At 32.6% G+C, this 72,089-nt stretch overlaps 5 protein-coding genes across 7 annotated transcripts; 2 read left to right on the forward strand and 3 right to left on the reverse strand.

Moving 5' to 3' along the window:
- Positions 1-21,883: 21,883 nt before the first annotated feature.
- Positions 21,884-36,438, reverse strand: LOC139498998 (transmembrane protein 168-like). 2 transcript variants are annotated; one of them, XM_071287651.1, is made up of 4 exons: positions 36,313-36,438; positions 28,986-30,276; positions 27,543-27,817; positions 21,884-23,356 (listed from the first exon to the last, which is right to left on the reverse strand). In XM_071287651.1, exons 2-4 carry the CDS (start codon positions 30,230-30,232, stop codon positions 22,809-22,811), a joined length of 2,070 nt encoding a protein of 689 aa, XP_071143752.1. In that variant the 5' UTR covers positions 30,233-30,276; positions 36,313-36,438; the 3' UTR covers positions 21,884-22,808. The 2 variants fall into 2 exon arrangements, with proteins under 2 accessions (XP_071143752.1, XP_071143741.1); XM_071287640.1 differs by having other exon boundaries at positions 36,336-36,417.
- Positions 36,439-38,907: 2,469 nt separating this feature from the next.
- On the forward strand, positions 38,908-43,023 carry LOC139517076 (uncharacterized). Its single transcript, XM_071307747.1, has 5 exons — positions 38,908-39,716; positions 39,985-40,170; positions 41,153-41,439; positions 42,193-42,285; positions 42,691-43,023. Exons 1-5 carry the CDS (start codon positions 39,434-39,436, stop codon positions 42,829-42,831), a joined length of 990 nt encoding a protein of 329 aa, XP_071163848.1. The 5' UTR covers positions 38,908-39,433; the 3' UTR covers positions 42,832-43,023.
- Positions 43,024-46,423: 3,400 nt separating this feature from the next.
- Positions 46,424-53,443, forward strand: LOC139517125 (uncharacterized). The gene is made up of 3 exons (XM_071307837.1): positions 46,424-46,669; positions 50,494-50,679; positions 51,370-53,443. The coding sequence occupies exons 1-3, from the start codon at positions 46,540-46,542 to the stop codon at positions 51,771-51,773; spliced, it is 720 nt and encodes a 239-aa protein (XP_071163938.1). The 5' UTR covers positions 46,424-46,539; the 3' UTR covers positions 51,774-53,443.
- Positions 53,444-55,268: 1,825 nt separating this feature from the next.
- On the reverse strand, positions 55,269-59,358 carry LOC139499005 (peptidyl-prolyl cis-trans isomerase G-like). The gene is made up of 3 exons (XM_071287662.1): positions 59,336-59,358; positions 58,196-58,432; positions 55,269-56,569 (listed from the first exon to the last, which is right to left on the reverse strand). The coding sequence occupies exons 2-3, from the start codon at positions 58,386-58,388 to the stop codon at positions 55,809-55,811; spliced, it is 954 nt and encodes a 317-aa protein (XP_071143763.1). The 5' UTR covers positions 58,389-58,432; positions 59,336-59,358; the 3' UTR covers positions 55,269-55,808.
- Positions 59,359-63,846: 4,488 nt separating this feature from the next.
- On the reverse strand, positions 63,847-71,856 carry LOC139499015 (luc7-like protein 3). Of its 2 annotated transcripts, none has more exons than XM_071287681.1 (3): positions 71,736-71,856; positions 67,543-67,806; positions 63,847-64,721 (listed from the first exon to the last, which is right to left on the reverse strand). In XM_071287681.1, the coding sequence occupies exons 2-3, from the start codon at positions 67,760-67,762 to the stop codon at positions 64,054-64,056; spliced, it is 888 nt and encodes a 295-aa protein (XP_071143782.1). In that variant the 5' UTR covers positions 67,763-67,806; positions 71,736-71,856; the 3' UTR covers positions 63,847-64,053. The 2 variants fall into 2 exon arrangements, with proteins under 2 accessions (XP_071143782.1, XP_071143774.1); XM_071287673.1 differs by lacking the exon at positions 71,736-71,856 and adding an exon at positions 71,536-71,626.
- Positions 71,857-72,089: the final 233 nt, after the last annotated feature.

Consider the following 72,089-nt stretch of genomic DNA (forward strand, 5'->3'; position numbering starts at 1 on the left):
CAACTGATCCAGACCTCAATAAATCTAGAAAGGTTGACAAGGACAGTCACGCACATCAACTGATCCAGATCTCAATATACCTAGAAAGATTGCAAGGACATACCAGTACATCAACTGATCCAGACCTCCATATAAACAGAAAGGTTTACATGGTCATTCCATGCCATCAACTGATCCAGATCGAAATATACATGAAAAGGTTGACAAGGACATACCAACACATCAACTGATTCAGATCTAAATATACATAGAAAGGTTGACAAGGACATACCAACACATCAACAGATCCAGATCTCAATATACCTAGAAAGGTTGACATGATCATACCAGCACATCAACTGATCCAGACCTCAATATACCTAGAAAGGTTGACATGATCATACCATCACATCAACTGATTTAGATTTCAATATACCTAGAAAGGTTGACATGATCATACCAGCACATCAACTGATCCAGACCTCAATTACCTAGAAAGGTTGACATGATCATACCATCACATCAACTGATTTAGATTTCAATATACATAGAAAGGTTGATATGGTCATACCAGCACATCAACTGATCCAGACCTCCATATAGATAGAAAGGTTGACAAGGACATACCAGCACATCAACTGATCCAGACCTCCATATAGATAGAAAGGTTGACATGGTCATACCAACACATCAACTGATCCAGACCTCAATATACATAGAAAGGTTGACAAGAATATACCAACACATCAACTGATTCAAATCTCAATATACATAGAAAGATTGGCAAGGACATACCAACACATCAACTGATTCAAATCTCAATATAAAAAGAAAGATTGGCAAGAATATACCAACACATCAACTGATTCAAATCTCAATATACATAGAAAGATTGACAAGAATATACCAACACATCAACTGATTCAAATCTCAATATACATAGAGAGATTGACAAGGATATACCAACACATCAACTGATCCAGACCTCAATATACATAGAAAGATTGACAAGGATATACCAACACATCAACTGATTCAAATCTCAATATACATAGAGAGATTGACAAGGACATACCAACACATCAACTGATTCAAATCTCAATATACATAGAGAGATTGAAAAGAATATACCAACACATCAACTGATTCAGACCTCAATATACATAGAAAGGTTGACAAGGATATACCAACACATCAACTGATTCAAATCTCAATATACATAGAGAGATTGACAAGGACATACCAACACATCAACTGATTCAAATCTCAATATACATAGAGAGATTGACAAGGATATACCAACACATCAACTGATTCAAATCTCAATATACATAGAAAGATTGACAAGGACATACCGACACATCAACTGATCCAGACCTCAATATAAATAGAAAGATTGACAAGAATATACCAACACATCAACTGATTCAAATCTCAATATACATAGAAAGATTGACAAGAATATACCAACACATCAACTGATTCAAATCTCAATATACATAGAAAGATTGGCAAGGACATACCAACACATCAACTGATTCAAATCTCAATATAAAAAGAAAGATTGACAAGAATATACCAACACATCAACTGATTCAAATCTCAATATACATAGAAAGATTGGCAAGGACATACCAACACATTAACTGATTCAAATCTCAATATACATAGAAAGATTGGCAAGGATATACCAACACATCAACTGATCCAGACCTCAATATAAATAGAAAGATTGACAAGGACATACCAACACATCAACTGATTCAAATCTCAATATACATAGAATGATTGACAAGGACATACCAACACATCAACTGATTTAAATCTCAATATACATAGAAAGATTGACATGGATATACCAACACATCAACTGATTCAAATCTCAATATACATAGAGAGATTGGCAAGGACATACCAACACATCAACTGATCCAGACCTCAATATACATAGAGAGATTGACAAGGACATACCAACACATCAACTGATTCAAATCTCAATATAAAAAGAAAGATTGACAAGGACATACCAACACATCAACTGATTCAAATCTCAATATACATAGAAAGATTGGCAAGGACATACCAACACATTAACTGATTCAAATCTCAATATACACAGAGAGATTGGCAAGGACATACCAACACATCAACTGATCCAGACCTCAATATAAATAGAAAGATTGACAAGAATATACCAACACATCAACTGATTCAAATCTCAATATACATAGAAAGATTGGCAAGGACATACCAACACATCAACTGATTCAAATCTCAATATACATAGAAAGATTGGCAAGGACATACCAACACATCAACTGATTCAAATCTCAATATACATAGAAAGATTGACAAGGATATACCAACACATCAACTGATCCAGACCTCAATATAAAAAGAAAGATTGACAAGGATATACCAACACATCAACTGATTCAAATCTCAATATACATAGAAAGATTGACAAGGATATACCAACACATTAACTGATTCAAATCTCAATAAACATAGAAAGATTGGCAAGAACATAACAACACATCAACTGATACAAATCTCAATATACATAGAAAGATTGACAAGAATATACCAACACATCAACTGATTCAAATCTCAATATAAATAGAAAGATTGACAAGGATATACCAACACATCAACTGATTCAAATCTCAATATAAATAGAAAGATTGACAAGGATATACCAACACATCAACTGATTCAAATCTCAATATACATAGAAAGATTGACAAGGATATACCAACACATCAACTGATTCAAATCTCAATATAAATAGAAAGATTGACAAGGACATACCAACACATCAACTGATTCAAATCTCAATATACATAGAAAGATTGACAAGGACATACCAACACATCAACTGATTCAAATCTCAATATACATAGAAAGGTTGACAAGGATATACCAACACATTAACTGATTCAAATCTCAATATAAATAGAAAGATTGACAAGGATATACCAACACATTAACTGATTCAAATCTCAATATACATAGAAAGATTGACAAGGACATACCAACACATCAACTGATTCAAATCTCAATATACATAGAGAGATTGACAAGGACATACCAACACATCAACTGATTCAAATCTCAATATACATAGAAAGATTGGCAAGGACATACCAACACATCAACTGATTCAAATCTCAATATACATAGAAAGGTTGACAAGGACATACCAACACATCAACTGATTCAAATCTCAATATACATAGAAAGATTGGCAAGGACATACCAACACATCAACTGATTCAAATCTCAATATAAAAAGAAAGATTGGCAAGAATATACCAACACATCAACTGATCCAGACCTCAATATACATAGAAAGATTGACAAGAATATACCAACACATCAACTGATTCAAATCTCAATATACATAGAAAGATTGACAAGGATATACCAACACATTAACTGATTCAAATCTCAATATACATAGAGAGATTGACAAGGACATACCAACACATCAACTGATTCAAATCTCAATATACATAGAAAGATTGGCAAGGATATACCAACACATCAACTGATTCAAATCTCAATATACATAGAAAGATTGGCAAGGATATACCAACACATCAACTGATTCAAATCTCAATATAAATAGAAAGATTGACAAGGATATACCAACACATTAACTGATTCAAATCTCAATATACATAGAAAGATTGACAAGGACATACCAACACATCAACTGATTCAAATCTCAATATACATAGAGAGATTGACAAGGACATACCAACACATCAACTGATTCAAATCTCAATATACATAGAAAGATTGGCAAGGACATACCAACACATCAACTGATTCAAATCTCAATATACATAGAAAGGTTGACAAGGACATACCAACACATCAACTGATTCAAATCTCAATATACATAGAAAGATTGGCAAGGACATACCAACACATCAACTGATTCAAATCTCAATATAAAAAGAAAGATTGGCAAGAATATACCAACACATCAACTGATCCAGACCTCAATATACATAGAAAGATTGACAAGAATATACCAACACATCAACTGATTCAAATCTCAATATACATAGAAAGATTGACAAGGATATACCAACACATTAACTGATTCAAATCTCAATATACATAGAGAGATTGACAAGGACATACCAACACATCAACTGATTCAAATCTCAATATACATAGAAAGATTGGCAAGGATATACCAACACATCAACTGATTCAAATCTCAATATACATAGAAAGATTGGCAAGGACATACCAACACATCAACTGATTCAAATCTCAATATACATAGAAAGATTGACAAGGATATACCAACACATCAACTGATTCAAATCTCAATATACATAGAAAGGTTGACAAGAATATACCAACACATCAACTGATTCAAATCTCAATATACATAGAAAGATTGACAAGGATATACCAACACATCAACTGATTCAAATCTCAATATACATAGAAAGGTTGACAAGAATATACCAACACATCAACTGATTCAAATCTCAATATACATAGAAAGATTGACAAGGACATACCAACACATCAACTGATTCAGACCTCAATATACATAGAAAGATTGACAAGGACATACCAACACATCAACTGATTCAAATCTCAATATACATAGAAAGATTGACAAGGATATACCAACACATCAACTGATTCAAATCTCAATATACATAGAAAGGTTGACAAGAATATACCAACACATCAACTGATTCAAATCTCAATATACATAGAAAGATTGACAAGAACATACCAACACATCAACTGATTAAAATCTCAATATACATAGAAAGATTGACAAGGATATACCAACACATCAACTGATTCAAATCTCAATATACATAGAAAGATTGACAAGGACATACCAACACATCAACTGATTCAAATCTCAATATACATAGAAAGATTGGCAAGGACATACCAACACATCAACTGATTCAAATCTCAATATAAATAGAAAGATTGACAAGGACATACCAACACATCAACTGATCCAGACCTCAATATACATAGAAAGGTTGACAAGGATATACCAACACATCAACTGATTCAAATCTCAATATACATAGAAAGGTTGACAAGGACATACCAACACATCAACTGATTCAAATCTCAATATACATAGAAAGATTGACAAGGATATACCAACACATCAACTGATTCAAATCTCAATATACATAGAAAGGTTGACAAGAATATACCAACACATCAACTGATTCAAATCTCAATATACATAGAAAGATTGACAAGGACATACCAACACATCAACTGATTCAGACCTCAATATACATAGAAAGATTGACAAGGACATACCAACACATCAACTGATTCAAATCTCAATATACATAGAAAGATTGACAAGGATATACCAACACATCAACTGATTCAAATCTCAATATACATAGAAAGGTTGACAAGAATATACCAACACATCAACTGATTCAAATCTCAATATACATAGAAAGATTGACAAGAACATACCAACACATCAACTGATTCAAATCTCAATATACATAGAAAGATTGACAAGGATATACCAACACATCAACTGATTCAAATCTCAATATACATAGAAAGATTGACAAGGACATACCAACACATCAACTGATTCAAATCTCAATATACATAGAAAGATTGGCAAGGACATACCAACACATCAACTGATTCAAATCTCAATATAAATAGAAAGATTGACAAGGACATACCAACACATCAACTGATCCAGACCTCAATATACATAGAAAGGTTGACAAGGATATACCAACACATCAACTGATTCAAATCTCAATATACATAGAAAGATTGACAAGAATATACCAACACATCAACTGATTCAAATCTCAATATACATAGAAAGATTGACAAGGATATACCAACACATTAACTGATTCAAATCTCAATATACATAGAGAGATTGACAAGGACATACCAACACATCAACTGATTCAAATCTCAATATACATAGAAAGATTGGCAAGGATATACCAACACATCAACTGATTCAAATCTCAATATACATAGAAAGATTGGCAAGGACATACCAACACATCAACTGATTCAAATCTCAATATACATAGAAAGATTGGCAAGGATATACCAACACATCAACTGATACAAATCTCAATATACATAGAAAGATTGACAAGGACATACCAACACATCAACTGATCCAGACCTCAATATACATAGAAAGATTGACAAGGACATACCAACACATCAACTGATTCAAATCTCAATATAAATAGAGAGGTTGGCAAGGACATTCCAACTCAGCAACTGATCCAGGAATAAATATACAAAGAAAGGTTGACAAGGTCATACCAGCAAAGCAACTGATCCAGATTTCAATAAACCTAAAAAGGTTGACAAGGTCATACCAGCAAATCAACTGATCCAGACCTCAATATACATAGAAAGGTTGACAAGGACATACCAACACATCAACTGATTCAAATCTCAATATACATAGAAAGATTGACAAGGATATACCAACACATCAACTGATTCAAATCTCAATATACATAGAAAGGTTGACAAGAATATACCAACACATCAACTGATTCAAATCTCAATATACATAGAAAGATTGACAAGGACATACCAACACATCAACTGATTCAGACCTCAATATACATAGAAAGATTGACAAGGACATACCAACACATCAACTGATTCAAATCTCAATATACATAGAAAGATTGACAAGGATATACCAACACATCAACTGATTCAAATCTCAATATACATAGAAAGGTTGACAAGAATATACCAACACATCAACTGATTCAAATCTCAATATACATAGAAAGATTGACAAGAACATACCAACACATCAACTGATTCAAATCTCAATATACATAGAAAGATTGACAAGGATATACCAACACATCAACTGATTCAAATCTCAATATACATAGAAAGATTGACAAGGACATACCAACACATCAACTGATTCAAATCTCAATATACATAGAAAGATTGGCAAGGACATACCAACACATCAACTGATTCAAATCTCAATATAAATAGAAAGATTGACAAGGACATACCAACACATCAACTGATCCAGACCTCAATATACATAGAAAGGTTGACAAGGATATACCAACACATCAACTGATTCAAATCTCAATATACATAGAAAGGTTGACAAGGACATACCAACACATCAACTGATTCAAATCTCAATATACATAGAGAGATTGACAAGAACATACCAACACATCAACTGATCCAGACCTCAATATACATAGAAAGGTTGACAAGGATATACCAACACATCAACTGATTCAAATCTCAATATACATAGAAAGATTGACAAGGATATACCAACACATCAACTGATTCAAATCTCAATATACATAGAAAGATTGACAAGGATATACCAACACATCAACTGATTCAGACCTCAATATACATAGAAAGATTGGCAAGGACATACCAACACATCAACTGATTCAGACCTCAATATACATAGAAAGATTGACAAGGTCATACCAACACATCAACTGATTCAAATCTCAATATACATAGAAAGATTGACAAGGATATACCAACACATCAACTGATTCAGACCTCAATATACATAGAGAGATTGACAAGGACATACCAACACATCAACTGATTCAGACCTCAATATACATAGAAAGATTGACAAGGTCATACCAACACATCAACTGATTCAAATCTCAATATACATAGAAAGATTGACAAGGTCATACCAACACATCAACTGATTCAAATCTCAATATACATAGAAAGGTTGACAAGGTCATACCAACACATCAACTGATTCAAATCTCAATATACATAGAAAGATTGGCAAGGTCATACCAACACATCAACTGATCCAGACCTCAATATACATAGAAAGATTGGCAAGGATATACCAACACATCAACTGATTCAAATCTCAATATACATAGAAAGATTGACAAGGATATACCAACACATCAACTGATTCAGACCTCAATATACATAGAAAGATTGGCAAGGACATACCAACACATCAACTGATTCAAATCTCAATATACATAGAAAGATTGGCAAGGATATACCAACACATCAACTGATACAAATCTCAATATACATAGAAAGATTGACAAGGACATACCAACACATCAACTGATCCAGACCTCAATATACATAGAAAGATTGACAAGGACATACCAACACATCAACTGATTCAAATCTCAATATAAATAGAGAGGTTGGCAAGGACATTCCAACTCAGCAACTGATCCAGGAATAAATATACAAAGAAAGGTTGACAAGGTCATACCAGCAAAGCAACTGATCCAGATTTCAATAAACCTAAAAAGGTTGACAAGGTCATACCAGCAAATCAACTGATCCAGACCTCAATAAACATAGGAAGTTTGACAAGGTCATACCAGTACAGCAACAGATCCAGACCCTAATAAACCTAAAAAGGTTGACAAGGTCATACCAGCAAAAGAACAGATCCAGACCTCAATATACCTAAATAGGTTGACAATATACAATACAATATGCTTTATTTTAAAAACACTCAGTCACATTGACATGTGAAACAAGAGGTAAATTACAAAATACACATATAATTAAATAAATAAATAAAACAACTTAGAAATGAAATATATAGAAAATTGCTTTACTTTATATTATAATATTTTAGTTAACTTTGAAATGAATAAAGACACATTTTTAAGTACGTTTATATTAGTCAATGACAAGGTCATACCAGCAAATCATGAAATCAACTGATTCAGACCTCAATAAACATAGGTAGGTTGACAAGGTCATACCAGAACATCAACAGATCCAGACCTCAATATACATAAAAGGTTTGACAAGGTCATACCAGCAAATCCACTGATCCAGACCTCAATAAACCTAAAAAGGTTGACAAGGTCATACCAGCACAGCAACATTTCAATATTATTGTACATAGAAAGGTTGACAAGATCAAACAAGTACATCAACTGATTCAGATCTCAATTTACCTAGAAAAGTTGACAATTAAACTGGGTGCAAAATTAAGTAAATGACACTGGGACTCAAATTATTGTTGATTTAAAGTACAGAAGTACTTCAAGCAAGACCTTCATCTCATTTACTTTAAATATTACTTTATTGATATATAAACACAAAGATATGTCTCGCTTTTTTGGTAATTTCGCTAATGCAAATGTCGAAATTAAAATAGCAACACTTAAACTAAAACTTAACAACACCCAATCACAAACTAATACATTGTTGATGCCATCGTCACTGAAAACGAAAACAGCATACCTATGTCTCACTTTTTGACTCCGTCAAGTGAGACAAAATTTCATGTCATATTAAGAGCCAATCTGTGATAAAACCATGAAAAATGGTCCAAATCCAAAATATTTCAATCAGACTGATATTTTGTATTTTAGATACCTTATATGTAATAACTATTTGTGCAAAATATTTTGAAAAAAATATTCAGCCATTATTTGTGTATGTCGAACATTCGATAATTGTCCATTTCTGTACTGACAAAAGGCAATTTTAAGCTTATTTTAGGGTATTTTGACCTGATTTTTTTTTGTTTTATAGCAAAATTACAGCTAAATGATAACAAATATATTAACAAACAACTTAAAATGAAAGGAAATTAGGATAATTCGAAAAGTTGTGACATTTGTCAATACCCCTACTGACAGGTTGAAATTGCATGGTTTTGAAAAATGGCAGATTCTGCAAAATTTGTATATTTTTAAAGGCTTGAATCTTGTAAGATCATGTTTTATTTTCAAAAAAATGTAATATTTCATGAAGCTTATATATTTATCTACAAAATGCAAGAAAACGGTGCACGGCAAATGATACCTTCTTACGATAAAATAATAATTAAAGATAGGCATGATGGCAATTTTGCCGAATTTTTATTTTTTTATCTGTTTCAATAGAAACTTTTTAAAAGTATGTGATAGTCAAAATGTAAAAAAAATAATGACTGAACTAATGTTTACTGGTTATATTAATTGAATAAACCAAGTTTAACTTAGTTTAGATTAGAAAATATACTAAAGGAGTAAACCCAGTAAGACCCCTTTTTTGCCTTTCTTGCTCCTAAACTGAGCATTTTTACAATATGTTAAAAATATAAACTTATTCAAAAGAAAATTACTTTAGAAACTTAAAAATGGGCTGTTTTATTTACAATACTATGCACACTCATCATGTAATATCATCATGAGTTCTTCATAATTTTAGCATTTTATAATATTCTAGTTTTTAGGCGCTTTTTGACTAAATTCAAAGTGGCCACAATTCAGTTCAGTCTCAAATTTTTAAAACATGTTGTATTTGATAATGATTCATAAAACTGTTTAACATATAAAAGATAGAGACTCAACATGAATGCAGCTCCTTATAATTTAGACAAAAAAACTATCATTAAGTACTAAAAATTTTAAGCACTTCTCCTTCAGATCAAATTTGGGGGAATTTCTTTTCTAAAATAGTATAAAAATGTAGACAAAATTGTACAAACTGCGCAGCCTTGTACATTCATGTTATCTATTACCAGAAAAGAGGAAGATTTAATAGTTTTGTGAATATCATAGAATTGTGCCTCTTACCTAGAAAAATGCTATATTTTGTATATTGGGATAAAGCTTTATGCCAAATATAAAGAGACTACTCCGAATAGTTCCTGATTAAACTTCAACTGAAATTTTGTGACGCTGACATGAACCAGTAAGTAATCCCTATGTCATTCTGGGAGAACAGTGGACAGGGGCGGATCCATCGATTTTAAAAAGGGGGGTTCCTAACCAAGGACAAAAGACAAAAAACCAACTACATGTCCCCATTCAAATGCATTGATCGTCCAAAAAAAGGGGGGTTCAACCCCCCGAACACCCCCTGGATCCGCGCCTGGTGGACATAATAGTAATGTTTAGTTTCCTCCAAAAATGTAATCTCGAGAAATTTGAGGCTTGGGAATAAGACATGTAAGACACAGTTGGCCTATAACTACCAGCTGAGACAAACACAATTATTTCAAATTGCAATACAATTTATTTCATAACCACATGTAATAAAAAAAAATATACACAGATAAATGGTTAAACAGTTGAGCAGACATTGTCATTAAAATAGTTATGATTTTTATATAATATTATGGTGGTCTGCCGTAAAAAAGTGCAAAATAGTCTAAATACATGTTTTTAGTCATGAATGAACATGATGAAGGTATTAGCAAAAAAGAGTATAAAAGTTTGATAGATCTGAAAAAAGATTAACAAAATAAAGTCATCAATATCTATTTTAACTAAATATCAAACAATTTTGCAGCATCAGAGTTGAGAAAATTTTTATAAAAACAAGCATTTTGTGAGTAATGCATGGCAATACATAGTCCCCAACCCGATACAAATTCATTGTAATGGAACAAAATTTTAACTTGATCTATAATTTGTCATGGTGTAAACAACATAAAAATATCGAGACAAAATCTTCAATCATAATGAAAAAACTTGTTGAATTCTGACTATCTAAGTGAATTTCCTATGTCCAAAGACCACAACTCTGCACACAAATATCAGACTGGAACAAAATTGAACCACTAAATACCAAAAACATCCAAAATGTCATTTTGTCTTTAAACTAGAGGCCCTAAAGAGCCTGTATCGCTCGCCTTAGTCCGTGTGAATATTAAACAAAGGACACAGATGGATTCATGACAAAATTGTTTTTTGGTGATGGTGATGAGTTTGTAGATCTTACTTTACTAAACATTCTTGCTGCTTACAATTATCTCTATCTATAATGAACTTGGCCCAGTAGTTTCAGTGGAAAATACTAGGGAAAATTTACAAATTTTATTAAAATTGTTAAAAAAAAAATTTTAATTTTTATTATTTATAACTTCCAATTTACAACATAATATACACAAATATAATAGCAATATATAATATATAAATCTATAGATATTATCTAATCAATACATCTTTCTATTAGGAAGCAATCTTTTTTTATTTTTTTTTAAATATACAAATATATGATAAAAAGTAAAGCAGTTTGAACACCGGAGAGAGAGAGATAGAAAGAGAAAGAGAGTGAGAGAGAATAGTGTGGTGAGTTTTCAATATAATTCATCTAGAAATTGAATTCTATTTTAGTATAGTAAATACAGCATTTTCATTTATAACATGTATATACATTTTTGTACTTAACTAAGCATGCTAAGTAATATATCAAAAGCATTCCATTCTCTGAGAAACTGATGTTCACATTTGTTTTTCAAAGCAATATTTTTGTCCATTGCATACACATATTTTATCTTTTCTTTTACTGAGTTTATTGTCAGTTTTTTTTTAAAACATCTGGAATTATAAATATATTGCTTTATGGTAAGAAAAAGAGTATTTTCTGCATTGCCTTTTGATATTTTTGCAGTGTTACCTAACAAAAAAACTTCTTTTGTAAAAAGTACACTAATTCCATTGGTTAGAAACCAATTTTCAATCTGTTCTAACAATAATTGTGTATGTTCACATTCCCAAAATAAATGTTCTAATGTTTCAATTTCTCTATTACAAAATGTACAATTTGGATTATCATAAATCTTAATTTTATGAAGAAATTTGTTTGTAGCTAAGATTCGATGATTGAATCTAAACTGTAGCCACTGTAACTTAGTATTATTTGTGACAACAAATGGCAGTTTATAAAATTTTTTCCAATGATTTTGATCAAAGCCAAAAATTTCAGTCCATCTTAACTGACTAGTGGGAACACTTCCATTTTTATTCAAAACAATATACATATCTTTAGATCCTTTTGAACTTTTAACAAGTCTTTTAATAGCAGATGGAATTAAAGGTAGTTCTAATTTGTGATTTTTTCCCACAAATGATTTTGATGCTTGATGTATAGCAGATATAATACTATTATATCTCATGAAATTCACATTTATCTGATACATTTCTTCTATCTTTTGATGAGAGAAAAAGGTCCCATCTTCATTTACAATATCATTTATAAATCTTATACCATTTTCAAACCAATCTTTATAAAAAATAGGTTTATTTGCTACCTTTATATTATTGTTAAGCCAGATTGGACTAGCAAGAAAGCATTCCAAACTGTCATATTCATCTTTTTCTCTAAGAAGTTGCCATGCTTTCAGAACATCTTGCCAAAATTTATTTTTGATATGTTGCTGTAATTTTTGGATATAAACACTTCCACAACCATAAAATTTTTCAAGTTCTACATGAACATTTGACAAAAAAACATTCTGCCATTTGTTGTCTGTTTTAAATAATCTCCTTATCCATGTACACTTCAGTGCTAAAATAAATGCACTAAGATTTATCATTTTGAGTCCACCATCTTCAATATCATTTTGTAAAACATCTCTCTTAATTCTATCAATTGGTGAACTCCATATAAAATTGTACATAAGTTGAATAACATTTTTTAAAATATCATCACTTGGATTTGGTAAGGATATAAACAAATGATTTAAAATAGGCAATATCAATGTCTTTACTACAGTAATTCTACCAATAACAGTAAGATTTCGTTTTGACCATTGTCTTATTACACATTTAATTTGTACAATTTTTTCATCATAATTAATTTTTACAATTCTATCAAGATTAACATCAAAGCTTATACCTAGTACCTTAAAACATGTTTCTCCCCATGTAAGGTTTCTATTTTGGCATAATACCTCATTACTATACTTTTTATTTCCTATCCAAATAACTTGTGTTTTAGAAAAATTAATATTTAAACCAGATATATTTCCAAACCAATCTAATTCATTTAATGCTTCATTCAGAGATTCTTCTTTACCATCTAAAATAAGAGATGTGTCATCAGCAAATTGTGAAAGTTTGTGCTCAACTTGCGTAATTGTAATACCATTTATCTTATCATTATTTCGTATTTTTAATGCTAATATCTCAGCACAGAGAATAAAAATATAAGGCGACAAGGGATCACCTTGTCTACAGCCTCGTTCTATAGAAAAAAATTCTGATAGATGTCCTCCCTGGTTTACAGCTGATTTGATATTGTTATAAAAAACTTTAACCCAATTAATTATTGATTCTCCAAAATTGAACAACTTCAAGACACTGGTTAAAAATTCCCAAGAGATCGAATCAAATGCCTTTTCGAAATCTATGAGCAGCAAAAGTCCTGGAATATCTTTTTCCTCAGTAAATTGCATAATATCATAAATTAAATGAAGGTTTTCTCCAATATATCTACCACTAATAAATCCAGTTTGATCGAAATCTATCAGTTTATCTAAAACTGTTTTAAAGCGTTTTGCTATAACTCCAGAGCCAATTTTATATACTGTATTTAATAAAGATATAGGTCGCCAATTTTTTAAGAAATGTCTAGGCTTACTTCCCTTTGGCAGGCATGTAATGATTCCTTGTTTTTGCGTAACAGATAGTTCACCAATCTCAGTACTGTAGTTCAAGGAGTTTACAACAAAAATTTTCAAATCTTTCCAAAAAAATTTAAAGAACTCTGTGGAGAAACCATCAGATCCTGGTGTTTTATTATTTTTCATATTTTTCAATATCAAACCAGCTTCTTCAATTGTTATTTCACCTTCAAGATTTTTTTTCTCATCATCAGTTAGTTTTTTTAATTTTATATCTTTCAATCCTTCTTCAAGTTTACTGAATTTATCTCCCTTTGACTTGTCTTTATTCTTGTACAAATTTTCATAAAAAGATTTTACTTCTTTTAAAATATCTTTTTGTTTTGAAATTACATCTCCATTTTCTTTTTCTACTTTTGGTATTATCTTATTTGTAAAATTTTTTGATTCTAGCCCACAAAAATAGCTAGTAGGTTTTTCACCCTCTTCTACCCATTGTATTCTTGATCGAATTATCTTCCCTTTAATTTTTTCTTTTCTTATATTTTCTAATTCACATTTTTTATTTTCCAAAATCTGTATTGAACCTTCATCTACCTTTTCTTCCAAAATAAGAATTTCATTTCTAAGATCTTTCTCTTGTTTTTCTTTTACCTTTTTCTTATAACTTGAATAAGATATAGTTTTACCTCTAATTTCCATCAACATTGTCTCAAGAAATAAGTGACTATTAATATTAAAATGGAGATCTTCATTATTCATGTCTTCAATTCTATCTATATCATAAATTACATATTGTTTTTTAACTTCTACTATTTTTTCTTTAACAATCTTTATATATTCTGGATCATACAATAATGAATTATTAAATTTCCACAATCCTCTACCTCGATCAAAAGGATTAAATTCTAGATTTAATACAACCATAGAATGATCAGAGCGATAGCTAGGCTCGATATTACAATTTTTCAAACAGCATAGTAAATCTTCAGATAAAAGAAAAAAATCTAGCCTTGCTTGTTTAAAGGGGGTTCTTTTTCTCCATGTGAAACGCTTCAAATCTGGGTAAAGTTCACGGAAAGGGTCAATGAGACACCTTTCCTGAATGATTTCTAAAACTTTCTCCCGAGCATTTGGGTTATTTACATGTAAATAATTATAATAGTCTATATCAGGGTTGAGAACAAGATTAAAATCACCACATATCATATAGCTATCATTACCAAAATCATCTATAATTGACATAATTTGATCATAAAAAATAGGAGTATCTATATTTGGTCCATAAATAGTTACAAATGTAAAATGTAAAGTATCAACAACTAAGTCTAATACTAAATAATTACCACCAACATCTTTTTTTTCTTTTAGGACCTTAAACTCAAAGTTGTTATTAAACATAACTGCTACACCTCTTGAATTTGAGCTATAAGATGAAAAATAACTATCATATCCCCACATAGCTCTTATATTATTTTCATTTTCACATAAGAAATGAGTATCTTGTAAACAGTAAATATTGTAATTCTTTGTTCTTAAATAGTTAAAAACATCTCTTCTTTTAAAAAATTGTTAAAAATTGACTATAAAGGGCAATAACTCCTTAGGAGGTCAATTGAACATTTTGGTCATGTTGACTTATTTGTAAATCTTACTTAGCTGAACATTATTGCTGTTTATCTCTATCTATAATAATATTCAGGATAATATAACCAAAAACAGCAACAGTTCCTTAAAATTACCAATTTAGGGACAGCAACCTAACAACAGGTTGTCCGATTCGTCTGATAGTTTCGGGACAGATAGATCTTGACCTGATAAACAATTTTACCCCATGTCAAATTTCTCTAAATGTTTTGGTTTTTGAGTTATAAGCCAAAAACTGCATTTTACCCCTATGTTCTATTTTTAGCCATGGCGGCCGTCTTGGTTGGTTGGCCGGGTCACTGGACACATTTTTTAAACAAGATACCCCAATGATGATTGTGGCCAATAGTTTCAGAGGAGAAGATTTTTGTAAAAGTTAACGACGACGGACGCCAAGTGATGGGAAAAGCTTACTTGGCCCTTTGGGCCAGGTGAGCTAAAAAAGGAGTTATTTCTGTTTGAACAGAAATCTTCTAATGAATAAGTATTTCTTCAAAAAATTAATTCTAGAGAAAGGGCTTTAACTGAACAAAGAGAAAAGCTTAAAGCGTGAAAAATTAATTTGACCTGTAACTTGTCATGATAAATCAATAAACTAAATATCAAATCAAAATCTACAAGCACAAAAAAGTCTGATTTGCCGAACTGACAGATAGACAGACGGACAGACGTTAGCCGTTAAATCAAAATCTCAAAGTATCAACAAACAGGGAAGAAATGCTCTTTTGAGAGGGGACATTCAAGATAATCTTGGAAAAGCTTTCGATTTTTGAAGAAGTAGGGTCACCTCAACTGTCTCTTCTGGATTTAATCTTAAACATAAATCAAAAACTGTTATATGGCACATTATAGATGCACATATACACTTTTTTCGTAGATAAAAAAAATGGCCACATTTTTTTACATACGCTCTAATAGACACAACTTTCTAATCTAGACACTCAATGAGTGATTGCCCCTATAATTGGTTTCATTCCAATCTAAAGTTTCAAAGAGAAAGATATTTTGATGTACAAGTATGTTCACAGCTATGTTTCTTTATAAAAGACTGTCATCAATTGAAAGTATGTGAAAAAAAGGTGCTCTGCAGGGCGCAGCTTTATACAACCGCAGTGGTTGGACCCTGAACGGTTGGAGCAAATTAAATTTGGTCACAATGTTCAAGCTTGATGCTGTCTGAATTTGGATTGTGATTTAATTTTTGTTACAAAATAAATGTGGTCAAAGATCAAACAAATCTATTGCATAATACTGTGCAACTGAAGATTTCTTCTTGAAACTTTTCAAAATTTGAAATTTAATAAAATTTTGAAAAAAAGAAATCCCTTAAAATTGTAAACAACCCCCCCCCCCCCCAACTTATTGAAAACCCCTTTAAGCAATAACCCTTAAACTCATTCTCATCCTTTCCTTTGTAGTATGGAACCTTGTAGTACAATTACAGAGAGATCCATACACTTAAACCCAAGTTATTGTTTGGAAACTAGAAACATGCTTCTTTTTGGCCCTTTTTTGGCCCCTAATTCCTACATATTTTGGGCAATTAATCCAAAACTCAATCCCAGCCTCCCCTTTGTTATATGGAACATTGTGGTACAATTTTAGAGAGATCCATGCAATTACACACAAGATATTGTCTTGAAACTAGAAAATGTTTGTCTTTGGTCCCTTTTTGGCCCTTAATTCCTAACTTTGAACCCATAACACATTAAATGAATCCAATCCTTCTACTTGTGGTTTTAAACATTGTGGTACAATATCAGAGCAATTGAAATACTTATACACAAGTTATTATCCTTAAAATATAAATTGCTTGTTTTGGGCCCCTCTTGGGCTCTTAATTCCTAAACGGTTGGGACCATCATCCCCAAAATCGATCCCAACCTTCCTTTTGTGGTATTGAACCTTCTGAATAAAATCAAAGAGATCTATTCACTTCAACTAAAGTTATTGTCCGGAATATAAGTCTACTTTAATCAGTTTTAGTTAAAATATTTAGGGGCAAAAACTATTACAATTAGTGCATTTTATAGATTTTTTGGGAGCATTTTTTACTAGCTTCCCATTATTTGCTAAGCTAAATTTTTTCACTTGTCTTAGAACTGATATGCACCTTTAAAAAAATCCTAAAAGTTAAAAAAAAAAATATGATATTGAGAGGAAACACCTACTGAGTACATGTACTACATTCAAATTATCTAATACATATGTTGCACGAACCTCTCTGGCAACCTGCCAAAAGGTAAAAAAATCTCAAAATGGATTTTTTTTTTTTTTTAATGATGTTCTTTGCAAAATATAACAAGATACTGTTATATTTAAGGGATATATCAATTATCCAGACCTTTAAAAAGTACCTAAATATGGTGATTTTTTTTGCCTTTTATTTTAATAATTTACAAATATGCAAATAAGGCTGTTAAATGGAAAATAGTGTGAATTAACAAAAAAAATGTTTTTTATCTTAACTCCTAAATACCCAAAGATTTTGGAAATGTATATAATGTTGCGAAGTTGTAACTACCAATTTGGACGGAATATGAGATTTTGCATGGTTTTATGGCAGACTGGCTCTTAAGATATTCATTGTTGTTTATTTGTTTATTTTGGAATGAAATAAACAGCAAAAACTTTTGTTTTTATTTTTTTTGTTTCATCTGTATTGTTTTCCAGTTTACCGTAGTTCTGGTGATGTAGTTAAATGCACTTGAGTATGTTTTCAGTTTTAGAAGTGATCTGGATCAATTAACAGGAATGACTGAACCTTGCCATAGTAAATAGCAATAGTTACAAAATTTGGACTGATCTAACAATCAAGTAAACTTGACTTAATTTTGATACCTTTTAACTACGTACTTATCCAGCAGTGAAAATAACATTGACTGGAAGAAGTATGGGCTGTGCTCATTTTTGGAGGCAATACAGTGACCAATATAAATTGTTAATTTCTGTGTCATTTTGTCTCTTGTGGAGTGTTGTCTCATTGGCAATCATACCGCATCTTCTTTTCTATATTGACTGAAAGCTATGTTTCAAATATTACAAAATTTCTTTCCCATTTATAAAAAACCTTTTATTAAAAATATCACAAAAACACATTTTTATGACAATATATAACAATAAGTCATCATAATACATGTACCTTTTTAATAGAACTTATTTCCTTTTTGAAAGGAAAATGATCTTTAAGGAGGCTCGCTGGTCTAAGATTTTCAGAAAAAAATTAAACATTAATTTTTTATTACAAATTTTATTTATTACCTTAAGTAGTTATTACTTTTTCATATGGTACCAACATCATTCCAAAAAATCAATTTGTGTTGGCCCCAGGTGACTTTTAAAATGTAGATATCATTGAAAAAGCTCCAAATTATCTCCCTTTGGTGCAAAAATGCCATTTTTTTTGCATTTAAATTGAAATATCTTTTTTAACTCATCAGTGACCTATATTTTTTATTGTTGTTTTCATATAAGCTGTACATAAACTAAATAATTGTAAAATTTAAGCGATTTCTGTAATTTAGTTCTTTTTTTATTTCGATATTACCACTATTTCTCCTATTAGTTCAACAGAAAAAAAGGACATTAACAAAAATGTATGCGTCTTTGGAAGGCAGATTGTGAGCGTAAATGAACGGTGACCCCATTTTTTTTTCATTTTTCTATTAAGTATAAGATAAAGTTCATTTATAAAGAAATCCTATATTAATTTTTTTTTAAATTGATTTAGACCTGTGAGCCCCCTTAAATATTAAAGTGACATTAAAATGGGCAACACAAATCTGTGGGATATATGTTGAGATCATATAAAACTATTATAGTCTAACAGTAGCCTATATCTCTAACCTGACTATCATCATGAATTTGACATCAAGAGGCAGATCTTAGGTTGGAGGAATGAAAGACTTTACCTGTTTTAACCATGTTTAAAGGTTTATGGTACCATTATATAGAATTCAAAAGTGATTGTTCCTGGGGTATTTTTAAAATTATCATCCAAAACAAAGATATCAGGATTAACATAAGATTCTAAGATTTACCAAAAAATATTCATAAAATCATGAAGACATCAATCATGTCAATATTTAAAATAAACTAGTTTTCAATATTCCAAATTATTCTATAATAAAATGCCTATACCTAACATCTGCATTGTTCACAGTCATACATATCAACCAAGATTTGACACAAAACCACAAGTGTATATCACAAGATTGTCAAATATCAATGGCTTAGTCTTTAGACTTGTTCTTATGGCCATCTATAACAAAATCTCACTGTTGATCAATATTAGCAAACAAGTTAATACTATCACTGATATATGTAAAATAGGAAATACACATGTGCACTTAACATCAATGGTATATAAACTGTACGTAACACCAAAGATATATAAACTGTACTTAACACCAATGATATATAAACTGTATCTTTCCAATTATACATCATGTGAAAAATAACAAAAATAACATAACATTGAGCACTTGTAGTGATATGAAACCTTTTGTAACAATTAAAATGTTACGTCACAGCTTCCTTAAATCATTTTCATAGAAAATAGAATTCAAAGGCCTGTACATCAGAACTGGTTATGATTATGTTACATGTATTTTATCAATACATTTAAAGGACAAAAAGAAAAGTGCAAAGGATAAATAAATAAAGAGTTCAGCACCATTTGTTCTGTTTTATCTTAAACTTTATTATTGAAGAAAAATTCAATGTACAAGTATTGAATGAGTTACACAAAACCTTCTACTATTTTATGTACACTATGTTCATGATGTCAATGTATGTGTATTCTAGTTGTATGCATCTAGTTGTTATGACTTCAGTATAAAATAAAGACAATTATTATTATATCTCCATTCTTTTGTAAGTAAGACCGAGCATAAATATAACACGACTTGGAAAATCCTACATTGAAATTAAGAAATATACATGTAATCATGATTAAATCTTTCACTATCTGCCAGAATCTAGAAACTGATCACTTAACTTTGTTGATAAGTTATTGTTTCACTGGTGAATATATTGTGTAAGGGCAAGTTTTAATTATGAACACATTTTCATAGGGTGTTGCAATTTTATAATTAAACATTAAAATAACCATGATTGTTTATTAAATTAACATGCTTCAATCTTGCATTTAGCCTTGTCCTCTTTGACATAAAGCTGTAATTAAGGACACCAAATTTGGTAGACGTCCTCAAAATATCTTTTGGTGATTTTTATAAATTTTAATCCCTGTTATCCATAGGATTGTTGCATGAAGTCAAATTGCAATGCCGCATTTATAAGCTAATTTATACACCTCATATGCACCTCCTTTTTTCTAATGAAACACATACATGTATTTGGTATATAATCTTAATTTATTATGCTGTACAAACCATTAATCTGTTTCTCTAACAGTAACAAAATTTTCAAAATCATGATTTGATGGGTTTTACTGATTAATTGTCATTATACATTTTTTCTGTTAAGGTACAAATGTAACATTAGCAGACACTGGACATTTGCAAATACTTAATTAACCTTTCCAATTTTGGGTGCAAGAAAAATTCTTGATAAATAATGGGTGATTGTTAAGTACTATATATACCATGGTTTTTACGAGTTAACATATTTAAACAAACGAATCCGAAGGATGAGTTTGTTTAAATATGTTAATGAGTAAGACACATGGTATATACAATTTGTAATATAAATAAACTGATTGACAGCTTTAAGACCTTCCACTTATATTGGAAATTGATCACATTACAGTTTTATCCAATGAAATGGAAGCTCGCGCAAGTCACTTTTGCGCTTCGTGTATGATCGTCTGTGTATTTCATGTAATAGAACCTCCTGAATTTGCAGAGAGTGCCCCGTGTATGATTGTAGGCGCAGGTAATTTCATAATGTCGTCTGACTGAGGTTAACAAAAATGTCGGATTCCAGCGACAAGGATTAAATAATTATTCTAATGACGGTAAGAATTGTTTTTTTTTTGGTTTTCAATGTATCATACAAATTAATCATACTTTACAGAATTTTCATCTAATTGAAAAATGCTTTTCTTGACTTCCTTTATTTTATTAGATTATTTATTAAAACATAATTTTAATGATAAAACAATATTTTAACAGTGGCGGATCCAGGGGCGTAGACAATGTACGTCCCCTTATCATGTTTTTTTCACAGATATTTGTAGCTGATATTTATTCCTTTTTGTATAGGTACCCCCTTTTTAAATCGAAATTTAATTGAATTTTCGCAAAGGAAATGATAGTTTTACATTTTAATTTTTTTCAAAACTGAAAGAAGAAACATTTAATAATTGTTTCCAAAATTAAGGGAATTCGTAACAATCCTAAAATTTTTTTAGTTTGAAAAGGGTTTCTTGAAATGTGGTACACCTAATTTATTGCCTTTTCTTATAAAATGAAAACAAATGAAGATCTTGACCTTTTAGTACATTTTACAGTTTCCTAAATATTTTAGAGGCGTATACATTTAAAAAAAAAAAAGGTGGAACTTCAGCCTTGTTAACATGAAAATGAATATGTTATACCATGGCTGAAGCTCCGCCTTTTTTCCTTTGGATTCTAGTCGAGTTGCATATTTAATTAGAAAAGTATGGTACAACATAAATTTGCATATAATATACCATGGTTTTCCCTCACCACACTTTTTAAGCAAATTATTTCATAAAAACATCAAAGGAAAAAATCCAATTTATGTTACAACAAACATTGATAAATGAACAGAACACTATGAAAGTCATAATGGCACATAAAAATCACAGCTATGATCTAATCAATTTAAAGCCATGTCCAGTATCAATTTGCTTTGGAGGAAGCCACTTCATTCTTTTCCTTTTTAAACACCTTGTTAAACACTGACAACAGAAGCAAAGGCTCCCTGTACCTCCAATATTCACAGCTTTTATCAAAGGCTTCATACATCTTGGGAAGCTACTATCCCAATGATTATATATCTCATCTACTGTTGGTAAATGGAATGTAAAATCTGTCCAACATTTAGAAACTTTATATACTGCTTTTACTGTCCTCTCCTTTGCTGACCATCCAGGGAATATTTCTGCCTCAGCATTAAAATGTACATAATCTTGTGTAAAAGTGCCAACTTGAGCACAGTTACCAAACTCTATGTCCTTGGGTTTCTGGAATGTACATGTTTGTATTGCAACATATTCTCCCCACACTCTCTGTACATCTTTGGCCCACATATAGGAATGTGTTGTATCTAGAATCAAGATTAATCTAGTCCCTAATCCAGAATTTTTAGATGCCCACCATTCTAGCAGAGTCTCCAGTTTCAAACCACTATTATCTGTAACAAATTTATATTAAGATATGTTTAAAATAATAAGCAAATTCCATTTTAAATTTTCCTTACATGTATCTTAGTTCTATGGTGTGATTGCAAAAAGCACATCATTGATAACCACACCTTAACATATTTTCATTATATATACACTTGACAATTATGACCTAGTTGGAAATTAAATACGTTTTCATTTCTATAAGATTAACCTTCTAATAAAATGTATTGATAAGTGATATTCTTGTGTAATGCAGTTGTACCCGTAAAAGTAAACTGGTTATAATTATAATAAGGATGTATGACAAATTTCGTCACAGGATAATGAAAACAACTTAGATGTTAGATTTCAATCTTGATCTATACATGTACCTACTACATGGTGATTATATTTTCCCTACATCATCCATTCAAAGCAAATAAAAAAAAAAAAATCTTCAAATTTTCCCATTTTCAGGTTTCATTTAATTTTTGTGTTTTACTGTTATCTTATTCTTACTACTTGTAATTGTACATATAATTGTATATGGGTCATTTTAAAAAAATGTTGAATTTTCAGTACACCCATGCTTAAATTTTTATTTCTAATGGAAATTTCAGTTGTAATGGTTTAAATGAAAGCTTGTCGGATTTGTGATTCAGAACATTAATAATAAACACACCTTACATCTATTTTGATAAGATTAAACTGCATTTAATTCCGATTTTGGGGGTATTTGTGTGCGTACATTGTCAGAACCAGGTGCTCCGCAGGGTGCAGCTTTATACGACCGCAGAGGTCGAACCCTGAACAGTTGGGGCAAGTATGGACAAAACATTCAAGCGTGATACAGCTCTGAATTTGGATTGTGATCAAATTTTTGACATTACATGTTTTTTTTTACACAAAACAAATGTCAAGATTTTACAAATCAATTAAAGATTTCTTCTTCAAACTTATTTAAATCTAAAATTAAATGGTTGACACAGCATAGGTTTCTGACACAGAATGAATGTGGTCTAACGAACTTAAAATTTTTTGTTTGCCTTTGAGCAATTCACTATGCTGTTGAATATTAATCCTCTCAAAAAAATGTTTGAAGAAATTTTCTTTTTATTTATGAAATCTGAAATGAGAAAAATTTAACCCCCCCCCCCCCTCCCCCCCCATTTTTTTTTTCACATCCCCGTTTCCCTTTTTCCAAAACTGATATCAATTCAAATTTCTAATGGAGTTTGCAACAATAACTACTCTTTTAAATACATCATTAAATATTAAAATGTAAAATAAATTGCTTGTTATCACTGAATGGTAAAGATTGGTTGGTAGTAAAAGTGAATATAAATTGTTTATTGTATAAAACAATAAAAAAAACTTCATCAGCAACATTTTATATTGGCAAATTTCCAATGAAGTTATTTACATAAAGTTATTGGCAAATAAAAATAGAAAATGACATCATAGTCATGTCTGGCAAATGTCCAACATACATTATCTAAAAACATTTTAGATAAGATAAGGAAAAAAAGCTTCATCAGCAACATTTTATATTGGCAAATTTCCAATGAAGTTACTTACATAAATTTATTGGCAAATAAAAATAGAAAATGACATCAAAGTCATGTCTGGCAAATTTCCAACATATATTATCAACTACTATTCTATACAAAGAAAGATAACTCCAATTGAAAATTAATTGCTATTGCACAATATTGTGCAATTAGATATTTCTTGCTATTGTGCAATACTGTGCAATTGAAAATTTCTTGCTATTGCACAATACTTGATATGGAATCCTGATTTGGACCAACTTGAAAACTGGGCCCATAATCAAAAATCAAAGTACATATTTAGATAAAGCATATCAAATAAGCCCAAGAATTTAATTTTTGTTAAAATCAAACTTAGTTTAATTTTGGACCCTTTGGACCTTAATGTAGACCAATTTGAAAACTGGACCAAAAATTAAAAATCTACATACACAGTTAGATTTGGCATATCAAAGAACCCATTTATTCAATTTTTGATGAAATCAAACAAAGTTTAATTTTGGACCCCCATTTGGACCAACTTGAAAACTAGGCCAATAATTAAAAATCTAAGTACGTTTTTAAATTCAGCATATCAAAGAACCCCAAGGATTCAATTTTTGTTAAAATCAAACTAAGTTTAATTTTGGACCCTGTGGACCTTAATGTAGACCAATTTGAAAACGGGACCAAAAATTAAGAATCTACATACATAGTTAGATTCGGCATATCAAAGAACCCCAATTATTCAATTTTTGATGAAATCACACAAAGTTCAATTTTGGACCCTTTGGGCCCCTTATTCCTAAACTGTTAGGACCAAAACTCCCAAAATCAAACCCAACCTTCCTTTTATGGTCATAAACCTTGTGTTTAAATTTCATAGATTTCTATTTACTTATACTAAAGTTATGGTGCAAAAACCAAAAATAATGCTTATTTGGACCCCTTTTTGGCCCCTAATTCATAAACTGTTGTGACCTCAACTCCAAAAATCAATCCCAACCTTCCTTTTGTGGTCATAAACCTTGTGTCAAAATTTCATAGATTTCTATTCACTTAAACTAAAGTTATAGTGCGAAAACCAAGAAAATGCTTATTTGGGCCCTTTTTGGCCCCCAATTCCTAAAATGTTAGGACCAAAACTCCCAAAATCAATCCCAACCTTCCTTTTGTGGTCATAAACCTTGTGTTAAAATTTCATTGATTTCTATTCACTTTTACTAAAGTTAGAGTGCGAAAACTAAAAGTATTCTGACGACGACGACACCAACGTGATAGCAATATAGGACCAAAAAATTAAAATTTTTGCGGTCGTATAAAAACACATTTCAAATGATTTTTTTCCAATTTTCTGATCGCCTTGATATCTGCAAAAGGGACTTTTTAAGAACGTTAATTATAATTCTAACGAAAAATCGTAGCTTCTTTATCATTGTATGTAACAGATCATCTACAAACTAAATTCAATCAGCGTACAGGAGGTTCATGTCTATCCTGTTACCGCTACTTAAATCAGTCGTTAAATTATTCTCCCTATGAATATTGAATCAGTCAGTGTTGATTTCAAAAATGCAAAGTAATCTTTACATTTAAAACGCCTCGTTTCTTGAACGACAGTGTAGAGAAAAGAAATTTCAAGACATTTAGTGAAAAAAATAGAGCGTACTTTTTTTCATGTCTATGCTGTTACCAACCATTTTGATTAATTACACTAACAGTATGGTAGTAAAAAGTGCAATAACGTGTTTAAAACCAAATTCACAATAGAAAACCATAATCACTTCACCAAAGGGAGTAGTTATTTCACAACAGCAATCAAAAACAAAGAAATTTGTCTATCCTGTTACTATGGTTGCTATATATGGTTACAGTAACAGGATAGACAATTATAGACAAAAACGTCGTTAATTTTTTTATCTTAACATGTAGGTGGAAAACGAATGAAATATTTCATTGTTTGAACTCATCTTAAGGTTATAACGTCTTAATCTTCCCAATTAAGCATTTGCAGGTGCAATACTGATATCGGTAACAGGATAGACAAAATAGTAACAGGATAGACTTTTATATAGTGATATATCAGAAACGTACGTTCCTGTTACCAACGAAATAAAGAGAAAAGTAAATTAACTTATAAGGGATTTACTTGATGTTGGGTTTATTTGAAAGGGTGAAAAAAGGCCGAACAATATAAATTGCTATCTTAGACTTGCATTACTGGTGGTAATTTTTACAACCTTTGAAAACCAATTTTTAGAGCCATTTTTCAGTACAACCTAGAAAATTGGCAAATTATCTATTATTTTACAGAATGAATATATATAGAAGTTTATTCTCTTGAAAACCATCTAATTGGTCACGTAAAACAAGCTTAACATTTTATCTAAACCTTTTCTTTTCAAAATTTCTTTTGAAAATGGTAACAGGATAGACAAAATATTGTACCACCGATCAAAAAATGTTTCAAGATATTTTTGTATGACATCATTAAGATTGCATCTTTTAATATGTTGTTCTTAAAGTACTGTTTGTTTTGATTTGCTTATGTAGAGGGTTGTTTGAATAAGTAACTTTTAATAAATTTTTCAATTTCAAAATTCGACATTTTTTGAAAAAGACCCATATAATGTCATTTATTTTTATCACAGTAATCGTTTATTAATTGTACATATTTCAAACTTACCAGATAAAGCCCATTCACCATTTTCATATACATCTCCACTGAAATACAAGATATAAGAGTCATACTTTGGTCCATCTGACATTCTTCTGTCAAAGAAGGCCTTTAATTTAGACTCTAAATAGTCAATTGCAAGCCCACTTGTTGAGTAATCACAGCCGTAGTTATCTATCATGTGATAGTTGAAGAAAGAACTGACTTTGTTCAAAGTGGTTGTAGCCCTTGTCCCCATATCTTGCATTGCCTCTTGTGACATAATATTTACTCTTGATCCCCTCCTGAAATAAATCAAAATGGTAGTAAAATGTAGATACATGTATGCTTATTATTCCCCATATATACTAGTATGTGAAAAGCTACAGACTCAGTAATGAAAATACAAACAGAAACAAATAATGCATTCATTCAAACAGCAAATCTTTGATTAAAAACATAATTCTTTAATACATGTATATCTGTTTATCAAATTACAATTATCTATTGTTGAATATAATGAAAGTTGATAGACCACTTATTAAAAAATTATCAGCAGCAGATATTCTGAACCATTCTATGACCCTCTCATATCAACTGTTGTTGCAGTGCACTACAGTGTTTTAAAATGACTTAACATGAGAAAAATATGATCTCAATTATTCAAATCCTTATAATTACATTAGATGTATGTTTCATTATGATACTTTATTCTGATTGGCTAACTGCACATCACATGTTATTCCTCCAGCAGTTGCATTACTCAATAAAACTTTTCATTCATGATAACAGTTACACATGGTCCCACAATAAAGTGCACAGGTGAATGAAATAAAAAAATTATAAAATTCGTGTTTTCATTATCATAGCTAAAAAATGTAATTATAAGTATTGAATGATTCTTTTTGTAACTTCATAGGGTTGTAAAAGCGTTGAGCGTGCGCACATTTTTAGAATGAAGCGCTTCTGCACTTCATACAAAATGTACTTCTGTCAATGCTTTCACACCCCAATGAAGTTACAAAAAGAAGCATTCAATTCTTAAATAAAGTCATATCCTAATTAGTTAGTTAAGTCTTGATGGTAATGTATCTACAATGTACATGTAGACTCAAAAGACAGTTGATCTTAATTCTCTGCTTCAGTTCCAGACAGCAAAGAAAAGTGCAATGCATCCTCTTGACATTTCAAAGTTTATAGTTTTAATCTTAATGTATTCAGGTTGTATGGTTTGATTAGTGTTTAATTCCATTGGCAAATATTACATGCATATGATTATCAAAATGAGAACCTGATAGCGTAGTATGAATATGAACTTGCTTTGTACTAGACAGATTTAAATGTATTGGTCCAGATTTTTAACATGGTACAAATGTACATGTAGTTACACAAAGCAATAGCGTACAAACACAAAAACTTCAAAAAGACATAGCAACCCTTATAGACATATCATAACTACAGAAATTATCTTACTTATGACCAGTTACAGGAGCAATAACTGCATAGCCTGTTGCTGTGCCACCAAGATTATCACCAAGGTACCAGAACAAACTCAGTGTCATACATTCTATTGGTAGTACCAGTAATATCATTCCTAAACTGTATGGGGTATCTTTTCCTGTTTCCCATCCTAATCCTCCAAGTAGAACAGTGGTCAACAAAGTTATACAGATGAGTCTTTGTGAGATCAAACTGAAATGGCGTACTCCTTTTGAAGCCATTATTCTGCTCATATTCTTACGCTCATCAGTTAAGCTATTATATGTTAGATTGCATTCAGTGATTTTGGACATAAGTTTCCAGCATGTTATAAAATACGTCAAATGAAAACATAGCCAGATACAGGCAAAGAAAACAGTTAAAGGTACAACAATGTACCACTCTTTGTGATTGGCTGACAGTTTACCAATCACGGCACCAGTTGCAATGTTAAAGGCAAATACAGCAAGAACAAATATATATCTTAAAAATTTGGAAAGATTGAAAAATCCTTGCCATCTTTGCAATGTTGTTAAACCAGAAAAATATAAATCAATAAATGGTTCAAAGGAATGTCTTGCTGCGAAACAGGCTAGTCCATAAAAGTTTCCCGACAATTCAACCTGCTGAAAAATTACAAAAACAGAAACACACACCATTGCTATAAAACTCAGTAATCCTAGGAATGATTTTAGTCTTATAGATGCTAAATTTACATTAAATGCAAGCACCAAAAGTGAAAAAGATAAGGCATCTTTTCCTGTTACAAGTGTTGAGATCATTAATCCAATACTTTCTAAAATTTGTACTGTTGTAAACATCTTTGATTCATGTTTTACTAAATGTAACATCCTCTCCAACAGATTCCAACACCATGTTAAAACGGCACTTGTTACCAACAAAACATTTGTCACTTCTTGCGACATTACAAACGCAATCTCTTTTTGATCTGCAAATATAATTATGCCGAGAATACATCCTAGCCATATATGCAATAATGTCTGTCCAATGAGTTCAAAATTAAAATAATATCGCAAAGCACAGGAGACTGCAAAAACGAAAAATCCCAGTATTGCAAATCCTAGAATCACACTGTTCTGTGTAAACTGCCATTGTGTGTACAGTCCCAACCCTAATGCTACAACTAATACTACACTAGGCAAATATCTCAGGTAAGTCAGATTAGCTTTTGCTTTGCGGTCAACCATGTCATCCCCTTTGGCAACTTCTGTCTCCATCATGAAACTTTTTTATATTTGTCTTGTTCTTGTGTTGGATTGAAAACCTACAAAATAATCAGAAAATTCTTTATCATAGTAGGATAATGACTAGGTAATATGGAAACAGTCTTAGTCCAACTAGGATCTACCCATTTTCTTCTTTTTTCTTTAAATTTTCTAGCGATACTTCAATATTTGGCGTCAAGTTCCCCGTCAACTTAAAAAAAAATAAAAATAATGTATGTACACTTGAAAATTTACATTTAGATAAAACTATATACATTTACATTTGATAACAAAATAGTTAGGGATAGAAAATGGGCCAGGGATGAGAGCAGATTCTGAGATGATATTCTTGTATCCCTGTACTGTACTGAATGACACTATTTATTGTGGCAGATGATTCCAATTATAACTGTCATGACTGTTTGTATTTCAATGCCCAAATGAGTGTGGACTGCTATGCCTGAATCAGGCTGATTATATTGTCTAGCATGTCTAGTGGGATCAAAAGGTTATATGTAGGGGTGCAACAATTATTTGTATAATTTTGTATATTAAGAAGAAGTCTGTATCGTGATGGTCTGACTATTGTCAAAACACAGAACGAGCACAACCATGTAGCAGTTGACTGAAAGACAGAGGCTAAAGAACTATGGGTACGGCCAAGGAAAAAGTCTGGAGATGTATCTTGTTGGCTTTTTTCCACCTCCCCATGGTGAGCAGGGGACAACAGTTATATACATGTTATAATTGACAATTCATTACATTTGTACAAGTGGCTAATGGAAGAGGTCTATAATGATAAATGAAAAATAAAATGACTTGGATGGAGAGTTGTCTCATTGGCACAGTGCCACTCATACCACATCTTCTTTTATCTATTCTGTAATTCACGCAAATGAAAGAAAAAATCGGTGCAAATGCAAAACGCCGCCTTTGATAAAGGAAAACAATTGATATGTGAAATGTATAATCATGATGTGTCTAATGTTCTTGTGACTGGTAGGAATAAAGGTAGGCAACAAGACATTTGAATATATTTTAAATGGTACGAGTTTGCAATGGTATGAGTTCTAAATGGAACGAATTCACATTGGTACGAATTGATGTGGTACGATTTTGCAATGGTACGAGGTAAACATGAGAATTACAATGTAGGCACCTCTTCTCTGATCTCTTTCAATTAGTGAAAATTGCTGTTTTTTACATTATGTGGATCCCAAACCATGCAAACAGTTGTGCAATACTCTGATTTGAACACTTTCTATATTTAATTATTTAAAAGTAATTATAATTGACCAGATAGAGAGTGGTTTTTATAGTAATGACCACTCAAAATTTCAATCGACCAGTACATTGTGTTTGCCGGTATTTCCCAGTATTTCCCGGTAATTACCGGTATTTACCACTGGCATGGTCAATACTAGTATTGACCGCTTTTTTGCCAACCTTGTTTTTGTTTTGGAGATACATGTAGGCCTACATATCTTGTAGAATCAATTCTTTTCAAAAGAGATTGTTTAATTTATAAGTGAAGTCTAAAGGTTTGCATATTTAGTTACACTCAGAATGTTGTATTTATCACTATAATATAGTATCAGGGTTAAAACTGGAAAAATTGCATGAGCCATTCCTGCTCCCAACTGTCAGCTGTAATCATCACAGGCACTCGTCTCAGAAATATTTTTACCTATATACCTTTATATAACAGACATGACACAAGGTACTTAACTCGAGATTTAGAAAAATATCAGGCGGTGACTAAATTCTGTTATATGCCGATTTCTTGCCTGTCAACCCCACTTAAACTTGTCATGTGGTAAATCTAAATTGATTTATCTTCACAATGGTATATAACATGCCTACTTTTGATGTCGGAATCATTCTTAACAGTCCTATTCAAGTATGTCAATCTAATTATTTTGTCTACCTACACAAAATTGGCAATAAACGTCTCGCAGTAAATGATTAATTATAAAAACTGTTTCAGATAAAAATGTAATTTTTGGTCTGAATAGAACTTATCACCTAGTTAGTAAAATTGTATAAGAGTCTGAGAAACCTTGAAAAATAAACAGCTGCGCCATGAGCGCATGATACGACCAACATCTTGTGTGGAAGTTTTATGCAATAATCATAAATAGTTTTTGAGAAAGTTTTAACCATATTCTGTTTTTGAGATAAGGCGGGACATGTGAAACTAAATATTACTAAAATTAAATTTTGAATCAAAACCTAAGAGTATACAGATCTTTAGATTAATATAACAAAGAAGTGTTTAGAGTTTTAAAGCAATAATCATAAATAGTTTTTGAAATACGGCGTGACATGTAAAAAAAAAACTCCCTTTTTTACAAAATACTCAATAACTCAAAAAAAAACAGATGCTCCGCAGGGCGCAGCTTTATACGACCGAGAGGTTGAACCCTGAACGGTTGGGGCAAGTATGGACACAACATTCAAGCTGGATTCAGCTCTAAATTTGGATTGTGATTAAATAGGTTTCTGACACATAATGAATGTGGTCTAATGAACTTTAAATTTGTTTTGCCTTTGAGCAATTCACTATGCTGTTGAATATTAATCCTCTCAAAAAAATGTTTGAAGAAATTTTCTTTTTATTTACAAAATCTGAAATGAAAAGAATTGAACCCCCTACCCCCCCCCCCCCCCCCCCACCCTAATTTTTTTTTCACATCACCCTTTCCCTTATTCCAAAACTGATCTCAATTCAAATTTCTAATGGAGTTTGCAACAATAACTACTCATTTAAATACATATTAAAATGTAAAACCAGATGCTCCGCAGGGCGCAGCTTTATACGACCGCATAGGTTGAACCCTGAACGGTTGGGGCAAGTATGGACACAACATTCAAGCTGGATTCAGCTCTAAATTTGGATTGTGATTAAATAGTTGACACAGCATAGGTTTTGGACACAGAATGAATGTGGTCTAATGAACTTAAAATATTTTTTTTGTCTTTGAGCAATCACTATGCTGTTGAATATTAATCCTCTCAAAAAAAATGTTTGAAGAAATTTTCTTTTTATTTATGAAATCTAAAATGAGAAAAATTAAACCCCCCCCACCCCCCGCCATTTTTTTTTCACATCCCCCTTTCCCTTTTTTCAAAACTGATCTCAATTCAAATTTCTAATGGAGTTTGCAACAATAACTACTCATTTAAATACATCATAAAATATTAAAATGTAACAAAAAGTGCTGGTTATCACTGAATGGTAAAGAGTGTTTTAATTTATCAGTTGGTAGTAAAAGTGAATATACATATTGTGCATTGTATAAAACAATGATTTAAGTTGATTCAACTACTATTCTGGACAAAGAAAGATAACTCCAATCAATTGAAAATTTCTTGCTATTGCACAATATTGTGCAATTAGATATTTCTTTCTATTGCGCAATACTATGCAATTGAAAATATTTGCTATTGCACAATACTGTGCAATTGAAAATATTTGCTATTGCACAATACTGTGCAATTGAAGATTTCTTGCTATTGCACAATACTGTGCAATTGAACATTTTTTGCTATTGCACAATACTGTGCAATTGAAGATTTCTTGCTATTGCTGAATACTGTCCAATTGAAAATTTCTAGCTATTGCACAATACCTAATATAATAATTTTGGATCCTGATTTGGACCAACTTGAAAACTAGGCCCATAATCAAAAATCTAAGTACATGTTTAGATTCAGCATATCAAAGAAGCCCAAGAATTCAATTTTTGTTAAAATCAAACTTAGTTTAATTTTGGACCCTTTTGTATTTAATGTAGACCAATTTGAAAACGGGACCAAAAATTAAGAATCTACATACACAGTTAGATTTGGCATATCAAAGAACACCATGCCCAATTATTCAATTTTTGATGAAATCAAACAAAGTTTAATTTGGACCCCGATTTAGATCAACTTGAAAACTAGGCCAATAATAAAAAATCTAAGTACATTTTTAGATTCAGCATATCAAAGAACCCCCAGGATTCAATTTTTGTTAAAATCAAACTAAGTTTAATTTTGAACCCTTTGGACCTTAATGTAGTCCAATTTTAAAACGGGACCAAAAATTAAGAATCTACATACACAGTTAGATTCGGCATATCAAGGAACCCCAATTATTCAATTTTTGATGAAATCAAACAAAGTTTAATTTTGGACCCTTTGGGCCCCTTATTCCTAAACTGTTGGGACCAAAACTTCCACAATCAATCCCAACCTTCCTTTTATGGTCATAAACCTTGTGTTTAAATTTCAAAGATTTCTATTTACTTATACTAAAGTTATGGTGCGAAAACCAAGAAAAATGCTTATTAGGGCCCCTTTTTGGCCCCTAATTCCTAAACTATTTGGACCTCAACTCCCTAAATCAATCCCAACCTTCCTTTTGTGGTCATAAACCTTGTGTTTAAATTTCATTGATTTCTATTTACTTACATGTACAATGTATACTAAAGTTATTGTGCGAAAACCAAGAATAATGCTTATTCAGGCCCTTTTTTTGGCCCCTAATTCCTAAACTGTTGAAACCAAAACTCCCAAAATCAATCCAAACCTTCCTTTTGTGGTCATAAACCTTGTGTCAAAATTTCATAGATTTCTATTTACTTAAACTAAAGTTATAGTGCGAAAACCAAGAAAATGCTTATTTGGGCCCTTTTTGACCCATTATTCCTAAAATGTTGGGACCAAGACTTCCAAAATCAATCCCGACTTCCTTTTGTGGTAATAAACCTTGTGTTAAAATTTCATAGATTTCTATTCACATTTACTAAAGTTAGAGTGCGAAAACTAAAAGTATTCGGACGACGACGACTCAGACGACGACGCCAACATCATACCAATATACGACCAAAAAATTTTCAATTTTTGAGGTCGTATAAAAATTTTGAATCATCACCAAAAAGTATACAGATCTTTAAATTAATATAACAAAGAAGTGTGTAAAGTTTAATGCAATAATTATAAATTGTTTTTGAGATACAGCGCGACATGTAAAAAAAACCTCCCCCTTTTTTACAAAATACTCAAGAACTTAAAAATTAAATTTTGAATCATTACCAAAAAGTATACAGATATTAAGTTTAATATAACTAAAAAGTGTGTAAAGTTTTAAGCAATAATCAAGAATCGTTTTTGAGTTACGGTGCAACATGTGAAAAAAAACACCCCTGTTTTAGTTACAAAGTGCTGTAACTCAAAAAGTTTTAGTCTTATTTTCACCAAAAAGTATACAGATCATTTGACCATCATAAGAAACAACTTAAGTTTCATGAAATTTGGATGAGTCGTTCTCAAGTTACGGTGCGACAAGTTTACGCGGAACAGACAGACGGACACTGGACATTTGTATACCATAATAAAATTGAGAATGGAAATGGGGAATGTGCCAAAGAGACAACAACCCAACCATAGAAAAAACAACAGCAGAAGGTCACCAACATGTCTTCAATGTAGCGAGAAATTCCCGCACCCGGGAGGCGTCCTTCAGCTGGCCCAAACCTCACAAGTGTTATTTGTGGTATGTCTTATAAGTTACGAGTTTTCTTTTTTTAGATACAAATTTTCCCATGACGTCAATGTCACTCAGACTCTCTCTTGACTTTAAGTATATGAAAATGAAACAAGGTCAGATAACTCCAATAATCATTTAGACTTTCCCATAAAATTGACCAATCGGAAACTGAGATATATAAGGAGACGTGACATGTTTATTGCCAGTTCTTCAGCGGTTGGCAAAATTATTACGATTGACATACTTTGGTAGGATTGCTTCAGATGATTCCTACAACAAATGTAGGCATGTTATACACCATTGTAAAGATAAATCAATTTAGATTTACGATATAACAAGTTTTAAATTGGGGTTGACAGACTTGAAAGCGGCATATAACGGAATTTTGTCACCGCCTGACATCTTTTTAAAATGCAAGTTAAGTACCTTGTGTTATAGTTTATACTGAGACAGTGTGTTTAGTCTCAGTGAAAGGTATATAGGGAAAAAACTCTGAGACGAGTGCCTGGGAGAATCATATAGGCTTTAAAACTAAACTAGGGTATTTCGCCCATATACATACATGCTGAATTCATTTCAATATACATTAGTTTTCAATTTAGTTCAGCTGCTTAGTGTCATTTGTTTGCATAAATAATCCGTTGCTTGCTTTGACACCATGCCGGAAGTGACATTTGACAAATAAAATACATGCTTTTCGAAAACGCTCCGAATTTCCGTAAATTAAAACCATGATAATTTTCGGTTAAGCAAGCAAAGTACTATACATAGCGGAGTTCTGTGTATTTACCAACTTAGGTCAAGTTTAGAAAGGTTGTTAAATAATTTCTGTATTACTTATATACAAGTAATACCACCGTAAGATATATTTTTATGCAAAATACCACATTTGGAATTCCATTTCCCCAGCCATGATATGATACCAAACGTTAACTGAGTTTCATATCTATTTTATCAAATTCTGTTGTACTAAAATATTTAATTTTCTTTCGTGAAGTTTGATTCCAACTCGAAAACAGAAGAAGAAGATAAATGAAATTAAAGAGATGAAGCCACCGCCCGGGTACATGATTGACCATTACGGCCATTGAGGAAAGGAAAATTAACAATACGAAAACTTATAAAATCTGGTGTTATAATTACCACAAAATATTTTCATGTGCATTTTTTTTAGAAAATTTTCATTATTTTACCATTACCAATGTACTCTTTGTGTTTAACTCGTATGTTAAATGCTATGCTTTTAATAATCCGATTATGGTTGGATTATGTTTTCGATATATGAGTCGTATATTGTATACAAACAGGGGCGTAGCTGCCGTTAGGCACTTAAGGCACGTGCCTTCACATACATTTTTCACCAAAAAAAAATTATTAAAAAAAAATGATAAACAACGTTATCTGTAGATAAACGCCAGTGAAGTTGTCAAAACTCTTTAATAATCGAATGTCATGTGTACACTAGTCTCTCGTCCTTAGTGAATGGAATGTTGGATAAAATTGAATGTTTTTATATGACTTTACCTTATATAGAAACTATAAGCTAGAACTTTGGTTCAGATCATTTCACTTCTATCAATAAAAACTTGAATGAACCTTTACTAAGATACATGATTTTTTTAATTAGTTGTTTTTAGTTTTCAACTAGCTTTCCACTTTGTCTTCACCCTGAGACTACTATAACACAGCTTCACCCGACCTACAATAAAACCCTTGCCAATGTTGGTCGTCCGTTTGGTTGTGCAGGATGTATAAATACGCAGTCACGTCTGGTCAAAATGGGGACATTAAACCCGATGCCTAGTTGTAGAGAGAATGCCACTCTTTGAGGAGTTCGTAGTTGATCTACTGAAAGGCAAAATTTCTGCTACTCTCCAATAATCCATCAATTTCCAATGCATGGCATCTTCAAATTTCCAGACCTTCGTCCTGTACGACAACTATTACAGGACCTAGCTCCCTGTTGTATTTAAATTATTGTAAAATTATGATTTTGTCCTGAACTTGCATAAATATTTGACACTGAATGTTTAAAAATCAATCAATCAACTAGCTTCCAGTAATTTTGAGTACTCTCATATATGCGTGTAATGACCACAATTATTCAAATTTCGAAGCAGGTATGTATTTTATAGTAGAGGATATAAAGACATATGAATATCTTGAATTTTGTTACCATAGTATGAACAGAACAGAACTTTTGCATTAGGCATCGACTATGACATTAGACATTATTTATTAAACCAATCATGGGCCCTTGTCGGGCAAGATACAAAAACATCATACAATGATTATATAAACATTAGTGAAATGTGTGTGAACTATGTGTGTATATGTTTGTGGCTTGGGTGAAGGCTTAGAATCGAAAGATTGATGGTTGATGTCTAGCCAAAAAGATAGTTTTATTATATAGTAATATCAGTGTTTACGTGCCTATTTTTTTTTAATGAAGGATTGTCAATATGTACTATTAATTAAGTTAAACATGTATATCAGTCAGAACGGAATAGATATAAAAATACCAAACCGGGTGTACTGCTACGCTGATCTACGCTGGGCAATGCATATTGTATAAATATTTTTTTTTTAATATATTTCCATTTGTACTGCGTTATTTAATTCACCAGTTAGATGTTATGGTAAATTATTCATAATTCTTCGAACTTTTCATCATTTATATCATAATTATCATGATTAAATAACCAGTAAATTTAATATTTTAAAATTTTGCTGCTAAAACGCTGAAAACCGTTTTCCGTCGGGGGGGCCTGAACCCCCTATCAGGGCTCTGCCCTGGACCCTGCTGGGGGCCTTGAGCAGCCCCCAGACCCCCTGTCGATTGGTGCCTACAGTTGACTGAATACCTGGCCATGCCCCTGACAAATATATATATATGAAATCCATTTGAAAAATGAATCTATAATTTTGTGTTTTGTAGCTGAATCGTTAAAAAAATTCAGTTTAATAAAGTTATGAATCAAGTTGAATAGTTTTTGATGCATTTGTTTTCTTTGAAACGATTTAATTTTAAACAACTGTTTGCATAAGGCACCGGCATTTGATCTTAACTAGACTAACCTCGAGATGTTCTGAAACACGTGTAACGTATACATTGCCTATTCATATATATATATATACAACCTACGAATATGTATTTAAACTCTAAGTATTCCTACCTATCAACATTCTATACATTTTATTTACAAACAGCCTTTAGAATATGGGAACAATTAACTCAAAGAGCGTATGGAATAACCTTCTAAAAAGACTGTCGTTTAAAAATCTTTTGGGACCTTTTCAAGCATGCCATGATTTATTTATTTAGTTTTCACTCATTGTAACGTTACTATTACATTTTGTTTGTTTTTTAATAGAAGTCTGAGGTTACGAGATTTTTATTAAATTTGTCTCTTGAAAAGAAATATCATAACAATGCTGTTGGAAACAATTATCTAAAGCTAACATTATTGTTCAAAAATGTATTGAACTCGGAAATATTTTGTTTGATGTGAAGGAACTATCTAGATTTATCAACAGATATACGGGAAAAACAGACCACAATAAATTTACAAATGTATAAAAAGTTAGAAACGAACTTTGGTCTTACTTTTTATGTGAATCTGACTGTACAAGCTGACTTCTTACATTCCTGTGATGTAATGATGTCTATACATTAGTTGAAAATGACAAATAATTCAAACCATTCTAGACCTGCATTTCCCGATAGGATAGATAGATTATCAGACAGAGGAACACTTGATAGGATAGATAGAGGATCAAGTGGGAGAACAGAAACGACAGATAGAACTTTAGTACTTCCAGCATATACACTGAATGGAAGACATGCTAATTTTGCTAGTCAACGTGAACTTGTGGAAACAGAGGACGATGAATTCACAGTACCAATACTTCCCATGGGATTAGCCGTAACATGTGGTGTTTTTAACTTTATTTTACCTGGATTCGGTAAATATATCTTCATTTTTGCTTTTTAGTTAAACACAGTACTCTATTTTATTATTTTGATATACACTCTTGTATCAATCTGTTGTAATTGACATGTTTACATGTCATCAATCGGGGATTAAGTATAGAGAATCTTCTTACATCCGTGTTTTATATATTTTACACAATAATCTTGCCCAAATATTATCAATGCTGTGTACAAAAATCCGTCGAAAATCAAATATAGGACTGTTATTGAAATTTATAGGTATATTCTCTGCATTTTCAGGGACTATTATAGCTGGACTATGTGCTCCTTGTTGTGCGAAGTCTGAACTAGGAATAAAAGACTACAGTTGTGTGTCTGCTTGTGTTATTATAGGAGTAGGATTTCTCCAACTTCTTCTGACAGCTTGTTTTCTGATAGGTTGGGTATGGAGTGCAATATGGGGAATAGCATTGATAGGAACAGCATGTAAGTATAGAAAAGTAATAATTTAACTCCATAGATTAATTGGCATACACATCGCAAGTACTTAGTATTTGAATATAAAAAGACATTTTGTTTTTTAACATGTAGCATTTCTGTCAGTTCAATACGACATCTTTGACGAAAAGACTGAATTAAATAGTTTTTAAGTTAAAGAATGCTGCTTTTAAATAAAAACAGCACATGACATTTGTGCTATAGTGCTATCTATGTCAAATTGAGTCATTTTGTCAATCATTTTATTGTAATAAATCCATGTCCCACATATGAAGAGTGTTTCAGCTTTATAGAACCGTTGCAATATATCTTTGGTGTGTCCATAGGCGGCCTATTGCATAGCATTGCATTGCAAATATCTGCTCCTCTACAACATATTCAAGTGCCAGTCAAAATTTCCTCTAGTCATCCAGCGGTAGACACATTTTGCACAACCTATACATATACGATTTTATTTTTTTATGTGATATTGGCATGAAAATGTTTGAAATATTTGTAACGTAACTGTGCGATAAACAGACAATAATCATAACACTACTAGACTTAATAAAAGGATGGATAAGTTACTCAAGCAGAAGGGTGTACTTTCAGGAGTAGACGAATAAATCATGACCTGTTGATTTAAAAAGAGCATTTCATTTTGAAATATATAAGTAAACATAGTCCCCCTATGATGAAATATCGACCCTTTATGGTTTATAGTTGCTTATCTGACATACGAATTCAAAGCTGATTGTTCTCATGAATTTTTGCTCCCCCCCCCCCCCGACTCATTTTTTTTTATTACCCTGCAGATACCAAGCATCTACAATTAATCTGAAAAGAAGAACAAACTGGATGTATAGAACCTGGTACATATATCACAAGGTTTAAATTAATTGTTCATATTGGACTCATTTTTCTTTTCTTTTTAAACAAATGTAAGGTTATTTCAATATATATTACAAGATGCTTTATTTTTCTTCTGCAGCTGATTTTTCAAATTACAATCCGTTAGATCCAGAATCAACATACTGGCGGAATAGACCATCATCTAACCGATCCCGGCGAAGTATAAGGCCTCGATCAAACTTCATCTATCCTATGAGAGCACCATCAAACGTAGACTATAATAGTCCTCCCCCTCCGTACCAAATGTTCGGGTCACCTCCACCTCGTTACGCATCTAGACCTTCATCCGAAAGATACAGAAGTACTACAGCATCACCATTAACAACAGATACAAGACGGCTAAATGATGTGTCATCTGCAAGAACTGTAAGTTTGTAAAAAAATTAACATAATTAGACCTCTTATAAAAAATTTTGAGTTTCCTCTACTTTCAGTCGGACCATGTCTACATAATATGAAACCGCAAATAGAATTTCCATTTCTAAAATGATTGAAAATAACGATCAAAGGAGAACCTTTTAGAAAAATTACTATAATCTTAAAGTCTTTAAACACAATGCATTTCTATGACAAGAGTGCATGTTATATGTAAAGATTAGAAGATGCGGTATAATTTACAATGAGACAACTCTCAACCAGAGACCAAATGACATAGAAATCAACTTTAGGTCATCAGTAAGCCTTCAATAATGAGTAAAATCCATAAATGGTTTGAAACACAATTCCAATAATATTTCGTACAGTCAAAACATGTATATAGTGGAGGTGAGATGTAACTGTAAACGTTCTTATCCTCTCTGGTGGATAGTCGTCCCTTTGGCAACCATACATCGTTTACTCATTTTCATATACCATATGTAACACAATTGTTGATATCACATAAGATGTTAATTATACGCATCTTATTCCAAATAACCGGACTTACCATTCCATAGGTGATTCTGACATTCAAACAAGAAAAACAACTGTGACTGTAAAAGATCGCAGTGATTTTTTTTTTCGTAGATTTTTTTTTTAAAGTTATGACAGCATATATATATATATATCTTTTGTCAAACTGACTCAAATTTAGTTTTGATGTTTTGAACTCTCAAACTGACTTATATGTTTGTTTTATAGATGACTACAACACAAATAATGGAAGATTCTAGTGAAGTTATGTCTTGGGATTGTCCCCAGTGCAATAGAGTATATGAGGCTGATATTCGTAAAGTATGTTTTTACAGAGATTTTTCTTCTTTTAACTCTTTTGTCGAAATTATTTATAGAACTGGGTCAAAGTCGTTTGAAATTATAATTTTGTTATTCCTACTGTGGCCATATTTCATGTAGTGTGGCCTGAATTAAATTACTTAGCACAACACCAGCATCAAGAGTGTGTACACACAAAAACGTCAAAAACTTCTTACAAAGAATGTAGCATTTAAAACTAAGATTGGCGGATGCTAAATATACTCTAAATTGATTGGTTTGTTCCTTTATAAGTATTATAGATAGTTAAAGTAAATGCTCTCATTATGCCCAATAGTCCTTCGTCCCACTGTAGTAGGTTGTTTTGCTGTATATCATAATAAATGGGCAAAAGATTCAGTTGTTCGTATTTTTTCTCGTTTTTAGCATCTTTGTCGGCGTTGTTCAAGAGATGTTTGTGGAAGGTGTTATACTAAGGTATTGAGAACTCGTGCTGAAGACAGAGTATCAGTGTGTGATAAATGTTTTACAGAAGTCTCACAGGATCCGAGGACGCAAAGAATCTGAAAATAGAAAAAACTAACATTTCAGTATTGCTGCTAGTCAGCGTAAATCAAAATGAGAAATTAATACTGAAATAAAGGCAATGAATTTAAGTATTTTATATAAATTGTCAAATCCGCTGGTTCGGATGTTTATGTGCAGTCTTTTTATCAACTTTATTACCATATGAAATAAATACATATTTTTGTTTGAAAACATTCTTTATTGGTAGATCAAAATGTGGGAATCATGTCGGATCCATTGCTGACATATTCTCTCTAAGTAATCAAGATTGGTTTTGAAAAAAATAAGTAAAATTTCCCACCTGAAGTGATCTTGCTGTATACTGACCGACGTTAAAAGGTGATCATCACATCCTTTCATAGATTTTGATATTGGATTTTTTTCTCTTTAATAATCATGAAATTTGTGACAAACAGGACACCTATTTATTGCCTGTTGTCAGCTTTCCTTTCTGTGGTGGTGAAGAAGTGTACATTATTCAGTTCAATCGATGTACACGTATTCGCAGTGAATAATTAGATTGAAATACACAAAATTAAAGTGATTGCCATAAATAAAAACCTAGGATTGGAAAATTTAGTCGCAGCTACTTCAACAGATACATGTTAATGGTAATTTATGGCACAGAACTATCACAGTAGCACAGTTTATGTAACATGTATGCGTATGTGTTTAGCTGATTTGAATAAAGGCAACAGTAGTATACCGGAGTGCAAAAGTCATAAATTGATTTGAGAGAAAACAAATCCGGGTTAAAAAACCAAAACCGAGGGAAACACATCAACTATAAGAGGAAAACGAAGGAAACAGGAACACCGTAGTGCAACAAAAAAAAAATGCCAGCACACATAGAAACGAACTAATAGATAACTGCCATATTCTTCGGTACAGGACATTTTAAGAAAAAAAAAATGATGGGTTGAACCTGGTTCACTGACTATCCAAACCTACCGCTTTATGACAATGTTAAAAACTTTTAACTATCTTCAAAACACTACATGACAGAAATACAACACAAACACACGCAAGAACATTCATATAACAAAGAACTGAACTATCATGGCTTATCTAGTAAGTTTGGTTCAATTGTAAAGACCGACATTTGATGACGACATTTTATTTTTAAATCACTTGCTGTTCATGCTGTATATTAGACAGAATTGTGGTTGTTATAAGGAATATTCTTCCGTGCATCCTCTTGGGAGCGTTGTCATTTTCATCTGGAACAAGCTTGATGACGAAAAATGAAGTCTTTAAACTGTATAGTTGAGCAGTGACGGATCCAGAACTTTATGGAAAGGGGGGGCTGACTGACGTAAGGGGGCCGCCGCTCCAGTCATACTTCAGTGATACCCTATATAATCAACTCATTTTTTTACACGAAGGGACTCCCTTGGATCCGCCTATGTAGAGAATAGAATAGAATAGAATATTTATTACTCCAATCAAGGGCCCTTGATGGGCAGCATGACAATACATCATTATTTATAACAGATAAAACAATTCTTTTATACATTGAAATGAAACTTTTATAAGTTAAATGATCTCCAACTTTTAACCGTAGTTTAACTCAAATGGTGTATTGATATTTAAAGCGCTATTGACAATTTGTCCTTTTTCATACAGCGCAAATGTCCATTAAAAAAAAGCGCAAACGTTCTGCGCCGCTTTAAAAGGTATGATTATTTCATTGCTATTTCTCAGGGCACAACAGCATAATTGCTTAACAACATTTTTAAATAAGTTTGTTTTAAATTGTATCCTGGATTGTAATTGGTCAATGTCTAGTTTTTGAATTGTCATTTTGTTTATTAATACACCTTCCAACCTGGAAATATAGTACTGACAACATGATATGTTCCGGTCTGTTTATTTAGTTGCAGATTTTACAACCCATAAGGCAATTTAATTTCTCTGAGTTTGACAAGCTCAGCCGTTATGTTTCAATTTATTTTAAAAAATGTAAATAGAATAGAGAATGGAACGGGGAATTGTCAAACAAACAAAAACCCGATCACTGAAAAGCAAAAACTTGTATGCCCAAGGCCACCATGTCCAATGGGTCTTAAAAGCAGCGAAATAAACGGGCACACGGAGGTTGGCTTCAACTGGCACTCAAACAATAATGTATCATACTACTTCAGAGAAATCATGGACGCCTAACCCAAGTCTGAAACAAACGAATGAACCAAAATTAAAAAAGAAAAATACACACACAAGACTAACTAAGGCTAGAGGTACCTGGCAGGCCCAAAATGAGTTAATTTACGCTCAGTTTATGTGCTTGGGTGTGGGATCTCAACCCTCCCCTATGATATGCCTTGATACGTGAGGCTAACCCGATAATTTCATAATATGGGGAAGGAAACGGAGGAGTTTGGAAATGAATATTTTGAGGATCTAACCACAGGCGCTTGGGTATATGATACAGATTTTTTTTTGGATTTTTTTTGCTTATTAAAATATTCAATTTTCTATATTTATAATACATATCTATCACTTCTGTGCATGTCTCTTCTAGTTTCGAGTGATTTAAACGACCCAGAGAAAATACCCAATTTTACTATCCATACTAAGAAACAAAAAGGCAACTAACTCGACCAATCTATTTATTTATAGATAGCAGAAAAATGGCGTCGAGTTAGTTGCCTTTTTGTTTCTTAGTATGGATAGTAAAATTGGGTATTTTCTCTGGGTCGTTTAAATCACTCGAAACTTGGTGTGACATGCACAGAAGTGATAGATATGTATTATAAATATAGAAAATTGAATGTTTTAATCAGCAAAAAAAAATCCCCCAAAAAATCTGTATCATATACCCAAGCGCCTGTGGACCTAACTGGTATTAATAACTAGGAAAATAATATGGGAAGCCGTTCTCGTCAAAACTATGTTTAAACCCTTTTTTCGAAAAAAATATACACTGAGATTTTAAAACCTAAAATAACACACTAAGAAATCAGTGTGTAATTTTTAATTCTCAGTGTGTAATTTTCAATTCTCAGTGTGTAATTTTCAATTTTCAGTCTGTTTTTCATTTTTGTAATCTCAGTGCGTCTTTATGAAATCTCAGTGTGTAATTTTTAATTCTCAGTGTATAATTTTTAATTCTCAGTGTGCTTTGTTGTAATTCTCAGTGTGTAAATTTTTCGAAAAATGGTTTAAACATAGTTTTGATGAAAACGGCTTGCCATAAAATAACTTTTCCCAAGAACGCGATGAACATGATTTGGTTTTAATTTTTGTTGTTTTTCACGCCACTTTTAAGCACCGCATTTAGGGCTCAAACTCACAAATGAAAATGAAGTCTGCCTAATAAAATGCTGCGTGGGCTATTTTGTTCAAACATGACAAATCCGCGCGAAATTATTAGCCCATAGTAACCGCAATGTTCAAATGAAAATAATAAATTATTCAATCTCTTGCTTTCTCTGTATCTATGCTTATGACCAAAAAAATATATTGATATTATGTTTTTTTCAAAAGTGAATCCAATATTTAAAAATAAATCAACTAAAATAATGTATTTTTCAGTCTTCCGAGGTATTCATATTTCCCGCTAGTTTTAACTTTAAACAAGTGTAAGTTTCCTGTTACTAAAAATAACCATATTGATCAATACAACGTGATAAATTTTTACATGTAAGTTAGTGTATTAGTGTATTCAATACACAAACCGAAGTAACCTAAACAAAACAAGGAAAGAGAATGGGACTAGGAGAAGGTAGTGGTTGTAGGCCCAGGGCCAGGGCCAAGAAAGACAGGAAATATATCCCGGCAATGCCCATGCCCCTGGCAGTAATATGTTGTATATTAAATTTTCTAGTTCCAGGTATAGGTGAGTAATACAAATTATGTCATTCTGATTCATATTTCTAAGTATATGTGAGTGTCAACACGCATTGCACATTTATGAGGGGGGTAGGATCTTTAACGGGACTCCGGGAATGGGTGTTTTTAAGCTCGGGATTTCGGGATTGACCCTTTCGGGATCCGGGAATTCTATTTTTGGATATCGTGTTTTTAAGCCCGGGATTTCCCCTCCTTACCCCCCCCCTCATTTATAGTAAAAAATTGAACATATCTTGCCAGAGGCGGATTTAGAGGGTGGGCCCAGGGGGGCCCGCCCCCCCCCCCCCTTTTGGGAAAAAATTTGGTTGCTTATATAGGGAATCATTGAAGCGTGACTTGAGCGGGGCCCCCCTCTTAGGTCAGTCAGTGGGCCCCCACTTATGAAAATTTCTGGATCCGCCACTGCTTGCATGTGGAAATTCATTCACTACTAGATATTATGCATCAGTTTGATATATACATGTTACATGTACATGTACAATCAGTGGCGGATCCAGAAATTTTCATAAGTGGGGGCCTGTCGACTGCCTAAGAGGGGGCCCACTCCGGTCATGCTTCAGTGATTCCCTATATAAGCAACCAAATTTTTCCCAGAAAAGGGGGGCCTGCCCCCCCCCCCCTCCTAAATCTGCCTCTGACAATGTCCAAATGACGTACTATAGTATACTAATCTATACTTTATATCTAGATGTAGTCATTTTTTGTCAATCATATGAATAGTCCACAAAAAATGAATATTTATTTCAGAATATTTTTACCCATATCTATTATTTTTTAGATAAAGCCAAAAAATTTCTAGTTCTATATGAAATGGCCATTGAACTTAATATACTAGTCAGAGAAATTTATCTGGTGCAGTAGTACTAGGAAAGCTAGTTATATTGTAAAATATTGCACTGATATATTGGATTAAATTATAAAAAAATTATAGAACAAGGCTTTATAATCATGATAATACTGTCATGACTGTCTGATATCTATATTTTTTTTTTACAAAATATGCTTTAATGATAGTAATATAGAATGCTCGTTTTCATATATAATACATACAAGTAACATTATAAAGAAAAGCTGAATATTCAAAATTCAGACGTATTGCTTCTTTTATTACGTTTGGAACACAAATAGAACCCCAAAAAAAACAGAAAACTTAAATACTTGTTTCAATATGAAAACTTGTTTCTGTAGATCTATCTTTGCCAATTTTCTGCCACATGTAAAATGGGAATTTTACTGAAGAGACCCATAATCGTGGTGATCTAAAAAAAAAAAAAAAGGATAAAAGACAGATACAAATCTTATTATAAACAAGGACGTATATTAGTTAGTTATACGTCCTTGTTATAAAGAAAAAGAAATGAGACGTCGTAATTTGGTTTAAAATGAACATTTTATTATTAGTTGTATGCATAAAAATGATCATGATAGAGAGATCTTTTTTCGAAATGATGAACAGTATTTGTCAGAACTTTTCAAATCTCTTAAATGACATGAATGAGATAAAAAAAAATTTAGTAATTTACTGGTAAAAATTTGTCTGTCGTAAAATATTTCGGGTATTTTATTATAACATGTTAGACGAAATGTGAATTTGTATACAACATAAAAATTATTACTATTAATTGGTTTATGGTTCTTGTCATGTCTGGCATAAAATGTACGAATGACAATGTATATATGGAATAAAGAAATTTACGTCGGTTTATAAATATATCTGTGCAGCCACTTCCTGTTTGCCGATAGTTTAAAATTACAACACTTCACTGGAGTAAAGCTGATGACCGTAACTGCATTCGCGGTCATCCCAAGATGTCGGATGAAAAAATAGATCAGTATCTGTATTGTCTGTAAAGTGTTACAGTGTTTCTATATCATTTTCCTTACAAAGGAGACATCGATACGATATAAATTTATAAAAGATTCACACGGAAATCACAAATTACTTCCGAGAAATGTGCATGAAACAGGAAATTCGATTTAAAAAAAATCGCTTAAGATGACCGTAAATCACAATCGAGATGACCGTAACAGAATCAGCAATTCATAACAAGGGTGACCGTAATTGGTTAAAAGATGACCGTAATTTGTAAAGGATGACCGTAATTTCTAAATGATGACCGTAACTTTTAAAGGATGGTCGTCAATTCTAAGAAATATCCGTATTTGTATAACAACATTTTTGTATCAAATGATTAATGGTGTTGATATAAAACGTATTTATATGAGAGTATTATCCTATAGGTAGGAGAAAATAAAACGTGCTTTAAATACAAAGTTCACCATATATATATTTTTTTACGGTAGAGGATATAATTTTTAAAATGAACACATACAACAAGACATGCACATTAAAAAGTGGGGGAAAACATGCAACAAAAGCGCGATTAAATGACACCTTACAAGTATAATAAAAAAAAGTGTGCTGCACAGCCTCCAACTAAAAGCCAAAACATTTTTTTTTATTTCTGGAATTCCTTGTAATGACATATAATAAATGCATTTTAAAAAAAAAATGCAAGTGGATGTACACCCATTGATATTATATCGTCTTTGATTTGTCTTCTATTTTGTCTTGCAAGTAAAATAACAGAACCTGTTTTTAAAATACTACGACTAAACTAGTGAAGACGAGCTCCAGCAAAATAGATCATGGCCTTAAAATAGTCTTGTGCGTTTAGCGTATCACAAGAGGCAGGGCGGATTAAGCCATTTAAAAAAAACGGGGGTCCCAACCCAGGGTAAAGGGGATTCAAACTATGTGTCCCCATGCAAATGCACTGATCGGTAAATAAAAAGGGGGTTCCAACCCCCGGACCCCTCCCCCTTGGATCCACCACTGAGGGGAACCTTGTCAATTTGTATATACAGCAATATTATTCATATATAAAGACAGACTAAGATTTTAATCTGCTTTCTCTGGAACAATTCACAGAGGCTCAATTACCGGATATTCATATGTTTGATTAGTGTTTTTTTATGCTCCATTCATGGGCATTATGTTTTCTGGTCTGTGCGTCCGTTCGTTTGCTTGTCCGTTCGTCTGCTCCATCTCAGGTTAAAGTTTTTGGTCGAGGAGGTTTTTGATGACGTTGAAGTCCAATTAACTTGAAACTAAATACACATGTTTTCTAAGATATGATCTTTCTAATCATAATGCCAAATTACAGTTTTTTCCCATTTCAACGGTCCACTGAACATAGAAAATTATAGTGTAGATGAGGCATGTATCACGTTACTAGACACCTCAGAGGGACACATTCTTGTTTCTTCAACTTTTCGTCGTATCTCTGTCAATTTGTAGTAAAATTTTAAAGTCGTTATCAATAAATATTTCATTGTTTACGAGAAATTTGCAATTCACTATCATTGTCATGAACTCAAAATACGGCAAATAGTTAAAAATAAATTGATGAAACATGTTTATATCCACTAACTAATCCGGAAGGGTAAGCAGATCCTGCTCTACATGTGGCATATACACATGCAAGAACCATATATATCACCCATCATGCCATTTAGCCTTGTCCCGTTGTGCCTTTCACATTTTAGTTCTAAATCTCGAATTCTAAATAACACAGAAGGAGTTTATTCATAACTTTATCTATACTCGGGACTATTTTGACCATGTTATATTGTATAAGACAAGTGTTTGAAGTTGACCTGTACATAATCCTACAGTGACATCTCTGTTAATTCGTATACACGGTATCTATTAAAAGGTTTTGCGGTTCATAGAATAAACGTTTAGAATAATTAAGAAAGAAACTACATTTTTCTCCCTTGAAGTATAGTAAATATTTATAATTTCAGGTACAATTATAGCTGGTTTTTGTGTGTGTTGTTGTGCTAGAAATGAAGATATGACGTGTTGTGACAAGTTCTGTAGTTTCTTTTTAAGTGTTTTGTTTGGACTTTTACAAATTATACTCGCACCAATACTTTTTGTTGGATGGGTATGGAGTTGTTTTTGGGGAGTTTCGTTCATTGGAATGTCAAGTGAGTATAAATGTAAAAACTTCTTTGTTTCGTAATATCATAGAATAACCTTAATGATATTCATACAGTGAGTAGTATTATTGATACAACCACTGTACTGACATAAACACAATAGATACAAAGCACAGAAATAAGAGTACTGAAAACTAGTTCAAAAGCCAATTTCAACTAATGAATAAATCATGTTCTCCCAGATTAATGTATCAATCATTGCACATCCAACGGATTTATATATATATATATATAGTGAAGGGGAAAAGACGTCATCATTGATCAACGGCTTGTTCAATGCAAAAATATCAACAGGATGTAGGATCACGAGTGCTTACAATTAAACTCAATTTTCGGTAATAAAGATGGCGATCGATCAATATTGAAGTACTGTATGTATACAAGTAGTCAATTAAAATTAGTAAATGAATATGTTGCATGTAATTTAAAACATGTGCTATATCTCATCCTAAATGTCCTAGACTAACAAAATAAAATCAAAACCGCCAATAGTGCTGACTGCAAAAATCTTATTTTACAGTTTGTAGTACTTTTAAATAGTCGTACTTTTAAAACTAAAATTGTGATTCCTTACGCAAGTGGACCCTGGCGGTTGTAAACTTACCATATTGAGCGATGTCATTTAAACTATGCAAGGTCAGATAAGACGTTATATATAATTTTTTGTACATTTTGTAGAGGAATACTATCATGATAATAAACCATTTGATGATGCACAACCAAATACCGTAGTGACCAGTCAACCTGGTGTAAATCCTCATAATCTTGGTCAGTGGAGTTCACCGCCTGGAGGACCATACGGTGGACAGCCTGGTCCAAGTCAAGGATACTATCCTCAAGGGGGTCAATATCCTGGACAGACTGGCCCAGGACCCGGATACTTTTCAGGAGGACATACAGGGTATCCACAAGGACAATCTAATCAATCACCTATTGCTCCTTCTGCACCTCCGGCGGAAGACAACCCGGGATATCCACATCCGGGATATCATGAACCACCACCAGGATATCATGAACCACCACCAGGGTATCATGAGTCACCACCTCCTTATGATGTCAATGATCCACATCCAAAGAAATAATGATAATATAAAAAAAAGAAGTTGTGGTATGAAAAAGCATTCACTCTTTCGTGACCAAGTATAATATTCCGATTGCCAGGAATATGTACGGAGGATTAATATCAATGCAAATATCTTTTTGTTTAACGGTGCTTTTAAACCAGTCGGACTAATGCCAGTCCCCGCCATCCACTTATGATTGGATAATGGGTGATATTTTAGTCGGACTGCTTTTAACCATTCCTTATCGGTGTGAACTTGTTTTATGTAAGAAAAAGATCTGAGAAATGTGAGAGTCTGTCAATTTTACACACTGTTTTAATATAATTTATCCTTTTCATATTGTTTTATAGTATTAATTACTTTTGTTTAAATTCAGATATTATTTATTTTTTTCCTGTCGTACCGATAGCCAGTGATAGGATGAATATGATTTTGACGCCTGTATCCAAAATGATTTAATTTATATACTAATGATACGTCATGCTTTACTTTTACTTCCTTCTGTATTTTTTCTATGGCTCGTTCATTTTAAGATAAACTAAAAATTTGCAAAAAAAACCCTGTAAGAATTGCAGTTTTTTGTCATATTGGACATATAAGATTTGGTCGCATGAGCAAAAAATAACTGACATAAGCCTTGAATAATACACATATGTAATATAAGAAAATATTTGAGTCTTTTAATAAATGGTCAGTGGTGTGACATAAGGGAAGTTTGCCCTACAACTTTATTTATATTTAGTTGATGTTTATGGAGTTTACAGTTATACTTTGCAATGTATCTCTTCTGTTGTATTATTTTTCTGTATGTCTGTATCGTATGAGTGAGTTTGCTTGCATTAGTAAAATGGCTACATGTAATACGGCAAATGTTCTAATATATATTAATTCATTTATAAATCGTTATACCAAGTAACGAACGACACCAAAATGTTCATGCAATGTTCAGGGAATGCAGAAAACGTCTATAGCAGTGCGTGTGTGATTGAGTTTTCAAGGAGTTTGTGAGTCGAGATTTTTGTAAAGTGCATTATATCTATAACTGGCATATAGAATGAAATTCAAAACAGTGTGGCTGTGGCAATTGATTGACACATTAAATTCATCCATTGACTGGGACAATAAGGTGAACGTTTGTATGTAACGACCACTGTTCACCATGTACCTTTTAAAGACACTTAAACTATGGGGTCACCAAAGGTTCTCAACACCTTAATAAAGTAATTCGAAAAATTAATCAGAAATAACACGATGTTTTGATTTATATCAATTATATAAATCAAAACATAAAGGTTATTCTGATTACTTTTTCGAATTATTTTATATAAAAGGCGTTAAGAAACCTTTGGTGACCCCACAGTTTAAATGTCTATCGTAGGTACGTCGTGAACAGTGGTCGTTACAGACAAACGTTCACGTAAATTGTCGCAGTCAATGGATGAATTTAATGTGTCAATCAATGGCCATAGCCACACTGTTTTGAATTTCATTCTACTTTTTATTTTAAACAGGACATTTGTATATTTTTTTTAAATATTATTTAACTGGCATAACTCATTTGTCTGCATACACTTTATACGGTTTTGTTAATGAATCACACACTAGTCTTGTACAAAGTGCATTTTTTATATTTCCATTGTTATATTTTATGATTATTTTTTTTATTAATAAAAGAACTGATAAGACTATTTATTGTGACATGTCCTAAAATATGCTTTCTCCTGTAGTTTCATATTCAATGAATTTATCATCATATTTACTTTTAAACTATCAAATAATAAGACATTTTCTTCATAACGTATATGAGTATAATCTGACGTAATATTTGAAAGATTTATATTCCATGTAAAGTTTGTCTAAACCAGGGATCAAATCTATTCTTACATTAAAATAATGTTAAGTACTAGTATCTTTCAAGGAGCTCCAAATTCTACATTATGTTTAACCGAAATGGACGTACTTTTGGATGAGAGGCAACAGAAGAGTATACCTATGTTCAAACCTCGCAAATCCATTTAAAATATACAATATGACGTAGAAACAAAACATCTAAAAACGAAACAACTCAAGAACGGCTTCGTCGACAGGGAAAGGGAAAATATAACAATAGGTGATTGGAAACAATCGGTAGCATCAGAAGTATATTGGGGTATCTTTTAAGACCGAAAGACATGTCTCTTTGTTATTTGAGACAGATGCATCTTTACCGTCAACTTATTCTTAATGGTGACCGTACAGCTTGTGTGGTGTTGATTTCAAAATTGTCCCTCTTAAATGTTATCCAAATATTAAGCAGACCTACTTTTCATAGTATATCTATACTACTAAATCTAAAGACCGTTTTTTTTTGTTCGCCAAATAAACGTATAACCGAAGGCCCTTTTGTTTTCCAAATAATTAATATTACCAATAATTGATAAGTTCCAGGTCGACGGGTTCAAACAGAAGAATTTGAAAGCACAGAAAACTGTGCATCTTATAATCAGCATGACTTTATCGGATAATACCAATACTAAAAATGCAGACTAAAATAAGGCTTACACATAATTAGATACTTAATTCAGTCACGGACCCGCGATATCGCGGGTCTGTTCTAGTGTATCTGAAATTTCAAGTTCAATTTGACATATGTGTTGAAAGCACGCACTGAAATGTTCAAAACTACAAGGGCATAGTGAAGTCTAGACAAGTTGAAGATAGGGTTCAATAAAATTATGTCGGTATCCTCAAATAAGCCAAATATGTAGATATGTGTCATCAAATAGTGCATGTAAAATAATAATAAACTAGAGGCTCTAATGAGCTAGTGGCGCTCTCCAATATAATTTAAATTTATAACTCGGATTTCGTTGTACTACATAGTATAGCCGCCAGATCGCCATCCATATGTCGAGTTTTCTGCAACAGAAGTCGCAAGCTCGACAAAAACTCGACATAAAACAATGAACCATGAAAATGAGATCAAGGTCAGATGAAACCTGCAAAACCGAAATTTCACCTTAACAATCTTTAAATTTCCATACACCAAAGTTCTATAGTTGGCCTACTGCTTATTGTATCGGAGAAACGGCCTTAATGACGAATGATCTATGTAATGAGGTCAAAGTTAGGTGACCCTGTCTGACGGATATCATACAAGGAACCCATTTACTAAATACGGGTATACTTTTACTGATCTTTACTCATAGTAAGTTTGAAATTCACATTTTAAAAAACTACCAGTATATTTTTTAAGCAGTCACTGAATCAAAAAAAGTACAATGGACATATGATACGCGAAAAAAAATGATAGGTTTATAACAGTCAAATCAAAAACCTTGTCTAAAGGAATAAATGAGTTTGAAGAATTATATATATCTAGAAACTGGTGAAAGGTGAGTGGGTGTGCACTTTCTGTGACATGGCGTTACGATAAAACTGCACTACTATTTTGAAGAACGAACAGTAAATCCTGGTAAGTGCTTTTGTATATGCGGTGTACTGTGTTTTTCTATTAAAATATACATCATCATGCTAGGTTATTACATTTATTACCTAAAATCGACAACTTACTATAGGTCATGTGCTGCAATATGATAAACAAACAAGTTCAACAATTAAATAATGTCTTACTCCACCATAACTTTATTTTGTTTAACTACTTTTTTCAGTCTATTTCTTACGTTTGGTTGTTTTGCTCCCCGGCCAATGTCAATTAATGTTTCTAGATCTTCGACTTGATTTTTTGCTTTTAGAACGTTATATGTTCTTTGCGTTTAGAACGGCATATTGGTATCTACTTCTTAATCTATGTTGAGTTTTATTGCTTTTTAAGCTTTGTTGAGTTTTATTGCTTTTTAAGCTTTGTTGAGTTTCATTGCTCCATGATCTATGTTGAGTTGCATTGCTTCTTGATCTATGTTGAGTTTTATTGCTTTTTGATCTATGTTGAGTTTCATTGCTTCATGATCTATGTTGAGTTGCATTGTTTATTGATCTATGTTGGGTCTCATTGCTTCTTGATCTATGTTGAGTTTCATTTCTTCTTGATCTATGTTGAGTTTTATTGCTTCTTTAACTATGTTGAGTTTCATTGCTTCTTGATCTATGTTGGGTCTCATTGCTTCTTGATCTATGTTGAGTTTTGTTGCTTCTTGATCTGTGTTGAGTTTTATCGCTTCTTGATCTATGTTGAGTTTTATTGCTTCTTGATCTATGTTGAGTTTCATTGCTTCTTGATCTATGTTGAGTTTCATTGCTTCTTGATCTATGTTGAGTTTCATTGCTTCTTGATCTATGTTGAGTTTCATTGCTTGATCTGTATCGATGCGTTTGGCGTCTAATGCGATGCACGTGTGTCTTGCTTCTGGACCGTTGCTTTGTTTCGCTGCTTCTTGATCGGTATCGATGCGTTTGGCGTCTTGTGCGATGCACGTGTGTCTTGCTTCTGGACCGATGCTTTGTTTTGCTGCTTCTTGATCGGTATCTACGTGGTTTTCGTCTTTTCCGATGAAGGGGTGTGTTACTTCTTGATCGTTTTTTACTTTTTCTACCGCTACCATTTTCATTGTCTGAGTGTTTGTGTTCACGGGTATGTCTTTTTTCACGATCACGTTTCGCTTGCTGTACGTCTGAAGGAGTAGTGTTTGATTCAGTTGTTTTAACAACACATTGTTCAGAATAACAATCAGGTTCAAGGTCAATGGCAGATCTGTCAGCCCAAGGTTTCTCATACTGGGTAATTATAATACTTTTATCTATAGTCATACTATTTTCAATAACAGAATCGTTTTTTAAAGACGTGAATGAAGACCGCCTTGTTTCATTATCTTGATCTACAAAAAGATGAAATATAAATTAGGCACAAGTTTTTCATCTCAGTAAAGTCTATTCCAAATTTTGGTAATGAACAAAAAAACAATTATGACACATGTATGCTTTAGCTGTCCTAAAGCAGGAGCCTGTAATTTATTGGTTGTGGTTTGTTGCTGTGGTATGTATTTGCTTTTCGTTCATTATTTTGTACATAAATCAGACCATTAGTTTTCTCGTTTGCATTGTTTTACATTTGTCATTAGGGACCTTTATATTGTATGGGCTTTGTTAATTATTGAAGACCGTACAGTGACCTATAGATGTTAATTTATGTGTTATTTGGTCTCTTGTGGAAAGTTGTCTCATTGTAAATCATATCATATCTTCTTTGTATATGACAGGCAGTAGCTTGTGACAGTCACATGTAGAATGTGACGGAGCTAAACATATATGTAAGCGCACAATTATCTCGTCACCAGGGGATAGAGGTGTAACGAAACAACATAAGAACAAACTTGATAAGGCTAGACTCATCGGATCGCTACTCATCACTTAAAAATAGATACAAAGTATAAAACTAAGACTACTCGCAGTAACTGAAAATGTTTTCTAAGACTAAACCATCAATATGTACACTACCATTGGATTAAGCTATTTTACCTTTATATGAAAATTATTTCATATGGTTATGGGTGCCTTCCGATGCAAATTATTTCAGTTTCAAACGCTTCCAATTGTCATTTCAATATTCACGTCATTTTTCCTTGTTTGCGGCATGACCGAATGAATGATCACCGAATTTGTACTTGCCATTTTAACACGATGGGCCGATGCAACATGTGAAATAGGAGATCTGCATACCCTTCGGGAGCACTTTTAAGACCGCCTTCGATTTTTGTTGATTTCGTGTCGCTGTATTTTTTAATTTCTATTTAGTGTTTCTAGACTGGTTATCTTGTTTCGTTTTTTGTGATTTTATTGTCCCTTTGTTATCTTTTACTTCTTTTTTATTAAACGAAAATTACGACTGCAACCCGATTGCAACTCCTTTAGGCAAAATGACCGAGGATGGTTTGGATCTTTGTTTTTCATGCACTATTGCTCATGCATTTATACCCCTGCGTCTGTACAACAATTTGGCTCGGAGCGTTCTTGATAAAGATTGTTTCAAAAATATAAAACAATAATTGAATATTACAGTAAAAAAAATATTCATTGTGTTTTCTGTTATATTTTTTTTTGTAATTTTTTTATTCTCCTTTGGTATTTTCTTGGGCTGGTTTGACTTTATCTTTAGTTTTCTGTGTTGTTTATTGAGATTTCATGATTTCAAATATCAATGCCAGTTTTGTTGCAGAGTATCACATTTGGTCATAGTGCTCTCTTATAAGGTTTGCGACTGCTTGGTTGTATCTTTTTATATTTTTTGTTCAATATTATATGTAATGAAGGCTTATGATCCATCAATATGTGTGTCATTGAAAATTAAATACACGAAGCAGTAACACCAGAGTAACAGTTGCAACCGTTTCATGCTTAGGGTGAACATATGTAAGGCGATAGCATGAAAGAGGATAGGAGGTATTAATGTGATTTACATTTCATTTTCGATCGTTTGAATAGTTAATTATACAAAAATAATGTACCTTGAACAGCTGTTTCATTGTTCTCTATTTTCTCATGATCTGTATCCGACCCTGCATCCAAACAAATAGCAGATCTATCAAGCCAGGGCTTTTCATATCCAGTGATGATTACACTTGCATCCAGTGGCAAACTATTTTCAAGTAAGGAATCATAGCTATTGCTACTGCTGTTTCTATTGGCTTGTCCAGACATCAAAGACGGTTTGCTGGCGACCTGCTATCTTTGTTTATCATACACTATATTAAAAAAACGAGTTGAAGACACATAATATCTACTAGTAGCATTTCTTTATTATTTGATGTAATTGTATTTCTAAATATGAAAAAGAGGTCACACAAAGAAATGTAAACCTTGCAATCGTTATATGCATAATATTAAGTTGACCTGTTGCACGATATAAAAACTAGAGACTGCATTTCCCCCTTATGTTCTATTTTTACCCATGTCAGCCATGTTGGTTGGCAGGCAAGGTCATCGGACACATTTTTAAAAACTAATAATACCCTAATGCTCATTCGTGGCCAAGTTTGGTTAAATTTGTCTCAAAACATTAGGTCACATAAATTTGACCTGATAAACATTTTTTGTCAGATTTGCTCTAAATGCTTTGGTTTCAGAGATATTTATAAGCCAAAATCTACATTTTACCCCTATGTTCTATTTTTAGCCGTGGCGGCCATCTTGGTTAGTTGGCCAGGGTCATTGGACACATTTTAAAAGCTATGTGCCCCAATGATGATTGTTGTTAAGTTGGTTAAAATTGGCCCATTAGTTTCAGATGAGATTTTTTTTGTGAAAGTTAACGACGACGACGGACGACGATGGCTGACGCCAAGTGACGAGAAAAGCTCACTTGGGCCTTTGGGTCATGTAAGCTAAAAAGGAGATATGGTATGTTTGCAAATGAGACAACTATCCACTGACGTTTAAAGACCCCCCTCTCAGTTTAAATGAACTTATGAAGTGGATGAAGGCAATTATAGGGAAGTATGATTATCATATGAGAAACAAACCCGACCATAAAAACTCAAAAATGACAATGAACCAGAAATTAAGGTCAAGTTGTGACGATATGGGACTCGTCTTTTAACTTTAGTTTTGGGTTGGGACTTGCTCATTAACAAAAAAACACGTCTTACGTTGACGACATTTAATAAAAGAGAGAGTAAAACAAAAAGGCGTTTCCGGACATCACTTGTACATGCAATTCCGTAAAGCATATAAACTGAATGACACATATATAACATAATACTAGAACACACCCGTGATATCACGGGTCCGTGACTGAATTAAAGTATACAACTATGCGCAAGCCTTATTTTAGTGTTAGTATTGTCATCTGATAAAGTCATGTCGATTATAAGATACACAGTTTTTCTCTGCTTTCAAGTCTTTCTGTTTGAACCCGTTGAACTGGAACTTATCAGTTATGGGTAATATTAATTATTTTGAAAACAAAAGGTCCTGGAATGGAGTATTTTTTAATCAACAGCATTGTCCTATATAAGTTATTAATAAAGTTGAATTCTTTGCTTTGCTGTTTTACGTCATGTCCACTAACAAATTGAAAACTGTACCTATACGCCTTATTTTTAGTCCAGATTTTTAGTATTCGTATTGTTATCTTAGAAAGTCTTACTGATTAAAATACTACAATAGGGGTTATGACCCGTGTATATAGCATATTAGTCCTGAATACAACGTTTGGTGGTGCGCCTGTCAGATGCGGAACGTACAGATAAGGTAATAGGTAACAGGTGAATATACTATTGGTATCGGTAGCGGACTCGACCCGGAACTTCTTAATTATTGGCAATATTAATTACGTGGAAAACAAAAGGGCCTGGAGTGGTGTAATTTTTAATCTACACCTTTGTACTATATTAGTTATATATAAAGTTGAATTCTGAGATTCGTCGTTTTAACGTGATGACGGCTGACAAATTGGACCTCGTAATTTTAGTATTATAGATATATAACATCCCCCGACACAAAGAAAAATTCCAATGAATTTGTGCATTGCATATTTGCAAATCAGAGCATAGGCAAATACAAATACATGATCAAGATTACCAATATATATCTTTGTTTCTTACATTCATATTATTCAGAATTCTCAAACGTTCGATATGATATATATCTAAACGAACAAATAAACTGTAACTGGTATGGCTAACTTTGTGGAATAAGCATCTGGTAACACATTGCGGAGTACTACATGTATAAAAAATATCTTGTTTGTCATAAACGTGACAGTCTGACAGTGGCGGATCCAGAACTTTTCCTAAAGGGGGGGGGGGGGGGGGGGGCTCTGACTGACCTAAGGGGGGCCCGGGCCGCTCCAGTCATGCTTCAATGATTCTCAATATAAACAACCAAATTTTTCCCACGAAAGTGCCCCCCAGCCCCCTGGATCCGCCTATGAGTGAATATCATATGATATAGAATACTATGAAATTATCACAGACCTTACTCTTATTTTGCTAAAAGTGATTAAAAGTACACATATTCAAGCAATTTCTCACACACACGAGCAGTATAAGGCCAGCTCATAATACTTTCACGCACAAGGTATTTCTCATTAACCATTCACAGCAATACTACTTAGGTTATCTGTGATTAACATACAAAAGTCACTGACAGATATTAATACAATCTCATATGCCTTAGTTACTATTCCAATTTCCATGTTTACGGGGTATTCAACTTATTTCATCAATAATAAAGAAGTAGAGGCTCCAAGGAGCCTGTGTCGCTCACCTGATATTTTTGTTTACAATTGATGCATGAAATAATGCAACCATTATAATTTTGCTGAAGTTTTAGAATTATAAGCCATAAACTGCATTTTAACCTTATATTCTATTTTTAGACAAAACAGATCATAACACAAAAACTTAACACTGAGCAATGAACCGGGAAAATGAGGTCAAGGTCAAATAAAAACTGCGCGACTGACATATAGATCATAAAATATTTCCATACACAAGTTATAGTTGACCTATTGCTTATAATATCTGAGATATGGACTTGACCACCAAAACTAAACCTTGTTCACTGATCCATGAAATGAGGTCAAGTGAAAACTGTCTGACGGGCATGAGGAACTTGCAAGCTACGCACATACCAAATGTAATTATCCTTTCTCTTCCTTCCACAGATCAAAACACAAAAACTTAACACTGAGCAATGAACCGTGAAAATGAGGTCGAGGTCAAATAAAACCTGCGGGACTGACATAGATCATAAAATATTTCCATACACCAAATATAGTTGACCTATGGCATATAGTATTAGATAAAAAGACCAAAACTCAAAAACTTAACTTTGACCACTCAACCATGAAAATGAGGTCAAGGTCAGATGACATCTGCCCGCTAGACATGTACATCTTACAATCATTCCATACAACAAATATAGTAGATCTATTGCATAAAGTATGAGAAAAACAGTCCAAAAACACAAAAACTTAATTATAACCACTGAACCATAAAAATGAGGTAAAGGTCAGATGACACCTGCCAGTTGGACATGTACACCTTCCAGTCCTTCCATACACCGAATATACTAGACCTATTGCTTATAGTATCTGAGATATAGACTTGACCACCAAAACTTAACCTTGTTCACTGATCCATGAAATGAGGTCGAGGTCAAGTGAAAACTGTCTGACGGGCATGAGGACCTTGCAAGGTACGCACATACCAAATATAATTATCCTATTACTTATAATAAGAGAGAATTCAACATTACAAAAAATCTGAACTTTTTTTTCAAGTGGTCACTGAACCATGAAAATGAGGTCAAGGACATTTGACATGTGACTGACGGAAACTTCGTAACATGAGGCATCTATATACAAAGTATGAAGCATCCAGGTCTTCCACCCTCTAAAATATAAAGCTTTTAAAAAGTTAGCTAACGCCGCCGCCGTAGCCGCCGCCGGATCACTATCCCTATGTCGAGCTTTCTGCAACAAAAGTTGCAGGCTCGACAAAAATGAAAAATAAATAAGCCAATCAGAGCGTTCTCCATATCATGATTTTTAGATCGCAAGAACCACAACTATTTTCTATGTTGTGTCATGTGTACTATTGTTTTTGTTTGTCGTTTTCATTTTTAGCCTTGGCGTTGTCAGTTTGTTTTGGATTTGTGAGTTTGACTGTCCCTTTGGTATCTTTCGTCCCTCTTTTATACCTCCTTAGAGACAATTATTTATCGCGTTTATCCACATGTAAACTACAATTATACTACTATAATATAAAACGACCCTCTGTATTTTGTCTACTGCTTTCTTTGAAATATTTACTATCTAAGGGGTCATACCAGTTGCATTTAAATCTATTGTTGAAAGTGAAAGTAATGATTTGGCCAAAATGAAAGTAGGGTAGAGATTAGAGGGAGGCAGGACTTTTTCGGGACGTCTGGATCGGGTGTTTTTAAGCTCGGGATTTCGGGATTGACCCTTACGGGATCCGGGAATATTTTTTTCGAATTTCGGGATGTCGAGATATGAATTTCGTTGAAATACGCACCTCGGGATTTCATGTTTTTAAGCCCGGGATTTCGGGATCAGGGCTCCTCCGACCACTCCTCAAATTAGCCAAGTAGTCATTTATACAAGATTGAAATCCAACAACCATTGGCATGCTAATAGGGCCATAAACAAATTATGAAGCATCCAGGTCTTCCATCTTCTAAAATATAAAGCTTTTAAGAACCCAACATACATTTTTCTTAGTTTTTTAATTTTTGTATACACATTTATAGTTTGTGAAATAAAGTATTCTCTCTATGCTCAGATTGACGAAGAGTTGTTTCTATGCAAAGAAACGAGTTTTGGATTAACTGGTATATAGCCATTGATTGATAATGACACGGAGATTTTAGGTATTTGTGCACAAGACAGCAACGAAACAACAGCGAAAAACACAATTACCCATAAGACAAACTAACTAGTGTAATGCCTTTGATAACATTCGGTGCTACTATTTATGAGGGCAGCAACTTTCGTATAGAAAGTTAAAAAATTAATACGGGATCCTTGAATTTTGTGTTCGTAAAAAATGGGAATACTTAGAGTGTGTCAAATATCTGTTGTGGTCACTAAAATTTCACAGTTTAAAATTATTTTTGTTATGATATTGTACCTTCTTTTATGATTAATAAGTAATTGAAATCGAGGAAAAGTATTAATTTTTAATTTTTCTTTAAAAAACAACAACGTATAATCATCAATGAGGGGGGCAATAGGGGTTAACATGTTAAAACCTAGATTTTGGCAAAAACAGTTAACAACAAATGCAAAAATGCTACTAACAGTTAACACAGTGGGTTGAAAACAGTTAACACTTTAAATTTATCTCAGATAACAGTTAACACTTTGAAAAAGGCCAAAACCGGTTAACACAAAAAGGTATTGCCCCCCCCCCCCTCCCTTATCAATTGGGGAAATGTATAGCCGATTATACGGTATGGGTTCTTCTCATTGTTGAAGGCATTACGGTTGCCTATCATTATTTACATCCACTTCATTTGAACTTAAGTGGATAGTTGTCCCACTGGAAATCATACCACATCTCCTTATTTTGATAAATGCGTTAGTGTATACGGTGTATTGTATTTTCCTATTAGAGTATACATCATCATGCTAGGTTATTGCATTTATTCCCAGAAAAACAACATCTTAAAATAGGTCATGTGCTGCAATGGACAAACTAACAACACTTCAATAATGTCGTACTACTGATACCTCCACCATTACTTTGATTATTTAACTACGCTTTTATCAGTTTATTTCCTACGTGTGGATGTCTAATGTCAATGATCGCTGACCCGATGTTTGACTTTTAGAACGTCATCTGCGCTTTTTGCGTTTAGAACGTTGGATTGGTGTCTTACTTCTTGATCGATGTATTGTTTCATTGCTTCTTGATTGGAAACTTCTAGTTTGGCGCCTTGTGCGATACATTGGTGTCTTGCTTCTTGATCGATGTTTTGTTTCATTGCTTCTTGATCGATATCTACTAGTTTGACGTCTTGTACGATACATTGGTGTCTTGCTTCTGGACCGATGTTTTGTTTCACTGCTTCTTGATCGATATCTACGTGGTTTTCGTCTTGTGCGATGAATGGGTGTGTTACTCCTTGATCGTTCTTTACGTTTTCTATTGCTTCTTTTTTGTTTACTGTCACTTTCATCGTCTTGATGTTTGTGTTTACGGGTTTTTCTTCTCTCATGATCACGTGCTGTTTGTTGTATGTCTGAATGACATTGAGAAGACCTATCAGGCTCGAGTTCTATTTTTTCCTTTTTATTAACTTTTTCAATAGTGTTTGACTCAGTTGTTTTATCAACACATTGTTCAGAAAAAGAATCAGTTTCAAGGTCAATGGCAGATCTGTCAGCCCAAGGTTTTTCGTACTGGGTAATACTAATACTTTTATCTATTGTCATACTATTTTCGATTCCAGAATCGTTCTTTATAGACATCAATGATGACCGCCTTGTTTCATTATTTTGTTCTATAAAAGTATAAAATATAAAATGATATATATATCTACTGCAATTGTCTATTTTCATTTCTATCACATAAATTTTACATGATCCAAGAAAATCAGTTCAATGTCAGACAAACCAAACTAGCAAGACGACCTTACAAGGTCCGCACATACAAAATATAGTTATCCTATTACTCATAATTAGAGAGAAATTAAGAATACTAAAAACCTGAACTTTTTTTTTCAAGAAGTCACTGAACTGCGAAAATGAGGTCAGGGACAATGGACTTATGACAAACAGAAACTTCATAAATAAGGCATCTATCTACTAAGTATGAAGGATCCAAATATTCTACCTTTTGAAATATTAAGCTTTAAAGAAGCAAGTTAACGCAGCCGCCACCACCACCGCCGGATCACTATTTCTGTGTCGAACTTTCTTTGACAGAAGTCGCAGGTTCAACAAAATGAAAACTTTGATTGCAACTCCATATGGCAAAAATTCGTAAAAGTTCCGCGGAACCCAGTGTCTCGTCTACTTTTGCAGTTAGTCGCAGGCTCAACATAAATGAGGAAAAAAATAATAAAAATATTCCTCTAAATACAATCCTTTGATTGTAAGAAGCTTCTGTTCAAGTTTGGTAAAAAACCAGGATATTTTATGAACCTAATAAATGTTTAATAAACTTTAACTGCAGACTGTATATTATGTTAACTGGAAGAAAAACTAAGTCCACTTGTAAGTCAAATATAGAAAAACAGGAACGAAATTTAACAAAAATTTCTTCTAGATACTAGCTTTTTATCATAAACAAGCTTCTGTCCAAGTTTGGTATAAATCCAGGATAGTTTAAGAAAGTTATTCAAATTTTAAAACATTAACCACAGAGTGAATGTAATGTTACCTGGAAAAAAAACTAAGTCCATTTATATGTAAAATACGGAAAACACGATTATTTTTTTTACAACATTTACTTCTGGATACTTTCTTATGAACATAAACAAGCTTCTGTCCAAGTCTGGTAGAAATCAAGATCAGTTTAAGAAAGTTATTAAAATTTAAAAAAAAAATAACCACAGAGTGAATATTTGGGGACGCCGCTGACAGAATGTAGGATCGCTATGTCTCGCTTTTTCGACAAAAATGCTGAAAGTCGGTTTAGTCCCCTTTTGGTGCGTTATTGCTCATGTATTTATCCCAGCGACTGTATAGACTCTTGGCTCGGAGAGTGCCGCTGGTGAAGATTGTTTTAAAAAAAATACACATACAATAGTTGGATAGCATATACACTGAAAAGTTTTCAGAACTGTGTTTTCTGTTTCGAATTTTAATTTTTCTATTGTTCTTAGGTTTTTCTTAAGCTGGTGTGGCTTTATCTTTAGTTTTCTGTGTTGTTTATTGAGATTTCATATGAATTCAAATATCAATGCACGTTCTGTTGCAGAGTATCTCATTTGGTCATAGTGCTCTTTGTTATCATAATCAGATTTGTGACTGCTTGTATCTTTTGATATTTATTTGGTTCAATGTTATATATAATGATCACTACTGATCCATAAATATGGATAGCAGTAAAACCTGCGGTGCACCAAAGTAAATGTGAACTGTTTTAGTGGCAACAGTTTCGGTAATTAGGGTAAACAAATATCCACAGCGATGGCATGAACGAGGATAGGAAGTATTACATGTGACTTGTATTTTTGTTTTCAATAGAACGAAAATTGTAGTTTATTCAAAAACAAGAGTGCACACGCTGAAATGTCTCGCCTTCTTTACTAATCATTGATATTATGTCGATAGTCCTAAGTATAAAGCTTTATTACAACTGTCTTATAAACTTAACATTGACCAAGATAACTAAACATTGACCAATGAACCATGAAAATGAGGTCAAGGTTAGATGAACCATGCCAGGCACACATGTACAGCTAACAATGCTTCCATACAACAAATATAGTTGACCTATTACTTATAGTTTAAGAAAAATAGACCAAAACACAAACACTTAACACTGAGCAATGAACCGTGAAAATGAGGCCGAGGTCAAATAAAACCTATGCGACTGACATATAGATCATAAAATATTTTCATACACCAAATATACCCGTAGTTGACCTATGGCATATAGTATTAGATAAAAAGACCAAAACTCAAAAACTTAACTTTGACCACTCAACCATGTAAATGAGGTCAAGGTCAGATGACATTTGCCTTCTAGACATGTACACCTTACAATTATTCCATACAACAAATATAGTAGACCTATTGCATACAGTATAATAAAAACAGACCAAAACACAAAAACTTAACTATAACCACTGAACCATGAAAATGAGGTCAAGGTCAGATGACACCTGCCAGTTGGACATGTACACCTTACAGTCCTTCCATACACCGAATATACTAGCCCTATTGCTTATAGTATCTGAGATATGGACTTGACCACCAAAACTTAACCTTGATCACTGATCCATCAAATGAGGTCGAGGTCAATTGAAAACTGTCTGACGGGCATGAGGACCTTGCAAGGTACGCACATACCAAATATAATTATCCTATTACTTATAATAAGAGAGATTTCAACATTACAAAAAATCTGAACTTTTTTTTCAAGTGGTCACTGAACCATGAAAATGAGGTCAAGGACATTTGACATGTGACTGACGGAAACTTCGTAACATGAGGCATCTATATACAAAGTATGAAGCATCCAGGTCTTCCACCTTCTAAAATATAAAGCTTTAAAAAAGTTAGCTAAAACCGCCGCCGCCGCCGCCGCCGCCGGATCACTATCTCTATGTCGAGCTTTCTGCAACAAAACTTGCAGGCTCGACAATAATATACCTGAATTTCCTCGTATGTTTAAGTTGCAATCAAGAGCTGTTTCATTGTTCTCTATTTTCTCATGATCTGTATCCGACACGGCGTCCAAACTAATAGCAGATCTATCAAGCCAGGGCTTTTCATACCCTGTGATGATTACACTAGCATCCAGTAACAAACTTTTTTCAAGTAAGGAATCATTGCTATTGCTACTGCTGTTTCTTTTGGCTTGTCCAGACATCAAAGATAGTTTTCTGACGTCCCGTATTCTTTGTTTATCATACACTATATTAAAAAGAATGATTCGAAGACACATAATATCTATTAGTAGCATTGATAAATAAATATATATATTTAAATAAAAGAGGGCACACACAAATGTACACCTTGTAAGCATTGCAGATATACATAATACTATTTAATTGACCTATTACTTGATATAAAAACAAGAGTGACCACGCTGAAATGTCTCGCCTTCTTTACTTATCATTGATATTATGTTGATAGTCCTACATATAAAGCTTTATTACAACTGTCACATAAACTTACATTAACCAAGAAAACTAAACATTGACCTATAAACCATGAAAATGGGATCAAGGTTACCGGTAGATGAACCATGACAGGCAGACATGTATGTCAGACGTTACGCATGGTAATGCGTTCGGATTAAAATTACGTTATTATATGATTTAAGAACAGCAACCATTTGCCTATACAAAATAAAATTATACATTTATTTTATTCAACACACAAAACTTTTACGTTAACAAATGCATGTCCGACGTAATATTTCAAATTAAATAAAATGCATTTTTCTATGTTCCGTTGCAATTTTGCACAAAAAATCTGCGAAATTTAGTATATCAGCTTCCTACTAGATTTTTATTATAACATCATACCCGTTTTTTGGTATTGGCTGAAATTTGAAGCAAGCCTTCAACGAAATATTCAGCAGAGTAACCTGTCTTAATGTGTTATGAGGCCGAAAGTTTATCAACATTTCAGTTTTATTATTATCCCTATAAAGTAATAAAATCATATTAAACCTATACTTAATAGGAAGTTCTGAAAAAGATAAACATTTCCAAAGTTTCAAATGTAAAAAAAAAAACTTTTTCTTGAAGCAATATTTAAAAAAAATCGAATGTCTAGCCACTTTGTTCAAACGTAATTTTTGTCCATTCCTTAGGTGAAACATGTTGTATAAATACTAAATGTGCATTTATAATACAAAACTAAAATATTTATAAGATACAAACTATAAGTTCATACAAATGGCTAAATGAGTCGGGTGTTTTCACAAACATTATGACCTTACACATTTTTTCGGAAAGCATTCCCTATGTCTAGCCATTGTGTCCATTGTTTCTGCACAGTGGCGTCTTTTATACAAGTACACACTATTTACGAACTGTTTAGGCAGTTAAATGATGCCGGGAAATGTTCATTCCAAAATGGTCTGCGGAATCAAAATAACACTCAGATTAGAAAAACACACAAACATAAGGAATAAACCCTTTATAGACATAGGGAAAAGGGGGGGATGGACCGAGGGATAATTTCTTATGGACAAAAGTTTTCACGCAAATCTAAAACACTTTTATAGATTAAAAACCGATCAGAATCCGAGGTACAAGGGTCTTATAATTTTTAAAGAATTAAATAAATACGTATTTGTAAAATAAAACCATCGGTGCCAAATAGATAGAGAAATAGTCTGAAAACTCGCACAGACACATACAAATATTGGACAAAAGTGAGTTCAATCTAAAAAAAAACAAACATTTCAACTAAAATCCTTATAAACAGAAAAATTGCTGAATTATTATATGACCGATTTTTATGAAATAAATACCATAAGTGTTTATGTTCAATTTGTCAAAAAAATGTTGAGCTATATTTTTGTTTTCATGTGTCCCTCCGGGAGCAAGATTTTTTTAAAGGTTGCTATGTATCCTATCAAAAATAAAATTTATCACTTTTATACAAAAATTTGCATTTGTTTTCATCTCAAAACAGATCAGAAAATAAAAGCGATCCTTACTTAATTGCCTTATACATGATAAATTTTGAAACATTTCGTCAGCTTATTGTATTTATTTGATAAAAGTCGATTGAGTAGGTTCTCCGCTCTTGATAACAAAATGTCAAAGTAAGTATATGGCGTCACAGTTGTCAATTATACATGTTACGTCTTGCAATTCTTCCATACAACAAAAATAGTTGACCTATTGCTTTTTGAAGAAAGACAGACCAAAACAGAAAAACAACACTGTACAATGATCCGTAAAAATAAGATCAAGGTCAAATAAAACCTGCGCGACTGACATATAGATCATAAAATATTTCCATGCATCAAATATAATAGACCTATTGCATATAGTATTAGAAAAAAACAAAAAACCTCAAAAACTTAACTTTGACCACTGAACCATAAAAATGAGGTCAAGGTCAGATGTCACCTGCCAGCTAGACTTGTACACCTTACACTCATTCCATACACCAAATATAGTAGACCTATTGCATACAGTATAAGAAAAACAGACCAAAACACAAAAACTTAATTATAACCACTGAAATAACTACCATTAGGATATGTACACCTTACAGTCCTACCATATACCTAATATACTAGACCTATTGCTTATAGTATCTTTGATATGGACTTGACCACCAAAACTTATCCTTGTTGACTGATCCATGAAATGAGATCAAGGTCAAGTGAAAACTGTCTGATGGGCATGAGGACCTTGCAAGGCAAAAATATCAAAAATAGTTATCTTGTGACTCGTAATAAGAGAGAATTTAACATTACAAAAAATCTTAACTTTTTTTTCAAGTAGTCGCTGAACCATGAAAATGAGGTCAAGGAAATTGGAAATGTGACCGACGGAAACTTCGTAACATGAGGCATCTATATACAAAGTATGAAGCACCCAGGTCTTCCATCTTCTAAAATATAAAGCTTTTAAGAAGTTATCTAACGCCGCCGCCGCCGGATCACTATCCCTATGTCGAGCTTTCTGCGACAAAAATAGGATGCTCGACAAAAAAAGGAGATATGGTATGGTTGCCAAAGAGTCAACTATCCACCGAAGTTCAAATGGTGTGGGTGTTAGCAATTATATGTAAGTATCTGAGAAACTAACTAACATTACCATAAAAACTCAAAACTGACCAATGAACCGTAAAAATAAGGTAAAGTCCGATAAAACCTACCAGACCGACTTGCAACCATTCCATACACAATCTGAGAAAAGGGCCTAACCGCATAAACAAAACATTTCCCAATGAAGCATGGAAATGAAATCATGGTAACCTGATGAAGATTAACATATGTACGGGTGGGTGGTACTAGTAGGGTAGAATCAACTTATTGCCCAGATCGACCCATCTTTAGGTGGGTTCGTGTTGCTCAGTGTTGTGTTATTTTATTTGTCTTTACGTCGACTTTCGTTTCCTGACATGGCGCTGTCAGTTTTTCCCCACTAACTGAGTTTTTAATGTTCCCTTTGGATCTTCTGTATCTTTTACTTACACTCATTCCAGGCTACGACTACGAAAAATTAACCTTTTGGTCACTGAACATGAAAATAGGAAATATATGCATTATAGGGACAGAAGAATTCGGTCTATTAGACATCACAATGATTTTTTTCCCTTCTAAATATGGTTATCCCATCACCAATATTAGGTGGGAAAAGTTACAACTGATGAACACATGGCTTTAGTATAAACGATAACGTGTGATAGTGTGTATGCGTACAACTTTCTGTAATGTGAACTCAATAAGAAGTCTAAGTAGAGACAAAGACTACAAAAGGTGTTTGTTTTAAATTCAACAAACATCTAGTTTTTATCAACACCCGGATCCCGGATGTTCATTATTAATTATTATGCAAGATTATATGAATATAACAGGAAAGCAAATCATATTATACGCTAGTTTCCGTCTGGCAAACATTATGTCACATATCAATGATCATATTTTCACGATGATAAATATCTTACCATATTCAATTTTCATTTATCGTGGCTGTTAGGGGTTTGAAATATATCCTTCGTAATGTTGCACAATATATAGATGCATGTTTACCATGTTTACATTAATTTCGACTTGAATTTATAAATCAATTACTGATGTACAGCTACTAACAAACAATCATTCTGTATATAAGTATTAACATGTAACTAAATTTGTTCAAACTTACCAATTTCCTTTACGTGCACAGATATTACAGTTCGTGACAGTCCCTATGAACAAACAAACTATTTTGAGAAGAGTTCATGAATATAATTTAAAGTTTATAAAGCAGTTAACACTTATCTTAAATATACTAATTATTACTTGATTGATTTTAAAACAGGTATTTGTAATACAATTTTAGTAGAACAAATAATGATATACCCAGAACAAACTACCAGATAAAATTAACAAAGCTCCCCATAAATGCCTTCAAAAACCGACCAGATAATAATTGGTCTGATGAAGAGATCTATCAATACAATGACTATAGAGCCAGAAGTAACAAACAAAATAGTATGCAAATTAAATTACGAGTGTG

The sequence above is a fragment of the Mytilus edulis genome, chromosome 1, assembly GCF_963676685.1.
Source record: "Mytilus edulis chromosome 1, xbMytEdul2.2, whole genome shotgun sequence".
Classification (NCBI taxonomy): domain Eukaryota; kingdom Metazoa; phylum Mollusca; class Bivalvia; order Mytilida; family Mytilidae; genus Mytilus; species Mytilus edulis.

What these genes read in the sequence shown, in the direction of transcription:
- LOC139499005 (XM_071287662.1), bottom strand. Translation starts at nt 58,388, where the DNA reads ATGTCTGGACAAGCCAATAGAAACAGCAGTAGCAATAGCTATGATTCC. An exon ending in CAATGAAACAGCTGTTCAAG is followed by an intron (nt 56,570 to 58,195) that starts GTACATTATTTT and finishes ATCTTTTTGTAG; the next exon opens with ATCAAGATAATGAAACAAGG.
- LOC139517125 (XM_071307837.1), top strand. Translation starts at nt 46,540, where the DNA reads ATGGGACTAGGAGAAGGTAGTGGTTGTAGGCCCAGGGCCAGGGCCAAG. An exon ending in TTTTCTAGTTCCAGGTATAG is followed by an intron (nt 46,670 to 50,493) that starts GTGAGTAATACA and finishes TTATAATTTCAG; the next exon opens with GTACAATTATAGCTGGTTTT. An exon ending in TTCGTTCATTGGAATGTCAA is followed by an intron (nt 50,680 to 51,369) that starts GTGAGTATAAAT and finishes TACATTTTGTAG; the next exon opens with AGGAATACTATCATGATAAT.
- LOC139517076 (XM_071307747.1), top strand. Translation starts at nt 39,434, where the DNA reads ATGACAAATAATTCAAACCATTCTAGACCTGCATTTCCCGATAGGATA. An exon ending in CTTTATTTTACCTGGATTCG is followed by an intron (nt 39,717 to 39,984) that starts GTAAATATATCT and finishes CTGCATTTTCAG; the next exon opens with GGACTATTATAGCTGGACTA. An exon ending in AGCATTGATAGGAACAGCAT is followed by an intron (nt 40,171 to 41,152) that starts GTAAGTATAGAA and finishes TTTCTTCTGCAG; the next exon opens with CTGATTTTTCAAATTACAAT.
- LOC139499015 (XM_071287673.1), bottom strand. An exon ending in AAACATACGAGGAAATTCAG is followed by an intron (nt 64,722 to 67,542) that starts GTATATTATTGT and finishes ATACTTTTATAG; the next exon opens with AACAAAATAATGAAACAAGG.
- LOC139498998 (XM_071287651.1), bottom strand. Translation starts at nt 30,232, where the DNA reads ATGATGGAGACAGAAGTTGCCAAAGGGGATGACATGGTTGACCGCAAA. An exon ending in GCTCCTGTAACTGGTCATAA is followed by an intron (nt 27,818 to 28,985) that starts GTAAGATAATTT and finishes GATTTATTTCAG; the next exon opens with GAGGGGATCAAGAGTAAATA. An exon ending in TGGTGAATGGGCTTTATCTG is followed by an intron (nt 23,357 to 27,542) that starts GTAAGTTTGAAA and finishes AATTTGTTACAG; the next exon opens with ATAATAGTGGTTTGAAACTG.